The following is a 72,089-nucleotide window of genomic DNA, read 5'->3' as shown; positions in this document are numbered from 1 at the left end:
AGTAGACCCGATGACTTGCATCTACGCCTGAGCTTTGCTAGCCAAAGTCGCCATGACATCGTCTACAAGTGTTATCGGGGATTTGAATTGGAGAATCATTTTCAGCTTATCTTCATACTGTATTGTCTTTGACCAAATCTCTCTTTCTTGTAATACATGTGACCAACCCACCCCGACACTCTTCTTGGAAATCACATGACTGAATGTAAGCATCTGGCTGCAGTCCGAATTCAAAGGCTGCATTCCAAACACGTAAAAAACATCCTCTCCCCTCAAATTAAATGGACACATCAAATCAAATCTATTTGTCACATACACGTGTTTAGCATATGCTATTGCGGGTGTAGCGAAATGGGTTGTTTTTACAGGGTCAGCCATAGTAGTACGGCGCCCCTGGAGCAAATAATGGGTTAAGTGCCTTGCTCAAGGGCACATCGACCGATCAGCAACTGTTCGGTTACTGGCCCAACTTTTTTACCGCTAGGCTACCTGCCGCCCTGATGACATATCATGGCATATGATGAGTTGACACTTGCAGGGCAATGGACGAGGGAAGAATGAATACATTTTAAATGGACCCCGCCCGTGCCCAGAAATGTGTCACTAGTTCGTCCCACGGTTGTGTTTTCAGTCATCATGGAACCACCGGTAGCCATTGTGTGTGCTTTATATGCGGCACAGTGAATTTTGATTGCATTTCATATCTTGGCTAGAGACAACACATCCGCAGACATAGAATGCTAGCCATTGGAGGATATCAGGTAAATCAAAAACTACAATGTATAGCAGGGATGCCAGGACAAGTTGTATCCTCTAGCTAACGTTTCCAAAAGCTAACCAAACAAAAACATCATTACTGTCATGTGCATTAGTAGCACAATTTCTAACTTATTTACATTCATTTTTACTTACACTTGTATGTTGGCCTCTCCATATTGATGCTGGTTTCAGGTTTGGCAGACTTTTCTTAGCGGATGTATAATCATCACAAATTGAATTATGGGGCGTTTCAGGCCCCGGAGTGAACAGAATTGTACACTCGCAAACTCGATCACAAACGAGGGCTGAGGGGCTTACGTTGCAACTTCTCTTGCTTGACCAATTGTTTGGACCGACGGCAAAGATGGCTGCAGGGATTCCCCCAAGGGAATAAGGTGAGGGTAAGTGGAGGAGGGTGTGTCTTATGTGTTTCAATCAATCAAATGTATTTATAAAGCGCTTTCTACATCAGCCGATGTCACAAAGTGCTGTACAGAAACCCAGCCTAAAACCCCAAACAGCAAGCAATGCAGATGTAGAAGCACGGTGGCTAGGAAAAACTCCATAGAAAGGCAGGAACCTAGAAAGAAACCTAGAGAGGAACCAGGCTCTGAGGGGTGGACGGTCCTCTTCTGGCTGTGACGGGTGGAGATTATAACAGCACATGGCCAAGATGTTCAAACGTTCATAGATAACCAGCAGGGTCAAATAATAATAATCACAGTGGTTGTCGAGGGTGCAACAGGTCAGCACCTCAGGAGTAAATGTCAGTTGGCTTTTCATAGCCGGTCATTCAGAGTTAGAGACAGCAGGTGCAGTAGAGAAAGAGAATCGAAATCAGCATTTCCAGGACAAGGTAGCACATCTGGTGAACAGGTCAGGGCTCCATAGCCACAGGCAGAACAGTTGAAATTGGAGCAGCAGCACGACCAGATGGACTGGGACAGCAAGGGTCATCAGACCAAGTAGTCCTGAGGAATGGTCCTAGGGCTCAGGTCCTCCGAGAGAAGAGAAAGAGAGAGAGAGAATTAGAGGGAGCATACTTAAATTCACACATAACACCGGATAAGACAGGAGAAATACTCGAGATATAACAGACTCAACCTAGCCCCCCGACTCAAACTATTGCCGCATTAATACTGGAGGCTGAGACAGGAGGTGTCGCGAGACACTGTGGCCCCGTCCGACTATACCCCTGGACAGGGCCAACCAGGCAGAATATAACCCCAACCACTTTGCCAAAGCACAGCCCCCACACCACTAGAGGGATATCTTCAAACCATCAACTTACTACCCTGAGACAAGGCCGAGTATAGCCCACGAAGATCTCCCCCATGGCACGAACCCGGGGGGGAGCCAACCCGGACAGGAAGACCACGTCAGTGACTCAACCCACTCAAGTGACGCACCCCTCCTAGGGACGGCATGGAAGAGCACCAGTAAGCCAGTGACTCAGCCCCCGTAATGGGGTTAGAGGCAGAGAGAGGGGAACCAGCCAGGCAGAGACAGCAAGGGTGGTTCGTCGCTCCAGTGCATTTCCGTTCACCTTCACACCCCTGGGCCAGACTACACTCAATCATAGGACCTACTGAAGAGATGAGTCTTCAATAAAGACTTAAAGGTCGAGACAGAGTCTGGGTCTCTCACATGGATAGGCAGACCATTCCATTAAAATAGAGCTCTATAGGAGAAAGCCCTGCCTCCAGCTGTTTGCTTAGAAATTCTAGGGACAATAAGGAGGCCTGCGTCTTGTGACCGTAGCATACGTGTATGTATGTACCGCAGGACCAAATCGGAAAGATAGTTAGGAGCAAGCCCATGTAATGCTTTGTAGGTTAGCAGTAAAACCTTGAAATCAGCCCTAGCCTTAACAAGAAGCCAGTGTAGAAAGGCTAGCACATGAGTAATATGATACAATGTTTTGCTTCTAGTCAAGATTCTAGCAGCCGTGTTTAGCACTAACTGAAGTTTATTTAGTGCTTTATCCGGGTAGCCGGAAAGTAGAGCATTGCAGTAGTCTAATCTAGAAGTGACAAAAGCATGGATACATTTTTCTGCATAATTTCTGGACAGAAAGTTTCTGATTTTTGCAGTGCTACGTAGATGGAAAAAAGCTGAAACAAGTCTTGATATGTTCATCAAAAGAGAGAAGAATTGCAGCCATCCACTTCCTTATGTCTGAAACACAGGCTTCCAGGGAGGGTAATTTTGGGGCTTCACCATGTTTCATCGAAATGTACAACTGTGTATCTTCCGCATAGCAGTGAAAGTTAACATTGTGTTTCCGGATGACATCACCAAGAGGTAAAATATATAGTGAAAACAATAGAGGTCCTAAAACGGAACCTTGAGGAACACTGAAATTTACAGTTGATTTGTCAGAGGACAAACCATCCACAGAGACAAACTGATATCTTTCCGATAGATAAGATCTAAACCAGGCCAGAACTTGTCCGTGTAGGCCAATTTGGATTTCCAATCTCTCCAAAAGAATGTGGTGATCGATGGTATCAAAAGCAGCACTAAGGTTTCAGCACTAAGGTATCAAAAGCAGCACGAGGACAGATGTAGAGCCTTGGTCTGACGCCATTAAAAGGTAATTTACCACCTTCACGAGTGTAGTCTCAGTGCTATGATCTAAAACCAGACTGAAGCGTTTTGTATGCATTGTTAGTCTTCAGGAAGGCAGTGAGTAGCTGCGCAACATCTTTAAAAAAAATAATAATTGAGAAATGGAAGATTTGATATAGGCCGATCGTTTTTTATATTTTCTTGGTCAAGGTTTGGCTTTTTCAAGAGAGGCTTTATTACTGCCGCTTTTAGTGAGTTTGGTACACATCCAGTGGATAAGGAGCCTTTTATTATGTTCAACATATGAGGGCCAAGCATAGGAAGGAGCTCTTTCAGTAGGTTAGTTGGAATAGGGTCCAGTATGCAGCTTGAATGTTTAGAGGCCATAACTATTTCCATAAATGTATCAAGAGATATTGTATTAAAAAAACTTGAGTGTCTCCTTCGATCCTAGGTCCTGGCAGTGTTGTGCAGACTCAGAAAACTGAGTTTTGGAGAAGTAGGCAGATTTAAAGGGGAGTCCGTAATTTGCTTTCTAATGATCATGATCTTTTCATCAAAGAAGTTCATGACTTTATCACTGCTGAAGTGAAAGCCATCCTCTTTTGGGGAATGCTGCTTTTTAGTTAGCTTTGAAACTGCATAAAAAATAAGTCTTCAGCAGCAGTGAGGGCCCTTCGATATTGCATGGTACTGTCTTTCCAAGCTAATGTCGTGGAAAATCATTTTCAAATACAACGCTTACCAGAACTTTTAAAATCAAACATGCTCTTTATTACAACTGTACAGCCAACTGGCATGTCCCCGCGGAACACACCCCGCGGAACACACACCGCGGAACACCCCTCCTTTCCCAGAGCCTTAGCTCCTATATTTATACACACATAGCACTATGTCCATTCCTTATGCAAATGACCTTTCTTTTCTTAAGTCTTTCACCACCCTTATCTTTTAGTTCAAGCCTCCTACTTATTCACACCCAATAACGCTCATATCTGCTCTCAGCTAGACTACAATGGTGGCCGGACCCTCCATCCTAGTGTGTCAGCAGATTCTGTGTCTCTTGCTTTCATCAATGTGTCAATGCACTTTGCCCCCATTGGAATCAGCAGATTCTGTCCTATATGTTTTTAGAAGCAGCTGACCATGGGTCCCTCTATCTTTAGTGTGTCAGCATAATGTGTCAATGTACTCTTTGTTTTGTTTGCCTTTATTGGAATCAGCAGACTCTACCCTATAGGCCTTCATTTTAGAAGCAGCTGACTATGAATCTCTTTATCATTAGTGTCAGGTCAGCAGACCCTGTGTCTCTCCCTTTCATTAGTGTCAGGTCAGCAGACCATGTGTCTCCCTTTCATTACTGTGATCTATTTTTAATGTTCAGCCATTTTATACATCTATGTGCTGTCCTATACATCTCATTTACTCCTACAAATCCCTCCTCTGGGGCTAATTAGCCACATAAATTATACAAATATGACTTTGGGATAGTAAATGAGAATACCTATGATGGACAAGAAAATACAAAAACAGAGTAAACCATATAAACCAACTGGACCAAACATCTCCAAATGATTAATACGAAAATAGGAGTAAAAGATCCAATTAGAAACATTACTGAAAACCCAACTAGACCAAACATCTCTAGTTTTCATAAGAGTAAAAGATCTAATGTGGTATATAAAAACAAATAAAATAAAATAATACAATGAGTATAATAATAAATGAATATGAGAAAATCAAAGACCTACATGCAGTAACAAAAGAAAAGTGACACAACATCATTCTAAATTTAAGCATTTCAACATGATCCCCCCTAGCAGACACCTCTCTAATAAAGTGATATCAATGATACCAACCTTTGTTAAGAAGTTTAAGGACATGGTCCATAGACACTTGTAACCGGAATACCCTCTATTACCTACATGTTTTTGAAAGTAACCTAGTTTTTAGAAGGCATAACTAGTACCACTTGCACTTACGGCGCAAATGACACTGTTTGTGGACATGTACAAGTAGACATTCATCTGAATTTGGGAATACAGCATATACAGGTAGACCATCCTTACGAAAATCATGGCAAGCATAACCACCTCCCTGCACCACTCCACGTAGACAATTTGGATTACCAAACGGGCAGTCTAGAGGTCCACCAACCACATTGCAGGGCTATCCATTTTTGTCAGTATACTGACCTGGTCTCCCAGGTACAGGACTAATTATCACAGGAGGGTCAACTCTCCTTACAGACATCTGTTTAACTGTTGTCTGGACCACAAGTGTTTTTACCAAGGGTAAAACACAACAAAATACAATACCCAGAGCCAATAACCCTCCTCCCAGCATAATAGCCATCCTAGCAAACATAGCTCCCCACTTTCCTAATGCTAGATCCAACCAGTCCCAAACATGAGAGTCAAACCCAGCATTTGCCTTAACCTCTGCTCGTAGCCTGTCTATTTTGCCAAGTCATTTTACTGGTAGCCTGTACCTGTTCCCCCAACGCTGTTAGAGCCGAGTCAGTATAGTTAATGAATCTCTGTTGGTTATAATATATATAATTAATCCACTCTAAGTTTTTATGTGGTGTTATCCACAAAAATATAGATTCAAATCCTGATTTAACTTCATCTCTTGCCTTGAACTCTCGAGGTACACCTCTAGGCTGTCCAATTGTATCAAGGTATACCTCAGGGTCTTTCTCATACGCCCTTTTAACCCTAGGATTAACATAGTCATCATGGGGTGATTTAATAATGGTAACCTGTTGAATTGTTCTAACTAAGGCACAAAGACCAATCCATTCATTATGCAATACATTCAACAGTTAGTTTCTGGATGTGTGGAAAGAACAATCAGCAATACCTCTGTCTTGATTTTTCAACATAGTAAGAGATGATGCAACCTGAGTTATTTTACCACACAACCCTTATCTATTCATTATCAACCCTTTATCATTATTTCTACGTACTCCCGTAGTCTCTAGCACCCAAATAGTATCACATTCTACAGTGGTGTTTCCTACATCAATTCCTTCGGTGTCATGGCTGTAAAAACATTCATATTTTCCTTTAACCACGGTACCTCTGTCTAATTGAGGTACAGTTAATTCAGTTCTAATGTTATAGGCATCACAATCATTGTCTCCCAACATGGTCTTATTCAACATAGTTTTACCCCTAGTGCTTACCCAGAGCAATCCTATATTCTATGTCACACAAGGGAACAGAATACTTTCTATTGGTATAATGGTCATTTTTCCAACTTACACAGTTTTTAAATGATGACAGTTCAGAGACTATTAAGAAATCAGACAAAGGTGATTTTCTACACAAAATACAATTGTCCATTCTGTGTTTGTTTGCCATATACTTAGCCCATTCGTACCACTCGTTCTTCACTACTTCTTCTCGTATGGTGTCCTTGAGTGGTTCTGATTCTGATATATCTAATTCTGTCGCTTTTACAATGTTCTTATCTTGAGATAGATCATTAACTTTTATCAGAAAGTTCCAAATGTCAGTAAAAAACTCTCCTGACTCTGATGTCTCAGGATGCTTTGTGGGTACAGTGATCTGCTTGGTAAGGGAGGTCGATGTCATCTTAGCGGTAGCTACTGTGGTCGTCACAGCAGCCGCCACCCTTGTTGTTGTCACAGGTTCTTCCTGTTCAGATGCAGGGGTAGGATCAATCTTAATGACCGTGGTGCTACTCCCTTCGGTCACTGTTGTTCTTGTTATTTCAACTATTAATTCTTCACCTTCAACTGGTTCAATCTGATTCATGATGAGCACCCTCTCGTCTTTCTCTTTGATTAATGTCAGGTCACATCCTTTCGGGTCCCAAACGACTTGTCCCTTTGTTTGGTGATGTGTCCATTCACAGAGGGCCATCTCCAGTAAGGGTTTGATCCTTATGATTGAGATAGACTTCAGTTCTCCTGCTTCTGTTATAAATTGAGGTGGAACAGAGATTCTAACCTTGTCAGTCTTTTTGGATTGTTCGGCTGATTCCTTTCTTCTCTTCCTGCTTCCACCATACATCTTGATTGTGCATTAGTCTGTTGTTTCTATACTAGCATTCACTGTTACTTCTGTTATGTCAATGTCATTATTCTTTTGTTGTTCTAACTTCAATTGTCTGTAAAGGAGACCATTCAAAAGTTTAAAAGTCAATTGTGAGGAAATCCCCATTTTCTTCAGCTTGCAGGACTTTTCCTCCACTTTCTTCACCTGAGGCTCCCTCCTCAGGCCGAACTTAACTTCCATCTGGAAGGTTCCAATTTTTATGGAAAAGATGTTCTCATTCTGTGCCTTGTGAGGCCTCTCCTCCTCTTCTGGGTGCATTAGTCGGTGCACTTGTCGTATTTTGGCTTTCACTTCATTTGCTGTTTTCTTGGCTCCTCCCTGGCGTCTCAATCGTTTCCGCTGCTCCTGCTCCCTCCGGGCTCCCTCCTGGTGAATCAGCATCCTCTGTGTCCTCATCTATATGTGGTTGTATCCTTCTCTCTGTTGGGACTCAGCTGCAGTGGTTCAGATGGTACCACGTCTGGCTTCCTTTCACTTGGACGGCCGTTCTTGTTGCTTTGGCCACCTCCTAGGGTCCTTCTCTCCTCGGTTGATCCCACTTCCTCCGGAACACTTGAACGTGGACTAGATCTCCTGGTATCACTGGGAGAAGTCCTTCTGGTCCCCTTGGATCATCAGACGTAGAACCTCTCATCCTGGCTCAGGTTTCTGCCTTCTTTCTGTGAAGCATTCATACTTAGAGACTTATGGCCTCTGTTCTAAGATTGCACCATACATCCTCTTACTTCCATCACTCATCACACAACAAACAGACATTCCAGCTGAAGCTGGCGAACCCCTCTCCTTCTGGTTTCCTAAACATAAGACTTGGAAAACAACAGACAAAACATAACAGCATTGACAATGTTATGTGTTATGCATAAATATATTCATGCAAACTGAAATCTGAGACCATGACAATTCCCACTCTCTCTTTACCTGTCTCTATGCCTCCAGGATACTTTTCTGCTGGACTCCACAAAAATAAAAGCCCTAAAAAGCTTCCTCATGCTTCCACCCAGTCTTCCCCTTTCGGCCCCAGGTTCTGAGAGGTGTTCCCAAATCATGTCAATTTTTACTTAGTTTCCCATCTGCTCCATTTTAACTGATAATCATGTGCATAACCTACAATTAACATTATCTCTTCTTGAATTAATTCAACACTGTTTATGCTTTCATATCAATCCCTTTAACATGTTTGTTTAGAGTATAATATCCTATAATCTATTCTTTTTCACATGATGTATTAAAAAATGAAACAAGTAACCTCCAAACTCAACCCAGTATGTCTAAAGTAGCCCCCAAACTCAACCCAGTATGTCTATAGTGGAATCTAATCTCTCTCTCTCTCTCTCTCTGATTCCACATCCTCTGTCATGGTGTTTTCAAGCTCATCCATTATTCAACTGGACCTTACTTCTCGTGAGACTTATGCACCCACCAAAGAGAGACATGAAGATCTTTACCACTGCAGTGTTGTAAGAAGTATACCACCAGCCTGGTGTATCTTGATGTACACTCAGTCTCCAGAATGCAGCCCAAACCCTTCCATTTCTGGCTGTTTTTTCCTGAGGACATACACACTAATACATGGGTTATTTCCTGACAACAGACTTTCTTCTTATAGCAAGATCACTAAATCTTAATTTTTAATAACAGCCCTATGTAAACATTCTGCCTCAATACCTGGCCTCCTGCCACAGAAATATTCATAATGATAGTTAAATGATGGTCCCTACGGCAACTGCTGTAAAATAACATGTAATCAGTCAAGCGTCTTCCAGTTGGAAGAATATCCAATCCTAACAAAACTATGTCATAAGTTTCTTAAACTTTTGCTCTAATGTTCAAAATGCCACCACTTATTCTTTTTACCATATCTTTAGATATGTGAATTGTTCTATTTACTTTTAGAATTGTCCCTATATTTTACACAGCCAGCTGTCTTTCCTTTTCTGTGAATTATCTCTATTTTTATACATATTTCTAGAAATAACACCCCTTTACTACCATTACCTTCATTTATAAGTCCCCTAACCCATAACTGCCATTGTTTGATACATACTTAAAACATCCTTAAGTCAATTTATATATCATTTATATCAGTCCCTCCTCAGGAACATATACACAACCTTATGTTCCTCAAAACAAAAATAAATTGACCAAACGAGAAAAAGAGGAAAAAAAAATAAAAATAAAATTATAATAATAATTGCACATGTGCAATATTATCACTATTTGTAAAGAAATGAAACCTGGAGAAAACATCCATCCGTGTCATTCTATGCCCAAGTTATTGTTGGTCTCTTTCTTCTTCATTCATGGGTATCTTCGCACAACAGACTACCTTTTTATTCAATTAAACATTACATTTTATCATTCCAATTCCAATGACATTATAAAACGAAAGAAACAAAAAACCTTTAATCTAAAATTCTGTAAGTTCTGTCAACCTCCTTGTCTCAGGATTAGTGTCCAGAGCTTCCCTAAGCCTATTAACGTTAAACAGTTCTATATCCAAATAACTAAACAGTTATATTTTTTATTTTATACATTTTCCAACCCAATATTCATGATAACAATCCTTAGTGTTTACTTTAACTCAAATTTGACCTTATCTATTCAATACACACCATCCCTTTAATAATTAACATTTATACTAAACACTTTAAATACCAGTACTATCTATTTTCCCAATAGCCCTTTTGTCTCAGTTTCTCTCATGAGTGGCCTGATAATAAAAAGGTCAGTACCCCAATTCCTTTAAGTCATTATTCTCCCAACAAATATAATGTCATTTCAGCATGTCTTTTTTAGATACAGTTCACAGGTCATCAGACACAGTTGTCCCTCACTATTCAGCCGGTTAGGGTGGGTTTGAGCTCCACACCCACTTGTAGTGATATTCTCTCCCATGCCTTAAAACATTCTGACGTCACCTTCTATGATAACTCCCTTATTCTACCGGTGATTTCTCAGACGAATTACAGATGAGGTATTTATCAACAAAACCCTTTGGAGTAACTTTCATCACTTTCTATATGCAGAATGAACAAAACACATTTGTGTATTTATCCAAAGACCATAACCCCAAGGAACTGATAGTTTTACCCATGAACCCATGTTATATCAAAAAAATAAAAAAAAATAAACCTATACCGAATAACTTATTCAATTTAAGGGTACAACTCTTCATAATTTTCCCAGGGACATAATAGATTTTCAAAGTAATTATACAGTTTGAATAGAGTCTGGTGTCTTAAACATTTTATAAGTATATCCCACCTGTTCCAACAATTTCTAGTAAAAGGTGATCAGTCTTTCACAAGAAATTCCTAGGATTCAGGGCATTTTGACACCATTAATATGTTTCCACTCCCCCTTTCTTTTAGGAGCAACTTAAATACATTTTTCAAAAACATGTTCATCCTTTTGCATACCCAATTTGAAACTGAATTGGAAAAAACCCTTCCAATAAACCTACTAATGTATATTCATTCCCAGTACATGGTGCACTTAGTAGTAAATCATAAGCCAATAATCGCAAAGGGACTGGACTCACTCATCCAGAACTCCATGTTTTAGCCTTATCCAGATATTTTTATTTTTAAAGCGGCTGACTTTAATTAACTGCTTTCCACAGTAATGCAGTCTCCAATGACATTGTTGACCAGAGAAGATTAAAAAACCCTTTTTTTCCCTTATTCTTTCTGGAAAAGAAAGTGTACATATTGTTAATATTCACAACGTTACCTTTTAGTCAGCAAACCAATAATTTTACTTATCCATAGATTTTATTCTAAAGCGTCTTTTACAGTTCCAGAGAATTGTGGTATAGAATGTCTAACAATTAAAATTCCATCGTTATTTTACTAGATGTCAAACGTGATCCAATACTTCTTCTTGACCACATATAAACTGTAATCTCTATGAAACACTCATTGTTCGCTCAGAGACTATACACCGACAAGTAAAAAATTCCATTCTCACTAACCTCAAATCAATTAGTTGTTTGTTATTTTGACAAGGAAATAAACTCTTGTATAGCGGCATTTCCTACTACCGCACTAAGTTCTAATGTCACATTACACTACCCGATATACCTATATCCAGAACAGAGAGCTATTTTCTTATTGGTTCTTAGATCTTGTCAATAGTTCTGCCAATCACCCGCACGTCTGCGAGGACTAGAGGAACCACACACACAACCTCATCGCAATGTATTTTCTGATGATAGAATGTTGACATCAGAACGCCTACAAATCGAGCTTCACATTTTGGTCCCATGCGACTATTTATTTATTTATTTTTCCTAAATACTCCCATGTATTTCTACACCTTTTATTTACTATTTTTCCGAGTTAGAGCCAATCTCCTTTCCAATTAATAATTCATTTGTCACATCACTTAATTTCTTTTATCGAAGCCTACTCTATACAGTACATACATTATTTCTGAATACTACAGCATCAACTCTACTCTGTCACAGGAGAGCTGCGCGCTCCCTCTCCTGGACGTTCTGCCTACATACACACACAACTCGTCTTTCCTTCCTAATCTTCTATTTTTACACAGATCTACTCATTTCTTACAACATTATCATTCATCCTTTTATGTTTCATCCGTTCATTCAATCCCTTTGTTTTTACCTCAAAACAACTCAGTCTTTCTTTATTGACTTAATTCACTTCCTTCTACATAAGCCTAGACTTCTACAATATGACGAGACTACTGTCTAATCGGATCAGCTTGTCTTCATATCCTATTCAACCCCCAATACTTATCTTTTCTTCTATTTTTAGAGTAGTATTGTGGCGTGACCTACTGAATTACCAAACCCTGGTAGCTAGACAGAGCGGTTTTTTATTCGCAGGATTTCTTTTGCATTTGAACGCCGCACAATCGGGCCAACGTTTTTCCTGCACCTACTACTTCACCCATACAATCCTCCTTTCAGAGCGGAAACTATGAATATTTATTTAACTACTGATTTATGTTTTGACCGTATAAGTTACTTTTGCAGTTGAACGCTGCACAATCGGGCCAACGTTTTCCTACAACCTACCGATTTATGCTTTGACCGTATAAGTTACTTTTGCAGTTGAACGCCGCACAATCGGGCTAACGTTTTCCTACAACCTACTGTTTTATGCTTTGACTGTATAAGCTACTTTTGCAGTTGAACGCTGCACAATCGGGCTAACGTTTTCCTACAACCTACTGTTTTATGCTTTGACTGTATAAGCTACTTTTGCAGTTGAACGCCGCACAATCGGGCTAACGTTTTCCTACAACCTACTGATTTATGTTTTGACCGTATAAGTTACTTTTGCAGTTGAACGCCGCACAATCGGGCTAACGTTTTCCTACAACCTACTGTTTTATGCTTTGACTGTATAAGCTACTTTTGCAGTTGAACGCCGCACAATCGGGCTAACGTTTTCCTACAACCTACTGTTTTATGCTTTGACTGTATAAGCTACTTGTTGTAGCCCTGCGCCTGAGCCCAGCCGCTCAACTAGAGAGTACAAACAGTTGCGCCGATCAGCCCACACAAGGCTGCTCAAAATGAATGGTCCGACGAGAGGGGCAGTCCGAATCACACACACCCGACACGAGTCGCCCGCTCAGGTTGACTGAGGTGTGTTTACGCACATCCCAAAACAGATCCTGATACGGTCGAACCCGGCCAAGCAGAATCAGACGGAACAACTCCCCTAATCAAACCAGACACATGAACCTGTCTCGAGCAGTCCAACCAGAACAAATGCCCGCTCCCCCCAGCCAAACACCCGACACAATCAAAGTTCACAGTTCCAGTTCACTCAATCTCTAGACATGCGCATTCATACAAAACCCAAACTCACACATGCATGCACATTTATTTGAATTCAAAAGTTCTTTCGTTTTTATCGTTTTTAGGAAATTTGAGAGAGAGACCTACATGACATTCCTCCCGCTGAGACAGGACTCTGAAGCAATCTACACAAACATTTCAACTATTGTAAGAACTTGCTTACCGTATATAGTTGGGTGGCCACCTCTGTTTGTTTAGATTGTCCAAAGAACCCGTCAGCCAAGAACATCTCCGTCCCTGTCACTCCTGGACCAGCTCGCCAAATATGTCGTGGAAAATCATTTTCAAATACAACGCTTACCAGAACTTTTAAAATCAAACATGCTCTTTATTACAACTGTACAGCCAACTGGCATGTCCCCGCGGAACACACCCCGCGGAACACACACCGCGGAACACCCCTCCTTTCCCAGAGCCTTAGCTCCTATATTTATACACACATAGCACTATGTCCATTCCTTATGCAAATGACCTTTCTTTTCTTAAGTCTTTCACCACCCTTATCTTTTAGTTCAAGCCTCCTACTTATTCACACCCAATAACGCTCATATCTGCTCTCAGCTAGACTACAATGGTGGCCGGACCCTCCATCCTAGTGTGTCAGCAGATTCTGTGTCTCTTGCTTTCATCAATGTGTCAATGCACTTTGCCCCCATTGGAATCAGCAGATTCTGTCCTATATGTTTTTAGAAGCAGCTGACCATGGGTCCCTCTATCTTTAGTGTGTCAGCATAATGTGTCAATGTACTCTTTGTTTTGTTTGCCTTTATTGGAATCAGCAGACTCTACCCTATAGGCCTTCATTTTAGAAGCAGCTGACTATGAATCTCTTTATCATTAGTGTCAGGTCAGCAGACCCTGTGTCTCTCCCTTTCATTAGTGTCAGGTCAGCAGACCATGTGTCTCCCTTTCATTACTGTGATCTATTTTTAATGTTCAGCCATTTTATACATCTATGTGCTGTCCTATACATCTCATTTACTCCTACACTAATCGGAAGACTTCCAGTTTGGTGTAGCGTCATTTCCGTTCCAATTTTCTGTTAGCTTGCTTCAGGGCTCGGGAATTTTCTGTATACCAGGGAGCTAGTTTCTTATGACAAATGTTTTCTATTTTTAGGGGTGCGACTGCATCTAGGCTATTACGCAAGGTTAAATTAACTTCCTCAGTTAGCAGTCTTCACTGATTTCACCTCTCTTTTAAACATTCTAGCAAAGTGAGGAGCGCTTGGCAGGTTGAACCAGAATGTTATTCTCTGTTCCGCTAACTGTTTCTTCAGGTGGGGGGCAATCGCTTTGGAGGCCTCTTGCAGTTCTCGGTCTCCTCCAACGAAGTTCGTACCATTGTCCGAAAGAAGCTCAAAAGGCTTGCCTTGACGTGCAATGAAGCATCTTAGAGACATCAGGAATTCATCGGCATCCAGGCAGTGGCTGGTCATACATCTGTAGACAATGCCCCATCTCTTTTCGTTTCAACCTTCAATTTGTATGGTGAATGGTCCGAAACAATCCACTCCAATAGAGCAGAAGGGGGGCTTGTACAAGTCGCAGACGAGCAGGAGGTAGGTCTGCCATCTTTGGAACTTCAGCATCCATTCCAAGTAATTTTCTATTCGCAGTCTACCGCCAACTCTAAGGAGTCCTGAATCCTTATAAGACTCAGGAGACAAGGGACCCAGTGCTACCGGACGGTAGTCGTTTAGCTCAGTTACCTTAGCTTTCTTGGGAACAGTGACAATGGTGGCCCTCTTGTAGCATGTGGGAACAACAGACTGGGATAAGGCTTGATTGAATATGTCCGTAAACACACCAGCCAGCTGGTCTGCGCATACTCTGAGGACGCGGCTGGGGATGTCGTCCGGGCCAGCAGCCCTGCGAGGGTTAACACGTTTAAATGTTTTACTCACTTCGGCTGCAGTGAAGGAGAGCCCACAGGTTTTGGTAGCGGGCTGTGTCAGTGGCACTGTACTGTCCTCAAAGTGAGCAAAGAAGTTGTTTAGTCTGTCTGGGAGCAAGACATCCTGGTCCGCGACGGGTCTGGTTTTCTTTTTGTAATCCGTGATTGAATGTAGACCCTGCCACATTCCTCTCATGTCTGAGCCGTTGAATTGCGACTCTACTTTGTCTCTATACTGACGCTTAGCTTGTTTGATTGCCTTGCGGAGGGAATAGCTACACTGTTTGTATTCTGTCATGTTTCCGGTCACCTTGCCCTGATTAAAAGCAGTGGTTCGGGCTTTCAGTTTCATGCAAATGCTGCCATCAATCCACGGTTTCTGGTTTGGGAATGTTTTAATATACTTTGTGGGTACAACATCGCCAATGCACTTGCTAATAAACCCGCTCACCGAATCAGCGTATTCGTCAATGTTGTTGTTCGCAGCAATGCGGAACATGTCCCAGTTCACGTGATCGAAGCAATCTTGAAGGGTGGAATCCGTTTGGTCGGACCAGCATTGAACAGACCTGAGCGCGGGAGCTTCCTGTTTTAGTTTCTGTCTATAGTCGGGGAGCAACAAAATTGAGTCGTGGTCAGCTTTTCCGAAAGGAGGGCGGTGGAGGGCATTATATGCGTCGTGGAAGTTAGAATAGCAATGATCCAGGGTTTCACCAGCCCTGGTTGCACAATCGATATGCTGATGGAATTTAGGGAGTCTTGTTTTCAGATTAGCCTTGTTAAAATCCCCAGCTACAATGAATGCGACCTCGGGATATGTGGTTTCCAGTTTACACAGAGTCAAATGAAGTTCTTTCAGAGCCATCGATGTGTCATTCAAGAGCTGAGGGTTTGGGGCTGAGGGGAAACACATAAAAGACACACCCTCCATCATTTACCCTCACCTTATGTCCTTGGTGGAATCTCTGCAGCCATCTTTGCCGTCGGTCCAAACAATTAGCCAAGCAAGGGAAGTTGGCAACGTAAGCCCCTCAGCCCTCGTTTGTGATCGAGTTTGCGAGTGTACAATTCTGTTCACTCCGGGGCCTGAAACGCCCCATAATTCAATTTGTGATGATTATACATCCGCTAAGAAAAGTCTGCCAAAGCGGAAAACCAACATCAATATGGAGAGGTCAACATAAGTAAAAATGAATGTAAATAAGTTAGAAATTGTGCTAATAATGCACATGACAGCACAAGGACATATCGTAAAATAAATGTTTTTGTTTGGTTAGCTTTTGGAAACTAGCTAGAGGATACAACTTGTCCTGGCATCCCTGTTATACATTGTAGTTTTCGATTTACCTGATATCCTCCGATGGCTAGCTTTCGATGTCTGCGGATGTGTTGTCTTCTAGCCAAGATATGAAATGCAATCATAATTCACTGTGTCGCATATAAAGCACACACAATGGCTACCGGTGGTTCCATGATGACTGAAAACACAACCGTGGGACGAACTAGTGACACATTTCTGGGCAAGGGCGGGGTCCATTTAAAATGTATTCATTCTTCCCTCGTCCATTGCCCTGCAAGTGTCAACTCATCATACGCCATGATATGTCATCCAAAGTCATCAGGGCGGCAGGTAGCCTAGCGGTAAGACTGTTGGACCAGTAACCGAACGGTCGCTGGTTTGAATACCCAAGCCGACAAGGTGAAAAATCAGTCGATGTCCCCTTGAGCAAGGCACTTAACCCATTATTTGCTCCAGGGGCGCCGTACTACTATGGCTGACCCTGTAAAAACAACCCATTTCGCTACACCCGCAATAGCATATGCTAAACACGTGTATGTGACAAATAGATTTGATTTGATGTGTCCACTTAATTTGAGGGGAGAGGATGTTTTTTACGTGTTTGGAATGCAGCCTTTGAATTCGGACTGCAGCCAGATGCTTACATTCAGTCATGTGATTTCCAAGAAGAGTGTCGGGGTGGGTTGGGCACATGTATTACAAGAAAGAGAGATTTGGTCAAAGACAATACAGTATGAAGATAAGCTACAAATGATTCTCCAATTCAAATCCCCGATAACACTTGTAGACGATGTCATGGCGACTTTGGCTAGCAAAGCTCAGGCGTAGATGCAAGTCATCGGGTCTACTGGTCATCTTGCGCCAAACTGCGCATGTGCAGGCATTCAAATCAACGGCAGTCTTTCGATATAAACTTGTTTTTGACGAAAATTAAAACGTGTCAGTTTATCACTTTCACGAGTTTGGCGAAATAACATGTTCAACTACTTAAGAAACTGTCTCGAATCTAGTTTTTGCCTTTTGATTTCGAGAAAATAAACAACTGAGGAAGATATTTTCACTTCTCTCATTGACTTCTCAAGCCCCAAACCCCGGCATGTTCTGTTTAGTCTGTTTCACAACCGTTCCTCGATATCTAGCGATGCTGCACCTCTGGGTTTAGAAACTCTGTGATTTGGTCTATAAAACAGGTTGTCAGACGCCAGTCTACATCTGGGTAGAGAAACATCCCATACATTCTGAAGTATGTGCTGTATTTGGCTTCTATTCTGAACATCTACTTGGGATTTCTGTTTTGTTGACATCCATCGGAAAGCTTCGTTGACTCAAGGTAGGCTACTATCCCTTATTTCAACTAGACCTAAATTGTTGGTTAGCAAAACCTTTACTGTCCAATCATTAAAGCTTCCATCCGCATTTGGTGAAACTGGCACGTCCGTTTGGGATATTACAACAAAGAAGAAGTTACTTCAAAGGAAGAACACCTTTCTTCCATCTGACACAATTTAATAAAATATTCCCACTGCTGGTCGCTCCTCTCCTCCGTTTCATCACTAAAACAATATCAAAGGCGCTGGCGCTGTTTCACCAAATGTAGATTCTAGCTTTAATTGATCTTTGAGAAATAACATTGTCCGTTCCTCCACTTATTGGGGTCCACAGCTCAGGGATTTGACTAGGGAAATGTAACCCCTCTCGAATTCTAAAGTGCTCTAGGTGCCAGGACTGACAGTCCATGGCATCTGCATTATAGTTTTAACCATCTTTTGAACCTATACATAGCTTTTTTTTACCGTTACAACAATGGCGTAAAATACGTGTCTTTTTCCCATTGGAACCCAAAATAAACAACCGTACTAAAGCTCATGACGTATTCATAAGTTTTATTCTTCATATTGCTGCTTATACTGTGTCATTAATTTAAATGTGTATATATATGTACCAACCCCGGACTATAGCTGTAATAATGTGGATGCTTTATTGAACAAAAGAGAACCATCGCTCTCCCAGAGGCTTGGCTGGTGCGTAAAACTCGCTGGTGTAATGGGTTGGCACTCTAGTTGTTGCATAAAGCTTTCATCATTTTTCGGTGTTTTTAATCATTTTCACTGCATCAGGGATAGCGCACGCAGATGTGTCGGCTTTACAGCCTTCAGTGTGTAGGTACAACATCTGTAAAGAAACAGATTTATTTTATTTATTTATTTAACCTTTATTTAACCAGGTAGGCAAATTGAGAACACGTTCTCATTTACAATTGCGACCTGGCCAAGATAAAGCAAAGCAGTTCGACACATACAACAACACATAGTGAGATGAGCAGCTCATAGATGAGCAGCAGGTGCTTCTAATCAGGGTTGCCGCTTATCTGCCCTTCTGGGATGTGGCTTTTCTGGTCTACGTGTATTCAAATGAGCCAAAATAAATACAGAATAATAGGGTATGGGAGGGGGCACGAAGGTCAACTCAAATCAATCGACCCAAGGTGTCCGCTAAATGCATCATAACAATACATGAGATGACCCACCACAAAGGACATCAGGCAAAGCCATTCATACATATGTGGGGAAAACTCATAAACGATATGCAAAATCTGATATGGACAGTGTTCTTGTATAACAGTCTAAATGTGGCTCATAGGAAGGAGGTGAAATCTAATTCTTCGTTTAAACCGTGTGGAGATACAGAATGTAATTTATATAGCCACATGGCTTCTCTTTGGAGTAATTTGTTGTGAGTCACCTCTACGTGGTGGATGAACTTGTTCGATCCCGACGCAAAGCAAGTCCTCCCTGTTCAACACAGTCTCACATTCAATTCGCGCATATATGTACAAATTGTATTTCAGCAGATTTCGTGCGTTTTTGTGCGTTTTCGTCTGGCTTAATTCGTGAGAAAAGACACAAATTTAACCAGTAGCCTTTGCAACACAAGCCTTTGCAACAACCATATAGACGCGATAATTTGTATTTCATTTTTGTTCTTCTTAATGGCTAATTCAACGTCATGAATATACAGAAATGTTGTATTTGTTTAACCATGTTTTAAAATGTGTCGTTGTATGCCTATATGTACTGTTTTAGACTTGCTGAACAGAATTTTTGAGAAAAGACGCACATTTACGTGCGGCTTAATTCGTGGGAAATATTGTTTTATTAATGCCAATGCTGTTTTCTGTGCTTGATTTCTCTTAATACTTTGGATACTGGTGCACTTGTAATCAGAACGCCTTTTTGTCATGTAGGCAACCATACACGATTTTCTTCATAACCCATTTCATATTTCGTGGAGCCTAAATTACACAATTTCTTCATAATGCATGTATTACATGTTAATGTAAAATAATGAATTATGTTGGCTTACACTTATGGCCTTTCCAAGGCCTTTCCATACCTTAAGGGAACATTTTAGCACTCGCCATATGGTTAGTGAGAAACGCCACTTTGCAAATGTACGGTCCCTTACTAAACGTCCTGCAACGTTTCTAAAATTCGCGGACGGCGTAGGGCCGTGCGCGGTGGAGAGATCTTTCAGGCAGTCATCAAACGAAATCTCTCGGACGTTAGGTTTCCGTTTTATAAAAATAATAATTTTTGGTCATTTTTCCGCAGTCTCGGAAATTCCCACCAGAGGGAAAATAAATAATATTGCAAATGCACAAGCACATTGCAAATGCATGTGGCCTTTTCTCCTAAACTGAAAATATTTTGAAGACGTAATGGACAGTTTGCCCCGAACAAGATGGCATCGAGGCCTCAACGCTTTTTGAGTTATGGCCATTTTTCTGGGATTAAAGGTCAAAAACGCAAAGTAGGGTGCTAATTTGACCGCTTCACGTCAAAGTACATAAGCATACGGTGTCAGGAAAAAAAGAACCAGCCATTTATCTATCTTAATTTAAGAGAAATCGTACATTGACAAATTGGTAATGTTCACAAAAAGGAGTAAAAAAAAAAGAAATTACAGATCCAGTTGCAGTGTGTTCAGACGAACATTTTTTAAGTGGGTCTCGAAGCTCTGCCAGAATTCTGTGATTTTATGAAATAAAATGCAGTGCTAGCTGCGCCACCAGAGTCTCTGGGTTCGCGCCCAGGCTCTGCCGCAGCCGGCCGCGACCGGGAGGCTAGGCCAATTGTCCGTGGGGCGACGCACAATTGGCCTAGCGTCGTCCGGGTTAGGGAGGGTTTGGCCGGTAGGGATATCCTTGTCTCATCGCGCTCCAGCGACTCCTGTGGCGGGCCGGGGGCAGTGCGCGCTAGCCAAGGGGGCCAGGTGCACGGTGTTTCCTCCGACACATTGGTGCGGCTGGCTTCCGGGTTGGAGGCGCGCTGTGTTAAGAAGCAGTGCGGCTTGGTTGGGTTGTGCTTCGGAGGACGCGTGGCTTTCGACCTTCGTCTCTCCTGAGCCCATACGGGAGTTGTAGCGATGAGACAAGATAGTAATTACTAGCGATTGGATACCACAAAGAAAAGGGGATAAAAGGATGGAGTGAAAAAGTACGGTGCTTAAAGACACACAAAGCCTGCAATGGCATTGCCATTATCTCCAGGCCGTGCCGAGTTCAACGAGATGCCCCGCTTGACCGTAGCTCGCTCGGTCTGAGTGCAGCGACAGGGACAAGAAGAAGGACCCAAATGACCCTTTGACCTCAATTTCATATTTTTTTGATTTTGGGAGACAGAGAGAGAACCGTTAAGGTTAGAAGCACAATCTGACCTCAGGAACGTTCCTAAGGTCCTCCCGATCTGTGCAAGCCTAACATTGACCGTGTGGCATTAACCCTTAACAGTTAAAAGAAGGTGTTTACATCAAACAGTTTACAATGACATCTCACCCCATAGGAACACATTGCCTGCACCCCTAAATTCAACCTGAAGCCTATGTGGGTTATGAATGTCTTATGAACCTGTCTTCAATGACAATCCATCAAGCCACTATGAGGTCTACCTGTGTTGATTCTAAGCTTCCTGGAGCAACCGGAAGTGATAAAATCACCCTAAAAGTGTTTTGCCATACCCAACCAGCAGTTTGTGATATATAGTGCATTCAACCCTGTGTAAATCAGTCAGTTCTTAACGTATAGACTTAAAACTCAGGATTCTGTAAAAGCATACCCCGATCAGGATATGTATTTACTTATAGCTTCCTGTGCCAACCGGAAGTGCCTTAAAATGGGGTCATAGGTGCTGTTTCGAAGGTAAAAAAGTCAGATCTTTCCAAAACTTTAAATGTGTGAATCAGTCAACCCTCATGAACTGTAAATCAGTAATTTCTCTAAACAGATGTCAAAGAAAAGCTCACACACACACACACACACACACACACACACACACACACACACACACACCAAGGATGGAGTGAAAAAGTATGGTGCTTAAAGACACACAGAGCCTTAAATGCTTTTAGGGGGGATCCAGACTTCCATACCCGCTCTGGGAGCGCTATACTACCGCCCCAAATCAATGGGTGCTGGCCTGAGTGATTTATGGAGGTTTTCAAAAAATATTCTAAGTCCAAACTTTTCGTGCACCTGGTATTTTTTGGGTTACCAGGCGTCATTTTTCAAAACGGTTGAAATTGCTTTTAGGGGGCATCCAGAGTGTCACATGACCGGATGAGGTACCTATTCTTGTTCTTCTTGTAACTTTCCGGTAGGCTAGAAGCTTTCCGGTGTTTTGCTGCTCGACACAGGTCGACGCAGGTATTGCACTTGATTTATCGTTATCGTAACCGTAGGTGCAGCCAAGTGGAAATACGAAAGCTTTCTAGCTATTTCGCACTGATGGTAATTTGAACACAAGAACGTTTCTAGTGAAAAGGTGCTTACACTCAGAGCCATGTATTTACACTCAGCCACCCTAGCCTTATTACGGGTTAACGTTTTGGTAATTTTGGTTGGCCAATAAAATGTAAGACTACAATGACTGCATACGTTTCCCCAAATGTTATACGAAAAAAAAAGTTTTGTTATTGATGGACAATGGCAAGGCTGCCATTGTATTTTCAGTTACATTCTGGTCAATAAAAATGGTTTACACGTTTATTTTTTAAGAAATACATGGAACTACAACCGAATAAAACACCATTAACCATCATGCATTGCTTACATTCGTTCTATACTGAAAAGTCTGTTCAGAAAAATCGAAAACAGTACATATAGGCATAAAACCACAATGTTTTAATAGGGATTAAAAAAAGACAATATATATATATAACCTCTTATGGTTATATGGTTAAAAAAAGACAAAATATCTATATATTCATAACGTAAAATAAATAAATACAGGCGATCGCGTCTATGGTTGTTGCAACGGCTTGTGTGTCGCCTACTGGTTAAATTCGTGTCTTTTCGCACGAATTAAGTAGCACAGAAATTCGTGTATTTTCAAACGAATTGAACCACCCCAAAAATGCACAAAAACGCACTAAATCTGCTGAAATACATTTTGTACATATATGCGCGAATTGAATGTGAGGCTGGGCTGCCCTGTTATACAAGAACGCTGTTCATATCAGACTTTGCATTTTGAGTTAGTTTGAGTTGGGCCAACAAATGTACAGTATGCATGGCTTTGACTGACGTCCTTTGTGGTGGGCTCACATCTCATGAATTGATGTGAGGTGCCCGCTCCGCTCCGCAAAACCTATAATTCTGTAATTGTATACAGGTAGACCAGAAAAGCCACATCCCAGAAGGGCAGATGAGCAGCAACGCTGACTAGAAGCACCCGCTGCTGTTACTTTACAAATGTTTTGAATTAAAATAAACTTGTATCTACACACTGAAGAAGGCTGTAAAGCCGGAACATCTGTATACTATCCCTGATGCAGTAAAAATAATTAAACATAAAATGATGAAGTAAGCTTTATGCGGTAATTTACTGAAGCCTAAGTAGCTTGACGGTACTGAATAATTATTGGGACATTTAAATCACTTGAACTCAATCATGTTGTATTACACCTTCACCAACATGGAAAGAGATTCAGAGGAAGAAAGCATGACTACTACTTTACACTGCCAGCACCATTTCACTTGAACAGACAGATGAGAAAATAGATTTTCACAAACCAATATTTTCTATTGCATTGACACTAACTAGGCAAGTCAACTATGAACAAATTATTTACACATTTTTATTCAGGGTTTCTAGATTAGAAACTGAGGCTGGTGGCAATTATATTGTATTAAGTTATTAAAGTAACATGAAAAAGTTAGCCTTGTTTGACCATCCTGTTAAGTCATGCTGATGGGTCAGAGTTGAGATGTGTTTTTGATCACAAATACCTTAATAGCTTCTACTGAGCTTAAGAACACACATTTGTCAAAAACAAATTGTGAAGCAGGCACATTTATTTCAGGAAACGGTACAATATTACTGTAGCATTCACTGTCTGTTTTGGGGTATTTTCATATCTAATCTCTAAGAAAGTCAGACCTACAAGATCAACAAGAGAATGGGTGGAGGAATAAAATAATTTAAATAACGAGTGGATAAGGCAGAGAGAGACCGCGATCAAGACAGAACTGATAAACAGAACATGGAGAAGGAAAAGAGGACTGAAGAGGAGGACGGGTAGCTCCTTGCTAAGAACGTGAGAATGGAAACAGAACTAAAGATGGAAGAAAAACGTAGGCAGCAACTGGAGAAGAAAATACTGAAATTAATGGACCACAATAGACAGCGAGAGAAAGATGAAAGGATGAGTGAAGCAGGAAAAAGAAAATGTAAAAAGGAGATCAGAAAAATGTATGCAAATATTAAGAGACAGGCATAAAACGTTTAATTTATACACAAAATGTATTATTGGACAAAGCACAAAATCATTGTAAACTTTTAATATCCACAATTGCACTGCCTGTTTTATGTTCCCCAAATGATGTGCTTAAAGGGATAGTTCACACAAATGACTTAGTGGTTTAATAACCCTGTTAGTAATCTTTGGTTATGTTTACCTGGCTGCTGTCGCTAAATGCTTTTTCAAACAGTTTATTCAGGATTTATTTACAGTCAGTATTTACATTCAACTCTCTTATAGGCAGCATTCAATGCAAGGCATGTTTTCTATAAACATGAATCCATACCCAGTATGTTAGCCAGTGGGTTCATTAGGTCTGGACTTCTGGGGCTTCAGCCCTGGATATTAATGGTCCAGCCCCGACCCTTCTGATTGTAGTATTTACATTTCAGTCTGGTATGAGTTTCCACAACCACACATCAGTTGCGCTATGCACATTTTAATGACTAAAATAAACTATCCAATATATCTGCATGGCAGTAGCAAGAAGCCCCTGGTGGGACTCAGTCTGCAGTGATTTGGTAGAGATTTAACAACAGTGGACCGCTCCCATCCTTTGTCCCCACCCCTACAGCACCGGTTAGTTAATCCCATCACTCAGTAAAATGTTTCAACATAACACAGCAAATGTGGCTGTTCAGAATTTCTTCTGAAAGAGAGTCAAAAAGCGAGCAGGTTGAGTAGTGAATGAGGTGGAGAGGGTAGAACAGTCAGAAAAGGCAGTGCAGCAGCAGAGTTAGCTGCAGGGTTGGTGGTAGCTAACTAGTCCCCACCAGCATAAGGGTAGGTTAATGCTAATAAGCTAGCGTTGCTAATGCTAATAAGCTAGCGTTCAGTATCCTAAAGGTATTGGATGTCAGTCTTTTATTTAACAGTATATTTAGTGATTGGGCAAACTAAGGATGTTAATATTAGGAAAAGCGTTTATTTTCGGCGAGTGTATTTGATGGGTTTCATTTCTGTAGACAGTGACACAGTGCCCCCTGTGGGATGAACCTGAACTTCAACATATTTAACCCTTTTTTAAATGAGCAATGTTGTGGTAGAACTGACCAAATGAATCGGGTCTTAACATATATTTCAATTATAGAAACAGGTTAACATGCTTGGCTCATGTCTGTTACTTCCATATAGGCTATGTAACTATTTTTTAAAGAACTGCCCATTATTAAATTGGTGAAATTTCAAATTACATTTTTACTCTTTTTATTAATTTAGCTACTTTGTCTAAGGTGCAAGTTACCTGAAATATCTGATCTCTCAATGGTCATTTCAAAGTGCAGCAAGTTCATGCATTTAGCTGCTGAATGCCTTCAAATCCTAGAAACGCCCCATGTTAGTGTGATGTTTTAGTGTGGCTTGTAGTTGTATAATTTGAGATCTTCTATTTAGACGATGATGTACGGTTTTATTTCTCCATTATTTACAAGCGGCTTGAACATAAATATATAAAGCTTTTAAATACATGTTTAAAACGGTCCTGTGAATATCATGGACTCAGTCCAAGAGCTGTCTATGAATTTGAGTGTTTCCAGCCTCATCAAAAAGCTAAGGTGAGGCTGCTGTTTTGCTGAACAACAAATCCAGAGTGTAGAGAAACCTCTGTATTTTCTACTCACAATTGTAATTTCTCGTTTTTTTTTTTTTTACAATTGGTGCATTACTTAAGTCAACTCTTAAATCTCATTGCAAATGTTTGCATAACATACTGTATCAGTGATATTTTACACAGAAAATTGCCTGGGCAATGAGCAAAAAAACAACGATTTTATGTTTTTCACGGCCAAATTATCTGTTGAAATGTTCTAATACCGTGGCTGCTGAAGTAACCCCAGTACTGATATGTTTTCAGAACACTGAGTCATGTCTGACTCAGATACCATCGAGCTAGCCGCTCTGGGCCGACCCTTCCAGCTGGGGATGCTGTATGACTGTCGTAGAGATGTCCTCATCCCAGGTACAGGAAACTATTCCTCTTTGGTTTGGAGGTAATCAATATGCATCATCTTAAATTCATTGACAGTGTTTCCACCATTGAGTTGGATAGAGGGCACACTGTTCTAGCAGGGGGAACACCGTTGAGGGCTTTCACCATTTTAAAGTAGTTACTATGGATTTAGGAAGAATCGGCAGGAGGGGTCAGCCAATGAATTGCACTCCCGAGCAAATGTTCCATAACTGCAGATGTCAGCAAATCACCAACCTTGGCTTTATACCTGTTCAGACTATACACACTCCACACAGTAGGTGGTGGTCTGCACCTTTTCAGTTTATTTACAAACTGCTAATACACTCATAGAAGTAGAAGACATTGGGGCCATAATTGTGAACGCAAGCAACCATTTACATTTAAACAGTTTCTCCAGCTCAAAATGCATCTCAGCTAATTAAAATAGTTGATTTACTTGCACGTGACATAATGCTAAATTGCAGCTGGTCCCATCAGATAACATAACAGATAACAGCTAACCTCACAAGGTGGCAGGGATTTATAATCTGTCTGATCCATCTTGACGACCAAGATTGAATTATGTAATCCTTCCTTAACCCAAAAGAAGTATCTCCCAGTTGACTACTTCAAATGGTGAAAGTCCTGAATGGCGCTGCCCATGCTAAAACAGGCTTTTGGGCACTAAAGTCCTCTATGATGCTGTCACAGAAGCAGCCATTGCAGAGAGAGATTAGCGTTCTGGTACATCTCTATGGTCACCACAGAGTAAGAAAAGTTTCAGGACACACTTGGTACGAAAGAGTGATGGCATGCAAGTTGTTCATCTAGTAGTAACGCTGTCAAAGATGGTACTATTTTTTTTATAATGGAACTCTTTCTGGTTCCAAATAGCACCTTTATTTGGAACAAAGGTTCTATTTGACCTGAAAGAAGCTCCAGATAGAACCTATTTCCAGACTGGTTCAAATGGTGCTACAGAGAGCACTCTTTACTTCTGAGTGTAGGAAGTGTAGGTTTTCTAACTATGGGTTTTTTATTTTATTTATTTATTTAACCTTTATTTAACCAGGTAGGCAAATTGAGAACACGTTCTCATTTACAATTGCGACCTGGCCAAGATAAAGCAAAGCAGTTCGACACATACAACAACACATAGTTACACATGGAGTAAAACAAACATATAGTCAATAATACAGTGAAAAAATAAGTCTATATACAATGTGAGCAAGTGAGGTGAGATAAGGGAGGTGAAGGCAAACAAATATATGTATAAATAAATAAAAATATAAAAAAAGGCCATGGTGGCGAAGTAAATACAACACAGCAAGTAAAATAAAAACTAAAAACACTGGAATGGTTGGTTTGCAGTGGAAGAAAGCGCAAAGTAGAGACAGAAATAATGGGGTGCAAATGAGCAAAATAAATAAATAAATACAGTAGGTAAAGAGGTAGTTGTTTGGGCTAAATTATAGATGGGCTATGTACAGGTGCAGTAATCTATGAGCTGCTCTGACAGCTGGTGCTTAAAGCTAGTGAGGGAGATAAGTGTTTCCAGTTTCAGAGATTTTTGTAGTTCGTTCCAGTCATTGGCAGCAGAGAACTGGAAGGAGAGGCGTCCAAAGGAAGAATTGGTTTTGGGGGTGACTAGAGAGATATACCTGCTGGAGCGCGTGCTACAGGTAGGTGCTGCTATGGTGACCAGCGAGCTGAGATAAGGGGGGACTTTACCTAGCAGGGTCTTGTAGATGACCTGGAACCAGTGGGTTTGGCGACGAGTATGGAGCGAGGGCCAGCCAACGAGAGTGTACAGGTCGCAGTGGTGGGTAGTATATGGGGCTTTGGTGACAAAACGGATGGCACTGTGATAGACTGCATCCAATTTATTGAGTAGGGTTTTGGAGGCTATTTTGTAAATGACATCACCGAAGTCGAGGATTGGTAGGATGGTCAGTTTTACAAGGGTATGTTTGGCAGCATGAGTAAAGGATGCTTTGTTGCGGAATAGGAAGCCAATTCTAGATTTAACTTTGGATTGGAGATGTTTGATGTGAGTCTGGAAGGAGAGTTTACAGTCTAACCAGACACCTAGGTATTTGTAGTTGTCCACATATTCTAAGTCAGAGCCGTCCAGAGTAGTGATGTTGGACAGGCGGGCAGGTGCAGGCAGCGATCGGTTGAAGAGCATGCATTTAGTTTTACTTGTATTTTAAGAGCAATTGGAGGCCACGGAAGGAGAGTTGTATGGCATTGAAGCTCGCCTGGAGGGTTGTTAACACAGTGTCAAAAGAAGGGCCAGAAGTATACAGAATAGTGTCGTCTGCGTAGAGGTGGATCAGAGAATCACCAGCAGCAAGAGCGACATCATTGATGTATACAGAGAAGAGAGTCGGTCCAAGAATTGAACCCTGTGGCACCCCCATAGAGACTGCCAGAGGCCCGGACAACAGACCCTCCGATTTGACACACTGAACTCGATCAGAGAAGTAGTTGGTGAACCAGGCGAGGCAATCATTAGAGAAACCAAGGCTGTCGAGTCTGCCGATGAGGATGTGGTGATTGACAGAGTCAAAAGCCTTGGCCAGGTCAATGAATACGGCTGCACAGTATTGTTTCCTATCGATGGCGGTTAAGATATCGTTTATGACCTTGAGCGTGGCTGAGGTGCACCCATGACCAGCTCTGAAACCAGATTGCATAGCGGAGAAGGTATGGTGGGATTCGAAATGGTCGGTAATCTGTTTGTTGACTTGGCTTTCGAAGACCTTAGAAAGGCAGGGTAGGATAGATATAGGTCTGTAGCTGTTAGGGTCAAGAGTGTCCCCCCCTTTGAAGAGGGGGATAACCGCAGCTGCTTTCCAATCTTTGGGAATCTCAGACGACACGAAAGAGAGGTTGAAGAGGCTGGGAATAGGGGTGGCAACAATTTCAGCAGATAGTTTCAGAAAGAAAGGGTCCAGATTATCTAGCCCGGCTGATTTGTAAGGGTCCAGATTTTGCATCTCTTTTAGAACATCAGCTGACTGTATTTGGGAGAAAGAGAAATGGGGAAGGCTTGGGCGAGTAGCAGAGGGGAGGGCAGTGCTGTTGTCCGGGGTAGGGGTAGCCAGGTGGAAAGCATGGCCAGCCGTAGAAAAATGCTTATTGAAATTCTCAATTATAGTGGATTTGTCGGTGGTGACAGTGTTTCCTATCTTCAGAGCAGTTGGAAGCTGGGAGGAGGTGTTCTTATTCTCCATGGACTTTACAGTGTCCCAGAACTTTTTTGAATTTGTGTTGCAGGAAGCAAATTTCTGCTTGAAAAAGCTAGCCTTGGCTTTTCTAACTGCCTGTGTATATTGGTTTCTGGCTTCCCTGAAAAGTTGCATATCACGGGGGCTGTTCGATGCTAATGGAGAACGCCATAGGATGTTTTTCTGTTGGTTAAGGGCAGTCAGGTCAGGAGAGAACCAAGGGCTATATCTGTTCCTGGTTCTAAATTTCTTGAAAGGGGCATGCTTATTCAAGATGGTGAGGAAGGCATTTTTAAAAAATGACCAGGCATCCTCTACTGACGGGATGAGATCAATATCCTTCCAGGATACCTCGGCCAGGTCGATTAGAAAGGCCTGCTCGCTGAAGTGTTTCAGGGAGCGTTTGACAGTGATGAGTGGAGGTCGTTTGACCGCTGACCCATTACGGATGCAGGCAATGAGGCAGTGATCGCTGAGATCTTGGTTGAAAACAGCAGAGGTGTATTTGGAGGGCAAGTTTGTTAGGATGATATCTATGAGGGTACCCGTGTTTACGGAATTGGGGTGGTACCTGGTACGTTCATTGATAATTTGTGTGAGATTGAGGGCATCAAGCTTAGATTGTAGGGTGGCTGGGGTGTTGAGCATGTTCAAATTTAGGTCGCCTAGCAGCACGAGCTCTGAAGATAGATGGGGGGCAATCAGTTCACATATAGTGTCCAGAGCACAGCTGGGGGCAGAGGGTGGTCTATAGCAGGCGGCAACGGTGAGAGACTTGTTTTTAGAGAGGTGGATTTTTAAAAGTAGAAGTTCAAATTGTTTGGGAACAGACCTGGATAGTAAAACAGAACTCTGCAGGCAATCTTTGCAGTAGATTGCAACACCGCCCACTTTGGCCGTTCTATCTTGTCTGAAAATCTTGTAGTTGGGGATGAAAATGTCAGAATTTTTGGTGGTCTTTCTAAGCCAGGATTCAGACACGGCTAAAACATCAGGGTTGGCAGAGTGTGCTAAAGCAGTGAACAAAACAAACTTAGGGAGGAGGCTTCTAATGTTAACATGCATGAAGCCAAGGCTATTACGGTTACAGAAGTCATCAAAAGAGAGCGCCTGGGGAATAGGAGTGGAGCTAGGTACTGCAGGGCCTGGATTCACCTCTACATCACCAGAGGAACAGAGGAGGAGTAGGATAAGGGTACGGCTAAAAGCTATGAGAATTGGTCGTCTAGGACTTCTAGAGCAGAGAGTAAAAGGAAGTTTCTGGGGGCGATAAAATAGCTTAAAGGAATAATGTACAGACAAAGGTATGGTAGGATGTGAATACAGTGGAGGTAAACCTAGGTATTGAGTGATGATGAGAGAGATATTGTCTCTAGAAACATCATTGAAACCAGGTGATGTCATCGCATATGTGGGTGGTGGAACTGAGAGGTTGGATATGGTATAGTGAGCAGGGCTAGAGGTTCTACAGTGAAATAAGCCAATAAACACTAACCAGAACAACAATGGACAAGGCATATTTACATTAAGGAGAGGCATGCTTAATCGAGTGATCAATAAGGGTCCAGTGAGTAGAGGTTGGTTGGGGTCACGGCGATCCAGACAGCAGGCCGGGTAGATGGCTATCGGTAGCAAGATAGCATAGCAAGATAGCATATCAAGATAGCGTTTCCGTCGGTAGGTTAGTGGGGTTCCGTGTGGTAGAGGGGATCAATCCAAATTGGCAAAATAGATATAGTGACCCAAGAAAAAATAAAATAAATAAATAATAATAATAATAATAATAATTGTCCGATATACTTATTCAGATAGCAGCCGATAAGACAGCTAACGATTAGCGGGCCCCAGATGAGCGTTCAGGTAACGTCGGGACGGGGGTGCCAGTTGGATAACTCCCTCGGGCAGATAACGCCACCAGTCAGTCGTGAAGGCCCGGTGGGGCTCCGTATCTGCAGCAACAACAACAAAAAAACGGGTCCGGATAGGTGACTGTAGCCCAGGAATGGCTGATGGAACTCCTCAGCTGGCTGGCTCCGGAATAAATTACGTTTGCTCCGGGATCGACGTAAGCCAATAGTCACACGGTTTGCAGCTAGCTAGCTGCGAAATCAAGGTGCAGATGTCCAGAGCCTGCGGCTGAAATCCGGTGATGAAGTAGAAAAAAAAATCTGGTGATGTGGTAGTGAAAAATCAGTCCTATATGCTCTGGGTTGATATCGCGCTTGCAGACTGGCAGGTATTGGCCCGAGCTGAAGCTGGCTGGTGTCCGAGTTAAGGGTGAAGACCGCAGCAGTGGCTAACTGACTACTAGCTAGTAGCTAGTTATCTGGCTAGCTTCTGATTGGGGTTACGGTTCTAAAGTATAAAAGAAATAGCAGATCCGTACCACATTGGGTGAGGCGGAATGTATATTCAGTTCCTAAATGGAAAGTGAAATTAAAATATATACGAAATGCATACGAAAAAAAAAAAACGAGGACTATTTACGCGGGACAAGACGGGACAAGACAAACACACGTCCGACTGCTACGCCATCTTGGAAGTACTTGCTTTACTGCGTACTCTACCATTACTCTACCATGAACACATGCAAACACACACACATACATTCACACACCTACTGAAGCCTTTTCAGAGGTTGAGAGGTTCTAGGTTGACACCTAGAATATTTACTTTGAGTTAAATATTTACCTTTAATTAGTTATTTGAATGAAACCATGTTTACGTATAGAAATATTTACACATGTACACGTTGGAGTATTATTTTCACAATAACGTTATTTGGTCATTCTCTTTAAACTGCAGGTATCACTCTCTGGGATTCTGAGATGCTGCAGAAACACATCAATGTCCGTCCACAACCAAACACTGACTTCAAAATCATTGCTTCAGACTCAAGTGAAGCCAAGTCAGAAGCTTTGAATGTGTCTGCATCTCTTGAGGCCAGTTTTCTTGGTGGCTTAGTCAGTGTGAAGGGTTCTGCTGAATTCCTACATGACAAAAAGACCTCAAAGCGTCAGTCTAGGGTTTCTCTGCAGTACCGTACCACCACTCGCTTCAAGCAGTTGACCATGGACCACCTGGGGGCAGGAAATGTGAAACACTGTAATGTCTTACAAGAGGGCTCTGCAACCCATGTGGTGACTGCCCTGCTCTACGGAGCACAGGCCTTTTTCGTTTTTGACCAAGAGGTTTCTACAGGAGAAAACCACCAGGACATCCAGGGAAACCTGCAGGTCACAATAAAAAAGATCCCTCAAATGTCAATAGAAGGGAAGGGAAATTTGAAGATGAGTGAGGAAGAGAAGAGACAGGCCAATAAATTCGACTGCACTTTCCATGGTGATTTTGCACTAGAAAACAACCCTGTCACATTTGAAGATGCCATCAAGGTGTATGCTGGCCTGCCAAGTCGACTAGGGGAGAACGGAGAACATGCTGTGCCCATGACCGTCTGGCTCTACCCTCTTAAGAAACTGGACTCTGCAGCTGCCCAGCTAGTCAGGCAGATCAGTGTTAGCCTGGTGCGTCGAGCACAGCGACTCTTGGACGGACTGGACAATACTGATCTACAATGCCAGGACATGATGAAGGAAGACAAGGCTATCAAGTTCCCTGAACTCAAAGCCAAGCTCAACAAGTTCAGGGACTTGTGCTCAGAGTACAAGCTGGTGTTCCAGAAAGGTCTCTGCAAGGTTCTTCCCAACATAAGAGGAGGAGGAATGGAGGAGGAAGTGCTGATTGAAATGCTGAACAGCAAAGAACGTTCTCCATTCCAGAATGACCTCATGATCACGTACCTGGACGACAGACAGAGAGAGATGAATGTTGTCCGCTCTTACCTTGTCATAATGGAAGAGGTAGAAGTTGTGTACTCAAGCAGTGAATTGGATGGAAAAGTGCTTGGTCAAGCTAATGATTATGTTGTGTGTTTTGCATTTTCCTATTTGAACGAGAAAGAAGAGTATGTGGTAGTCTTGGAGAACTACTTGCTGGAAGAATCTAAGAGTGATTTTTCACTGATACCTTACAACCCCAACGCAGCCGGGAAGACTGCAGCAGAAAAGTGGTTTCGCTCAGGGGAGGTAACGACCCTAAGCAGGCAAACCATAAATCTGTTCCTAGACTTCAAAAAGTCAAACGAAGGCAAAGAAAATATTGCATTCTGCATTGCATCAATTCCAAACAAACTCCTCACTGCGTCCTCCATCCATGTCTATGAAAGAGGGACACTTTTGAGTCCACAGTTTGAGCTGCCATCAAAGCCAGGTGTTCCAACCATCAAGAGTCTGGAGCATGACTGTGTCCACTTGCAAGTCAACCCTCCCAACCTTGGTTTAACCTCTGTGGAGTCGTACCAGGTTTTGTACCAGGCTGAGCAGGCTGACTCTGAGTGGATTGAGGTCAAATCGGATGCTACAACTAACCAGGTCACCATCAGTCGTTTGGACCCTTACAAAAAGTACCGCTTTAGCTGCAAGGCAGTGTGTAGACCTGGTGTGAGCCTCTCCAGTGACTGGACAGAATACTTCAGGACCCGCCCATGTAGCCCCCCTGGACCACCCACAGAGAAGAGGATAGAATCGGGAAGTATCAGAGTGAACTGGGACATTCCTACCATGGTGGGAGATGATGTTGAAGTCATTGGTTATGTGGTTGAATACAGAAAGAGTGTAAAGGCTATAGACAATCAGATGTGGCACACCATCAAAACCACCACTAGAGAGGGTACACTGGAAGGACTAGAGGCTGACACTGCATACAGCATCAGAGTCGCTGCTAACTGTGGCGAAGCAGGGAATAGTCTACCCAGTCCTGAGACTGTGCTGACTACCCTTGGGGTCTCTGATGCCCGACCGAAGACGAGCAAATCAACCATAACAAAAAGTGAGGAATTCCTCAAAAAATCCCAGAAGGTGGAAAAGGGAAACCCCTCAATCCACTGGCTGAATTTGGAACAGAAGTTGGTTGTAAGTGACAGTTTTGACCAGTACAGATTTGGGAAGAAAGTTGAGCAAGGGAATAACAAGGTGATATTGCTTCTGGGGGCCACAGGTGGAGGAAAAACAACTCTGGTCAATGTCATGATAAACTACATTCTTGGGGTAAAGTGGGAAGACAGTTACCGCTTTAAGCTCATCCATGAGGTGACCAATAGGTCACAGGCTGAGAGCCAGACTGTGGTTGTGACATCATACGAGCTTTACAACCAGCCAGGCTTTCAGATTCCTTATTCTCTGACCATCATTGACACACCAGGGTTTGGAGACACCAGAGGAATGGCTAATGATAAATTGGTCACCCAAAAGATGAAGGATTTCTTGTGTAACCCTTTAGGGATTAATCACATTGATGCAGTCTGCTTTGTATTGCAGGCAACACTTGTTCGTCTCAGTCCTTCCCAGAGATACATCTTTGATTCCATCCTGTCCATCTTTGGAAAGGATGTTGCTGAAAACATCCTGATGCTTGTGACATTTGTTGATGGGAAGAACATACCGGTGCTAGAGGCCATCAAAGCTGCAAATCTGCCCTGTAAGAAAGACAAGAAGGGGCTACCAACCCATTTCAAATTCAACAGTTCATTTCTGTTCTCAAAGGAGACGGAGAGCAGCTCTGAAGAGGATGATACTGATGAGGATCATAAGGCCCAGTGTCCAGAGCAATGGAGGTCAACATTCAAGGAGATGAAGAAATTTTTCCAAGCACTGGAAAGCATTGAGAGTAAAGATCTGACCCTGACAAAGGAAGTTCTGGAAGAACGTGAGCTTCTGGAGAAGACCATGACATGCCTGACCCCTCAGATCACAGCAGGACTGTCAAAGCTAAGTGAGATCAAAAGCTTCAAACAGTGTCTGGAGAACGAGGACGAGAACATGAAACAGAACAAAAATTTTGAGACTGAGGTAAATGTGCTACAGGTGAAGAGAAGCAAATTATCCCAAGACTTTGCAACAAACTGCAAGGTATGCAATTTTACATGTCACACCTGCTGCTTACTCCCAAATGAGGATGACATCAAAAGTTGTGCCGTGATGGATGATGATGGCAACTGTACCATATGTCCAGGAAAATGCTCTTCCACTGACCACGACAGGGAACACGTCTTGTTGACATATGAAACAAAGACTGAGAAAAAGACTGTTCAAGGAATGAAGGACAACTTCATGAAGGCGTTTGACAAGTCTATGGAAACCAAGAAGATGCTGGAGAAGCTTGAGGATGAGTTTCAAATGATCAAGGATGCACTGATGAATTTGATCAAGAAGTCTTCTGACTGTCTCAAGAGACTTAATGATGTTGCCCTGAAACCAAGCTCTCTCTCCGCTATGGAGTACATTGAGATAATCATTCGCACAGAGGAGGCCGAACGCAAGCCAGGCTTCGAGGATCGGATCGTAGAGTTGAAGAAAATGAAGGCAGAGTTTACGATTCTGGATAAGATTGCAAAAGGAGAAGATGTACTCCCAAACGAGCGAAGATTCATGAAGGAAAAATAGGATGGATGGCAGGGGGTTCCAACATAAGTCAGTCATGGAATGTTGTCCTGCTAACATTATCTGGAAACCAAAAATGTTGTCTCCATTTGAACATTAAGCTTCCCAACGTTGTAGGAATGTTTGTGTTTACTGAGTAGAGCCAACTGAGATGTGTGGTTCATTGGCTTTGTATTAAAACTCTTAGCCTTGTGTAAAGCCGATTGTTAATTTGTCCACCCCGACGTATCTTAATAAAAATGTGGGCCTAGATTAAATCAGAACTCTATAGAAAATCATTGTCTTTGTTCAGGCAATGTGAGAGGTGTACCTGCATCAAGTCTCCGAGTGGCTGTTCTTGTGGTCATTGTCACAAAGTCACACCCATCCTACCGGTGTTAGAAGTTCAGAAGGAGAAAGTGTAGACTATATAGAAATAATGACACATTGAAAATGATTAAATGAAAGAATAAGGATTGATCTCATCCTAATGGAGGTGTACTGTGTATTACAACACACATTCCTATGTTCAACCTTGTCAAACGGATGCATGAGATTTCTGCTAACTTACAGATACAGCTGTTGATAACTAGTAATTGATATAAGGAATATTCAATAAAATTCACGAGTTAATTTAACCAACTCTGTTTAACCCTTTCTCATTGTTGGTGTCTTTTCAAATTTGTTCAATATCGTGTGACATAAAACACTACATTTCTTGCTCGGACAGTTTGTATGGCGATTTTGGAAATGCACTGTAACTAGGCTTACTTAACATTTAGTGTTTCCTTATGTTACGGTGTGAATAGTTTTCATGGGAACACAAATTCAAAATGTATGTGATTACAAAATCGAATGCTTCTGATATATTCTTAACTTGATATTTAAAACCAAAATCGATAGTTATTAACTTTGGTCAAACGGCTGCATGAGATTTCTGCTAATGTGACTCAGTGCATCGAATGGCAATGTCAGCGATAGGTATAACGCTGGGAAACACAGTAACACCTCTGACATCGCCTAAGGGTCTTTCTATAAGATAGAGTACCAGTGAGGATTTCCTGCTGTGGACAACTTACAGATACAGCTGTTGATAACTAGTAATTGATATAAGGAACGTTCAATAAAATTCACACGTTAATTTAACAAACTCTTGAACCCTTTCTCATTGTTGGTGTCTTGTCAAATTTGTTCAATATCATGTGACACAAAACACAACATTTCTTGCATTTATGGCCGTGTTTGTTGTTCTATCATATATTGAGCATTTATCAGTTAAATGAGACATTGAACTTGAACCCGGTAAGAATCCTGGATCTTGCTCGGACAGTTCATTGTATGGCGATTTTGGAAATGAACTGTAACTAGGCTTACTTAAACAACTTCTTATGGCTGCAATCCCGGTAACGGGATGATATGACAACAGCCAGTGAAAGTGCAGGGTGCCAAATTCAAAAAACAGAAATCTCATAATTAAAATTCCTCAAACATACATGTGTCTTATACCATTTTAAAGGTAATATTGTTGTTAATCCCACCAAAGTGTCCGATTTCAAATATGCTTTTCAGCGAAAGCACTACAAACGATTATGTTAGGTCACACCAAACCACAAAAAGCACAGGCATTTTTCCAGCGAAAGATAGCAGTCACAAAAAGCACAAATAGAGATAAAATGAATCACTAACCTTTGATGATCTTCATCAGATGACACTCATAGGACTTCATGTTACTCAATACATGTATGTTTTGTTTGATAAAGTTCATATTTATATAAAAAAATCTGAGTTTACATTGGCGCGTTACATTCACTAGTTCCAAAAACATCCAGTGATAGTGCATAGCCACATCGTTTCAACAGAAATACTCATCATTAATGTGGATGATAATACAAGTTATACACCTGGAATTATAGATATACCTCTCCTTAATGCCACCGCTGTGTCAGATTTCAAAAAAACTTTACGGAAAAAGCAAACCATGCAATAATCTGAGACGGAGCTCAGAACAATAGTCAAATTAGCCGCCATGTTGGAGTCAACAGAAACCAGAAATTACATGATAAATATTCCCTTACCTTTGATGATCTTCATCAGAATGCACTCCCAGGAATCCCAGGTCCACAATAAATGGTTGATTTGTTCGATAATGTCCGTTATTTATGTCCAATTAGTTACTTTGGTTAGCGCGTTTGGTAAACAATTCCAAAGTCACAATGCGCGTTCACTAAAACGTGACGAAATGCCCAAAAGTTCCGTAACAGTCAGTAGAAACATGTCAAACGATGTATTGAATCAATCTTTAGAATGTTGTTAAAATATATCTTGAATAACATTCCAACCGGAGAATTACATTGACTTCAGATGAGCGATGGAACGGAGCTGCCTCTCATGTGAGCGTGCGTGGTCAAAGAATGTTCACCTCATGGCAGTGGTGACTCATTCCTGTCTCCTTCGGCCCCCCTTCACAGTATAGTCATCAGACAAAGTTCTACAGACTTTTGACATCTAGTGGAAGCCGTAGGAAGTGAATACTCATTCATATCTCGCTGTGCTTTCAATGGGATCTTGGTTGAAACTCGACCAGCCTCAGAATTTCCACTTCCTGTTTGGATTTTTTCTCAGGTTTTTGGCTGCCATATGAGTTCTGTTATACTCACAGACATAATTCAAACAGTTTTAGAAACTTCAGAGTGTTTTCTATCCAATACTAATAATAATATGCATATATTAGTAACTAGGACTGAGGAGCAGGCCGTTTACTTTGGGCACCTTTCATCCAAGCTACTCAAAACTGCCCCTGCAGCCATAAGAAGTTAACATTTAGTGTTTCCTTTTGTTACGGTGTGAGTATAGTTTTCATGGGCACACAAATCCAAAATGTACAGTACCAGTAAAAAGCTTGGACACCTTCTCATTCCAGGGTTTTTCTTTATTTTTACTATTTTCTACATTGTATAATAGTAGTGAAGACAATAAAAAAATGGTGATGGCCAATGTACTTGCTGTGGCAATAGTCCATCTCAAGATGAGCGACTTTGAAAAACAGTGCTGCTGTTAGCTAGAAATTGGGAGTTGATATTGATTTATTTTTTTGGTATTGTTTCTACATACAGATTAGTCTTCTCTTTTCAGCAGTAGACATTTGTTTTCCAAACTACATTTTTCCCAAGATTGTATTTTGAAATCTGCAAAAGGCAAACAGACAGTCACAACCAGCCATAGAAATGTACTGAACAAAAATATAAACACAACATGAAACAATTTCAGACTTTACTGAGTTACAGTTCATATAAGGAAATCAGTCAACTGAAATAAATAAATTAGGCTCTAATCTATGGATTACACATGACTGGAATACAGATGTGCACCTTCTAACCAAAAGAAACGGGTGAAACATCTTCTTCCCATAGAGTGGATCAGAGAACCAGTCCTGTGCTGTCTTATGCAGCACGACACATCTTCTTCCCATAGAGTGGATCAGAGAACCAGTCCTGTGCTGTCTTATGCAGCACGACACATCTTCTTCCCATAGAGTGGATCAGAGAACCAGTCCTGTGCTGTCTTATGCAGCACGACACATCTTCGTCCCATAGAGTGGATCAGAGAACCAGTCCTGTGCTGTCTTATGCAGCACGACACATCTTCTTCCCATAGAGTGGATCAGAGAACCAGTCCTGTGCTGTCTTATGCAGCACGACACATCTTCTTCCCATAGAGTGGATCAGAGAACCAGTCCTGTGCTGTCTTATGCAGCACGACACATCTTCTTCCCATAGAGTGGATCAGAGAACCAGTCCTGTGCTGTCTTATGCAGCACGACACATCTTCTTCCCATAGAGTGGATCAGAGAACCAGTCCTGTGCTGTCTTATGCAGCACGACACATCTTCTTCCCATAGAGTGGATCAGAGAACCAGTCCTGTGCTGTCTTATGCAGCACGACACATCTTCTTCCCATAGAGTGGATCAGAGAACCAGTCCTGTGCTGTCTTATGCAGCACGACACATCTTCTTCCCATAGAGTGGATCAGAGAACCAGTCCTGTGCTGTCTTATGCAGCACGACACATCTTCTTCCCATAGAGTGGATCAAGCTGTTGATTGTGGCCTTTGAGGCTATATTGTGTTTGTTTACATTTCCTTTGTTTACAAATATTGGAGTAAAACAAGCATATTTTGGGTTCTGTTCCGGTAGGAATGAGGCATTTATAAGTTACATTCTTCTATAATCAATGGTTACATATCATTAGGTACAAAAATGGATGTAGCAACTGCTGATTGTAAGGTAAGCTATAAGGTAAGCTACTGTTGCATTGATATTATACATGAGGCAAAGACTTGCAATCACAATCCTTTCATGTGAATCCTCTTGTTTTAATGGAACTTGTAAAAACACCTTAATAACCCTGTAATTTACTATGTCTAGCTGTAATCCTGTTTCTATGATCTGTTTCCACTACCATGTAACCCAGTTCGCTTTGGATAAAGACATCTGCTAAATGGCATATATTATTAAAGTCTCCTTTGACTCTGGCTTCCCAGTGTAGTTACCTTTCCTTTCCAATAGATGGCAGCCAAAGCTAGTTGAAGTCACTATAGCAACAGGGACAGGGGGTTAGTGCGTGTTGAAAGTAGTTTTATCTTCAAAGCAAGTTTCTCTGGTTACACTTGAACCTGTTATTATAGTGGACAAGCTAACTAATATTATTTTTACACAGACATTAGGCCCATGTCTTGAAAATAATACAGCAGGCTAGATTTAATAAATGAACTGGTTTTATTCCAGCTCAAAGTCAATGTAAATGCCACTTGCTTCTAGGTATGCTCGCTTTATGGAAGAAATGACACGCCGTACACCTCGTCCAATTCTCCCTTGTGCCCATAGTAGGGTGAACTAGTGATAAGCTGCCAGCCTGTATGCTCTGCAAACAAAATCATAAGAAAAATTAGTCTGATAACGAAACTAAATCCTATTGTATTCATGTTGAGCACGCCCCCATCATTGGTTAGAATGAGATTTAAAGAATCATGATGCTGTGTGCGATTCCAACTTCGGCATCTAATCAAAAGGCCAATGCGTTACCATCGAGCCAAACAGAGCTTATAGTAATTATCGTCATAGGTTAATGATTCTATATATATATTGAGCACTCACCCACTACTGATGTTAGCTTTAAACAATTTATAATCCAGCAACATTTCGGAAAAAATTTAACTGGCATACCTGCTGCTGACTGGTCGAGTAACTTCTTCTGCCAGGAAGTCCTTCATAAGGTTTAGTCCAATACTTTGCCATCCAGACAGATTGACAGGAACCTCTGACTGGATGTAAAACAGCCACCATCGACTGGGACTGTATCCCCACTATCTCTCTACAACTCACACACTCATACTCCCTAGCCATTATCTGTCAGTATCCGCACTCACACCAGTTTGTGTCACCGCTACTCCGACCCTCTAGCTGAGGTGTTTCAGGCGGCATATCTGTGTTCTTACTGCTACGAGATCGATCTCTGGTCTGGGGCAACGATCGGCTCAAACATGAACGGCTTCAGTAGGTTTATTTGCTCCCTAACTAAAGTTATTTCATCCCCTGCCATAAACTCATTCTCAGACTCGGAGCTACTCTCCTGCCAGTGATGCAACAATGCCAATATGGCGATTTACAGTTAGCTGGCGTTCTAAATCCTAGTGTTCCCCTTTAATGCGCCTGACATTATATTGTGTAATCGGACCATTCTATTTCAGACTCTAGTGCAGGAGAAGCAATGCATTTTTATGACAAAATCAAACACGCCTGAGCCGTGCTTCGGGCTGCAGCTCACACAGAGACAGCACACAGACACAACAGTGACACATGGACAGTAACAGTGCGTGTAAATCACAGGGGAACCAAGCCAGGACAAATAGCCATATTACAATTGCGTTGTTTAGGTTACTCTTTGGAAATGCATTCTTTCACCGTGATATATATGGCCAAAAAGCCTTACATCGTTTCACAGAAACAGTTCCAGAAGTCAAGTCTGGATAAATCCAACCACACACAGACCTAACTACTGATTCAGGACCACGGACAGTTACTGCGAGTCAGCGGAAAGAAAACAGGCGCGTCACCCCGGCTATTTCAGCACCACGTTGAAAGAGAGCACCGACAGGAACAGCAGTCACACACAGCTTCAAATGTTAAAGAATAAGCAGTCCATTTCACTACAAATAATAAACCAGTAGACCCCAATCATAACAATACACTAACACAACCATTAAGCAATTCCAACACGAAATGAACAAACCCGCAATTACTTCCCATTACAAACATATATTATTACGTTCAATAACTGGTGTTCTGAAGTTCAAATGCAAAAATGTTTCACATGCATTATATCAAAAAGATGAATAGCAACAGCAAATGAACTGCAATGCAATAAAAAAAAGCTGTGCAACTCTTCAGATAATGATCATTTGAAAACAAAGTCTATCCTCCGGTCCTTCTTCATGAAATGTGCAATGGCAGGGTCATATAGTTTGTCCTTTTGATTTAATATCCGAGAGAAGTACTTTCTCCATTGAGATCAAAGCCAAGGCTGGCAGTCGGGCCTGTCCAGTGGTGTTCCTGGACTTTCCTCGAGAATTGTGAGCACAGTATTGAGGAAGGTTTCCCAATATCTGGGGAACTGTTGGGTCAAGGAGGGTAAGGAACATAAGCCTTTCGTGGACCTTGAACCTGTTCCTTAGCTGAGTGAGAAGGTTGTCGATTATCTTCAAAGACTACTTGATTTATGTCCACCGCAAACGATCATCTTTGTATGGGATAAATAATGTAAAGCTATTTTGTGACAATGTATTTATGTTGCAAATTGCCTATGTAGCCGGCGTGTTGCGCCTATGTCGGAAGGTGTGTTGTGTTGTGTTCTGGCGCCTTAAAAGAGGAGACGTGTTGAGGGTCTGAGGTGTTGGCTTTATTGACCGCTCTGGATCTCAGGGTGAAAGGAAAGGGGACGCCAGGGCTGGACGTCCTACAGGCGATATATTTGCTGTGGCTCCCCTGGTTCAGATGGAAACAGCTCTGCCATACATTCTCAATGTGTCATATAATAAATAACAATAAGATATAACATTACAATTTAAAAAGAGGCTTTAAGATCAACAGCTAATAGAATAGGGCACCAATGTTGAAATATATTAATATTATGAAAAGACCAAATAGATGAATGAATAGGAATTAGTGAAATAAAATGACTTTCAAAATGATTAAAACATTTCACAATATAATAGAATAGAGAATAGGACAAATAGACAGTGTTTCACAATAACAAAGCCCCTCAAAACAATTTAAATGACCCACAATATGATTAAAAAGAGTTATAGGAAATAACAAATACAAATATGAACCATGTTCTCAATTAATACCATCAATACAATATCCAAATCCTATGTTAAACGATCCTATGTTAAACGACAAGGAACTGGAATGACGAACCGCCTTTGCTGTCTCTGCCTGGCCGGCTACCTTCTCTCTACAGGGATTTTCTGCTCACCAGGTACCAACTCCAATGTTTCATTCACCTTTGACCTTGGGAGCAAGGAATTATCCTCTTCAAGTAGGAGTAGGACTGTCCTCTACCATCTCCTGACCCCCTCTACAGTAGGACTGTCCTCTACCATCTCCTGACCCCCTCTACAGTAGGACTGTCCTCTACCATCTCCTGACCCCCTCTACAGTAGGACTGTCCTCTACCATCTCCTGACCCCCTCTACAGTAGGACTGTCCTCTAACATCTCCTGACCCCCTGTACAGTAGGACTGTCCTCTACCATCTCCTGACCCCCTCTACAGTAGGACTGACCTCTACCATCTCCTGACCCCCTCTACAGTAGGACTGTCCTCTACCATCTCCTGACCCCCTCTACAGTAGGACTGTCCTCTAACATCTCCTGACCCCCTCTACAGTAGGACTGTCCTCTAACATCTCCTGACCCCCTCTACAGTAGGACTGTCCTCTACCATATCCTGAACCCCTCTACAGTAGGACTGTCCTCTACCATCTCCTGACCCCCTGTACAGTAGGACTGTCCTCTACCATCTCCTGACCCCCTCTACAGTAGGACTGTCCTCTAACATCTCCTGACCCCCTCTACAGTAGGACTGTCCTCTAACATCTCCTGACCCCCTCTACAGTAGGACTGTCCTCTAACATCTCCTGACCCCCTCTACAGTAGGACTGTCCTCTACCATATCCTGAACCCCTCTACAGTAGGACTGTCCTCTACCATCTCCTGACCCCCTGTACAGTAGGACTGTCCTCTACCATCTCCTGACCCCCTCTACAGTAGGACTGTCCTCTAACATCTCCTGACCCCCTCTACAGTAGGACTGTCCTCTAACATCTCCTGACCCCCTCTACAGTAGGACTGTCCTCTAACATCTCCTGACCCCCTCTACAGTAGGACTGCCCTCTACCATCTCCTGACCCCCTCTACAGTAGGACTGTCCTCTACCATCTCCTGACCCCCTCTACAGTAGGACTGTCCTCTACCATCTCCTGACCCCCTCTACAGTAGGACTGTCCTCTACCATCTCCTGACCCCCTCTACAGTAGGACTGTCCTCTACCATCTCCTGACCCCCTCTACAGTAGGACTGTCCTCTACCATCTCCTGACCCCCTCTACAGTAGGACTGTCCTCTACCATCTCCTGACCCCCTCTACAGTAGGACTGTCCTCCAACATCTCCTGACCCCCTGTACAGTAGGACTGTCCTCTAACATCTCCTGACCCCCTCTACAGTAGGACTGTCCTCTAACATCTCCTGACCCCCTCTACAGTAGGACTGTCCTCTACCATATCCTGAACCCCTCTACAGTAGGACTGTCCTCTACCATCTCCTGACCCCCTGTACAGTAGGACTGTCCTCTACCATCTCCTGACCCCCTCTACAGTAGGACTGTCCTCTAACATCTCCTGACCCCCTCTACAGTAGGACTGTCCTCTAACATCTCCTGACCCCCTCTACAGTAGGACTGTCCTCTAACATCTCCTGACCCCCTCTACAGTAGGACTGCCCTCTACCATCTCCTGACCCCCTCTACAGTAGGACTGTCCTCTACCATCTCCTGACCCCCTCTACAGTAGGACTGTCCTCTACCATCTCCTGACCCCCTCTACAGTAGGACTGTCCTCTACCATCTCCTGACCCCCTCTACAGTAGGACTGTCCTCTACCATCTCCTGACCCCCTCTACAGTAGGACTGTCCTCTACCATCTCCTGACCCCCTCTACAGTAGGACTGTCCTCTACCATCTCCTGACCCCCTCTACAGTAGGACTGTCCTCTAACATCTCCTGACCTCATCTACAGTAGGACTGTCCTCTACCATCTCCTGACCCCCTCTACAGTAGGACTGACCTCTACCATCTCCTGACCCCCTCTACAGTAGGACTGTCCTCTACCATCTCCTGACCCCCTCTACAGTAGGACTGTCCTCTAACATCTCCTGACCCCCTCTACAGTAGGACTGTCCTCTAACATCTCCTGACCCCCTCTACAGTAGGACTGTCCTCTACCATATCCTGAACCCCTCTACAGTAGGACTGTCCTCTACCATCTCCTGACCCCCTGTACAGTAGGACTGTCCTCTACCATCTCCTGACCCCCTCTACAGTAGGACTGTCCTCTAACATCTCCTGACCCCCTCTACAGTAGGACTGTCCTCTAACATCTCCTGACCCCCTCTACAGTAGGACTGTCCTCTAACATCTCCTGACCCCCTCTACAGTAGGACTGCCCTCTACCATCTCCTGACCCCCTCTACAGTAGGACTGTCCTCTACCATCTCCTGACCCCCTCTACAGTAGGACTGTCCTCTACCATCTCCTGACCCCCTCTACAGTAGGACTGTCCTCTACCATCTCCTGACCCCCTCTACAGTAGGACTGTCCTCTACCATCTCCTGACCCCCTCTACAGTAGGACTGTCCTCCAACATCTCCTGACCCCCTCTACAGTAGGACTGTCCTCTACCATCTCCTGACCCCCTCTACAGTAGGACTGTCCTCTACCATCTCCTGACCCCCTCTACAGTAGGACTGTCCTCTAACATCTCCTGACCTCATCTACAGTAGGACTGTCCTCTACCATCTCCTGACCCCCTCTACAGTAGGACTGACCTCTACCATCTCCTGACCCCCTCTACAGTAGGACTGTCCTCTACCATCTCCTGACCCCCTCTACAGTAGGACTGTCCTCTAACATCTCCTGACCCCCTCTACAGTAGGACTGTCCTCTAACATCTCCTGACCCCCTCTACAGTAGGACTGTCCTCTACCATATCCTGAACCCCTCTACAGTAGGACTGTCCTCTACCATCTCCTGACCCCCTGTACAGTAGGACTGTCCTCTACCATCTCCTGACCCCCTCTACAGTAGGACTGTCCTCTAACATCTCCTGACCCCCTCTACAGTAGGACTGTCCTCTAACATCTCCTGACCCCCTCTACAGTAGGACTGTCCTCTAACATCTCCTGACCCCCTCTACAGTAGGACTGCCCTCTACCATCTCCTGACCCCCTCTACAGTAGGACTGTCCTCTACCATCTCCTGACCCCCTCTACAGTAGGACTGTCCTCTACCATCTCCTGACCCCCTCTACAGTAGGACTGTCCTCTACCATCTCCTGACCCCCTCTACAGTAGGACTGTCCTCTACCATCTCCTGACCCCCTCTACAGTAGGACTGTCCTCCAACATCTCCTGACCCCCTGTACAGTAGGACTGTCCTCTACCATCTCCTGACCCCCTCTACAGTAGGGCTGTCCTCTACCATCTCCTGACCCCCCCTACAGTAGGACTGTCCTCTACCATCTCCTGACCCCCTCTACAGTAGGACTGTCCTCTACCATCTCCTGACCCCCTCTACAGTAGGACTGTCCTCTACCATCCCCTGACCCCATCTACAGTAGGACTGTCCTCTAACATCTCCTGACACCCTCTACAGTAGGACTGTCCTCTACCATCTCCTGACACCCTCTACAGTAGGACTGTCCTCTACCATCTCCTGACCCCCTCTACAGTAGGACTGTCCTCTACCATCTCCTGACCCCCTCTACAGTAGGACTGTCCTCTACCATCTCCTTACCCCCTCTACAGTAGGACTGTCCTCTACCATCTCCTGACCCCCTCTAGAGTAGAACTGTCCTCTACCATCTCCTGACCCCCTCTACAGTAGGACTGTCCTCTACCATCTCCTGACCCCCTCTACAGTAGGACTGTCCTCTACCATCTCCTGACCCCCTCTACAGTAGGACTGTCCTCTAACATCTCCTGACCCCCTCTACAGTAGGACTGTCCTCTACCATCTCCTGACCCCCTCTACAGTAGGACTGTCCTCTACCAATGTTTACAGACCGTGTTATGGGACTGATGGGTGCTGCTTCAACATATACAAACCAATGGCCAGTGGAGCAGTTTGTGAGTTGGCCCTTGTATCTTATCATGGGCTTCATCACCCTCCACACCAACTTACATCCAGCTTTACCCAGAAACTCAGTCTCAACACTATCATCTGCTGATTAAGGTCTTTAATTGTAACTTGAATTGAGTTCAGACTTCAAACTGAAAGGATCATTGAACACAACATGTTTTCCTCTGACTGTTATTCCTCTGATCAGAAGCTTTGCCCTCTTGCTTCCTTACTGAGAAGAAAGGAGGGCCACTACAAGATGATGAACCTGGAGTGCTCAGACTGCCTGCATTACACGGGAACCACCAATAAATTATAGATTTTCTGTTCATGGGTGTATGTTTCTGTATGTACTGTAACTGTAAAGAAGGCCATCCTGCTCCTCTCTACCTAACTTCCCCTCACAGTCCCTTCAGTTTCCCTTCAGTCCCGTTAGTTTGGCTGCTCAGCCTACCTTAGTTATCCCTCATCCATCATAGCCCTGCCATCCCCAACCAATCAGAGTGCTTGGAAATGCTGATCTGGACACTGCACCCGCCCACTCAGGTCAGAGTGTTGTTGTCGTCTGAAGGGAGAAGCTGTGTGTTTCTAAATACGTTTTATTGTCGACAGGAACACGAAAGTCCCCTCTCTCCACTGGGATTCTCTGCCTCTAACCCTGTTACAGGGGCTGAGTCACTGGCTTGCTGGTGCTCTTTCATGCCGTCCCTAGGAGGGGTGCGTCACTTGAGTGGGTTGAGTTACTGACGTGATCTTCCTGTCTGGGTTGGCGCCCCCCCTTGGTTTGTGCTGTGGTGGAGACCTTTGTGGGCTATACTCGGCCTTGTCTCAGGATTGTAAGTTGGTGGTTGAGGATTACCCTCTAGTGGTGCGGGGGCTGTGCTTTGGCAAAGTGGGTGGGGTTATATCCTTCCTATTTGGCCCTGTCCGGGGGTTTCTTCGGATGGGGCCACAGTGTCTCCTGACCGCTCCTGTCTCAGCCTCCAGTATTTATGCTGCAGTAGTTTGTGTCGGGGGGCTAGGGTCAGTTGGTTACCTGGAGTACTTCTCCTGTCTTATCCAGTGTCCTGTGTGAATTTTAAGTATGCTCTCTCTAATTCTCTCGTTCTCTCTTTCTCTCTGAGAACCTGAGCCCTAGGACCATACGTCAGGACTACCGGGCATGATGACACCTTGCTGTCCCCAGTCCGCCTGGCCTTGCTGCTATTCCAGTTTCAACTGTTCTGCCTGCGGTTACGGAACCCCTACCTGTCCCAGACCTGCTGTTTTCAACTCTTAATGATCGGCTATGAAAAGCCAACTGAGATTTATTCCTGATTATTATTTGACCATGCTTGTCATTTATGAACATTTTGAAAATCTTGGCTCTCTCTAATTTTCTCCTTCTCTCTTTCTTTCTCTCGGAGGACCTGAGCCCTAGGACCATACGTCGGGACTACCGGCCGTGGTGACTCCTTGCTGTCCCCAGTCCGCCTGGCCTTGCTGCTATTCCAGTTTCAACTGTTCTGCCTGCGGTTATGGAACCCTTACCTGTCCCAGACCTGCTGTTTTCAACTCTTAATGATCGGCTATGAAAAGCCAACTGAGATTTATTCCTGATTATTATTTGACCATGCTTGTCATTTATGGAAATTTTGAAAATCTTGGCTCTCTCTAATTTTCTCCTTCTCTCTTTCTTTCTCTCGGAGGACCTGGGCCCTAGGACCATGCGTCGGGACTGCCGCCCGTGGTGACTCCTTGCTGTCCCCAGTCCGCCTGGCCTTGCTGCTATTCCAGTTTCAGCTGTTCTGCCTGCGGTTATGGAACCGCTACCTGTCCCAGACCTGTTGTTTTTCAACTCTTGATGATCGGCTATGAAAAGCCAACTGAAAATTATTCATGATTATTATTTGACCATGCTTGTCACTTATGAACATTTTTGAACATCTTGGCATAGTTCTGTTATAATCTCCACCCGGCACAGCCAGAAGAGGACTGGCCACCCCTCATAGCCTGGTTCCTCTCTAGGTTTCTTCCTAGGTTTTGGCCTTTCTAGGGAGTTTTTCCTAGCCACCGTGCTTCTACACCTGCATTACTAGCTGTTTGGGGTTTTAGGCTGGGTGTCTGTACAGCACTTCGAGATATTAGCTGATGTACGAAGGGCTATATAAAATAAAATTGATTGATTGATTGAAGTCTGAATGTTGTGCAGGCATCTAAATAGTTACAGGGTTTTATTGGGGATTTTACATGCTGTGTAATAATAGGTAATTACTACTAATTACTTCATGTTACTCTGGTAACTTTCAGCCATATGTTCTAATGTATGGCTGTTGTTGTTATTGTTGCCTATTTTGCATGTTATTTTGCATTAATAATAATAATAATGCTTGCAGTTTGCAAACAATGTAAAAACAAACAAATATGGTCTATTGTTTGCTTTCTTGAGTAAGGCAGCTCCAAAATGCAGGTGTTTCAGCCTAGCTCAGTGCTTTCTGTGGTGGTGAGGCAGCCAGGGGAAAATACGGAGCGTAAGGGTTGGTAGTGTTCTCTAGTTGCGCCATGATTGGCTCAGTGTTCGGTCACCTTAAAATCTCCTGGGGGAGCTGGAACATTCAAGCCCCTTGGGTGCTGCAATGGAGTTACATTAGAAGTGCTCCAGGTCATTGGCCACCGAGAAAATGTCAAATCACCTTATATCTACCGTAGCTTTGATTGAACTGATCATGTCAATATCATACTTTCAAAATATTAGCTAGAAAGCTAAACAAGCAGTCATCATCATGAATCAAGTTGACAATCTACTGTCAAATCCTTTTCAATCCTTGTCATATGATGAGAAATTATAGATAAAACGTATCGGTGCTCATCAGCCATTGGACATAAACATTACACAACAAGTTGGATATCGCAAATTCCACAATGAATGGTTTGGAAGGAATCATTTGCTAACTGCAAGCGTTGCAAAGCAATCACCAGCCTGCTATTCAGTGGAGAGGGTGTGTAGTCCAAGTCTGGGTTTAAAACCTTTTTGGGATAGGGGGCAGCATTTCACTTTTGGATGAATAGCATGCCCAGAGTGAACTGCCTCCTACTCTGTCCCAGATGCTAATATATGCATATTATTATTAGTATTGGATAGAAAACTCTCTGAAGTTTCTAAAACTGTTTGAATGATGTCTGTGAGTATAACAGAACTCATATGAAGGCAAAAATCTGAGAAGAAATCCAAACAGGAAGTGTGAAATCTGAGGTTGGTCGATTTTCAACCCAGTCCCTATTGAATTTACAGTGAGATATGGATGAAGTTGCACTTCCAAGGGCTTCCACTAGATGTCAACCGTCTTTAGAAACTAAAGAGCGAGCTCTTTGAGTCAGTGGTCTGGCAGGGTGTCTCAGGCTTGTGACGCGCGCTCCCGACAGAGTTACCTCTCGTTCCAGTACTTTTCTTCAGACAATGAAATTCTCAGGTTGGAACCTTATTAAAGATTTATGTTAATAACATCCTAAAGATTGATTCCATACATCGTTTGGCTTGTTTCTACGACCTGTAACGGAACTTTACTAGTTTTTGTCTGGACGAAGTGCTCGCGCCTCATGAAGATGGATTACTGGGATGAACACGCTAACAACAAGTGGCTAAATGATGGGCTTTATGGAACTTTCTGGAACAAATCAGTCATTTATTGTCAAACTGGGATTCCTGGGAGTGGCTTCTGATGAAGATCATCAAAGGTAAGTGAATATTAATAGTGTTTTTTCTAACTTCTGTTGACTCCAAAATGGCGGATATTTCTTTGGCTGGATTGGGCTCCTAGCGCCGTACTCAGATTATGCTTTTTCCGTAAAGTTTTTTAAAATCTGACACAGCGGTTGCATTAAGGAGAAGTCTATCTTTAATTCTGTGAATAACACTGTATTATGAGTATTTCTGCAAATCACCGGATGTTTTGGAATCAAAACATTACTGCACGTAACGCGCCAATGTAAACTGAGATTTTTGGAAATGAATATACACATTATCGAACAAAACATACATGTATTGTGTAACATGATGTCCTATGAGTGTCATCTGATGAAGATCATCAAAGGTTAGTGATTAATTTTATCTATATTTCTGCTTTTTGTGACTCCTATCTTTGGCTGGAAAAATTGCTGTGTTTTTTTGACTTGGCTATGACCTAACATAATCATTTGTTGTGCTTTCGCTGTAAAGCATTTTTTAAATCAGACATGATGGGTCGATGAACAAGATCTTTATCTTTCATTTGCTGTATTGGACTTGTTAATGTGTGAAAGTTACATATTTCAAAAAATATTTTGAATTTCGTGCACTGCCTTTTCACCTGAATGTTGTCGAGGGGTTCCGCTAGTGGAACGCCTGCCCTAGAAAGTTTTAAGGATCTCTTTTCTAAGCTTAAAAGGATAAACATTCACAAGCAACACCATGGAATGGAAAAGGTTGAAACATTGGCCATCCTGTCAATCAAGCATGACTTCTGCCGCATTCAAAACAACTGAATACTTGGAACTGGGAAATCTCCAACTTCAGTGAATTCAAGACAACTGGGAACTCTGAAAAAAACTAGCTTTATAGTTATAGTGCAATTAATGTATTGTTTAGTGTTGTGTTGTGGCTTTGCTGGCATGCATCTAAAAAAAAAAAGAGTTTCCCCACCAAGCTTTAAATGCTAAAACCACCACTCAGCTCAGGCCCCTCTCGTACTCCCTGTTCACCCATGACTGTGTGGCCACGCCTCCAACTAAAATCACCACAGGCTAGCGAGATCTAAAAATAAATGGAGTCCTGCTTTGTGGCATTTCGCTAAGGCTCTATGTTATACTGATCACACTATAAGGCTCTATGTTATACTGATCACACTATAAGGCTCTATGTTATACTGATCACACTATAAGGCTCTACTGATCACACTATAAGGCTCTATGTTATACTGATCACACTATAAGGCTCTACTGATCACACTATAAGGCTCTATGTTATACTGATCACACTATAAGGCTCTATGTTATACTGATCACACTATAAGGCTCTACTGATCACACTATAAGGCTCTATGTTATACTGATCACACTATAAGGCTCTACTGATCACACTATAAGGCTCTATGTTATACTGATCACACTATAAGGCTCTACTGATCACACTATAAGGCTCTATGTTATACTGATCACACTATAAGGCTCTACTGATCACACTATAAGGCTCTATGTTATACTGATCACACTATAAGGCTCTACTGATCACACTATAAGGCTCTATGTTATACTGATCACACTATAAGGCTCTATGTTATACTGATCACACTATAAGGCTCTATGTTATACTGATCACACTATAAGGCTCTACTGATCACACTATAAGGCTCTATGTTATACTGATCACACTATACGGCTCTACTGATCACACTATAAGGCTCTATGTTATACTGATCACACTATAAGGCTCTACTGATCACACTATAAGGCTCTATGTTATACTGATCACACTATAAGGCTCTACTGATCACACTATAAGGCTCTATGTTATATTGATCACACTATAAGGCTCTATGTTATACTGATCACACTATAAGGCTCTACTGATCACACTATAAGGCTCTATGTTATACTGATCACACTATAAGGCTCTACTGATCACACTATAAGGCTCTATGTTATACTGATCACACTATAAGGCTCTACTGATCACACTATAAGGCTCTATGTTATACTGATCACACTATAAGGCTCTATGTTATACTGATCACACTATAAGGCTCTACTGATCACACTATAAGGCTCTATGTTATACTGATCACACTATAAGGCTCTACTGATCACACTATAAGGCTCTATGTTATACTGATCACACTATAAGGCTCTACTGATCACACTATAAGGCTCTATGTTATACTGATCACACTATAAGGCTCTACTGATCACACTATAAGGCTCTATGTTATACTGATCACACTATAAGGCTCTACTGATCACACTATAAGGCTCTATGTTATACTGATCACACTATAAGGCTCTATGTTATACTGATCACACTATAAGGCTCTATGTTATACTGATCACACTATAAGGCTCTACTGATCACACTATAAGGCTCTATGTTATACTGATCACACTATAAGGCTCTACTGATCACACTATAAGGCTCTATGTTATACTGATCACACTATAAGGCTCTACTGATCACACTATAAGGCTCTATGTTATACTGATCACACTATAAGGCTCTACTGATCACACTATAAGGCTCTATGTTATACTGATCACACTATAAGGCTCTACTGATCACACTATAAGGCTCTATGTTATACTGATCACACTATAAGGCTCTATGTTATACTGATCACACTATAAGGCTCTATGTTATACTGATCACACTATAAGGCTCTACTGATCACACTATAAGGCTCTATGTTATACTGATCACACTATAAGGCTCTACTGATCACACTATAAGGCTCTATGTTATACTGATCACACTATAAGGCTCTATGTTATATTGATCACACTATAAGGCTCTACTGATCACACTATAAGGCTCTATGTTATACTGATCACACTATAAGGCTCTATGTTATACTGATCACACTATAAGGCTCTATGTTATACTGATCACACTATAAGGCTCTACTGATCACACTATAAGGCTCTATGTTATATTGATCACACTATAAGGCTCTATGTTATATTGATCACACTATAAGGCTCTATGTTATATTGATCACACTATAAGGCTCTATGTTATATTGATCACACTATAAGGCTCTATGTTATATTGACCACACTATATATGTTTGTGGGTGTAGATGTGTTTGTCCTTGTTTGATAGAGTCATTGGACGTGTTTCAGTCATGTTCCGATCGGTGGATTCATTTCTAAATATATCTCTCACAGTCTCACGTCAGAATTAGACTTTCATCCGTGTTTCTCAAACGTCAGATTTGGAAGTTGTTGCACACGTCAAAAAGTTAAGGTTATGTTTAAGTTTAGGCATTAACTCCGAATATTATGTTAGGGTTTAGTTTAGGCATGAACTACAAAAGGTTAACGTAAAAAAAAAGAAGATTTGGAATAGGCTTAAAACAAAAATCTCAAAAACAACTTTCAATCATCACTTTCAAAAATGGATTTTAACTTGCAACCGTTGGATTCAGAGGCAGATGCTTACGCCCATCCGCCATCTCCGTCCACGGTGTCTTATCAAAATCAAAACCTACTTGAAGGTAACACGCTCACTGTACTTTGATCCGTTCATCTTTCCCTCGATCCTGATGCCGCCACCACCATACTTCACCGTAGTGATGGTGCCAGGTTTCCTCCAGCCGTGACGTTGGAATTCAGGCCAAAGAGTTCAATCTTGGTTTCATCTGAGATTCCTTTTGGTAAACTACAAACAGGCTGTCATGTGCCTTTTTACGGAGAAGTGGCTTCCGTCTGGCTACTCTACCATAAAAGGCCTGATTGGTGGAGTGCTGCAGAGATGGTTGGCCCCTTGATTCAGACCCTTTGACTTTTTCCACATTTTGTTAAGATATTTTTAGAATAAGGCTGTAATGTAACAAAATGTGAAAAAAGTGAAGGGGTCTGAATACTTTTCGAATGCACTGTAGTGTTTTAAGGGTGTTTGGCCACCACAAGCTGCCAGAACAGCTTCAAAGCTCCTTTGCATAGATTCTACTTGTGGACCTAAACCATGTCAGGAAAATGCACCCCATACCATGACATTATTTTTACCTCTCATTTACTCAAGTGTCAATGCCTACAGTTGGGAAGGACGCAAATTGGGAAGAATGCATGTCAAATATACAGATTGTAGCATTGTGGCCATAGACATAATCCATAGAATGGTTTTCTCTAACCCTGGTAATTTGACTGTTAAACTCAAGGGTACACTAGCAATGGATGCCAGTCCTGACTTGAATTGGAACGGCCATCTATGGATTGTACACTGAATAAAAATATACAGTCTCGGTCCCATGTTTTATGAGCTGAAATAAAATATCCCATCAATTTTCCATTCGCACAAAAAGCTCATTTGTTTACATCCCTGTTAGTGAGCATTTCTCCTTTGCCAAGATAATCCATCCACCTGACAGGTGTGGCATATCAAGAAGCTGATTAAAACCTCTACCGCTTCTCTCTCCCGGATCCGGGATCCTCCTCATCAAAAAAGCTGACTAGCATAGCCTAGCCTAACGCGACAGGGATATCATATAATATAATTTCATGAAATCACAAGTCCAATACAGCAAATGAAAGATAAACATCTTGTGAATCCAGCCATCATTTCCGATTTTTAAAATGTTTTACAGTGAAAACACAATATGTATTTCTATTAGCTAACCACAATAGCCAAAGACTCAACCGCATATTTTCACCATGTTTCTACCGCATAGGTAGCTATCACAAAACCGACCAAATAGAGATATAATTAGTCACTAACCAAGAAACAACTTCATCAGATGACAGTCTTATAACATGTTATACAATAAATGTATGTTTTGTTCAAAAATGTGCATATTTGAGGTATAAATCATAGTTTTACATTGCAGCTACCATCAAAAATATCACCAAAGCAGCCACTGAATTCCAGCAATTCCGCACAGACTTTGAAAAGGAGTGGAATAACGTTCCACAGGCCACAATCAACAGCTTGATCCACTCTATGGGAAGAAGATGTGTCGTGCTGCATAAGACAGCACAGGACTGGTTCTCTGATCCACTCTATGGGAAGAAGATGTGTCGTGCTGCATAAGACAGCACAGGACTGGTTCTCTGATCCACTCTATGGGAAGAAGATGTGTCGTGCTGCATAAGACAGCACAGGACTGGTTCTCTGATCCACTCTATGGGAAGAAGATGTGTCGTGCTGCATAAGACAGCACAGGACTGGTTCTCTGATCCACTCTATGGGAAGAAGATGTGTCGTGCTGCATAAGACAGCACAGGACTGGTTCTCTGATCCACTCTATGGGAAGAAGATGTGTCGTGCTGCATAAGACAGCACAGGACTGGTTCTCTGATCCACTCTATGGGAAGAAGATGTGTCGTGCTGCATAAGACAGCACAGGACTGGTTCTCTGATCCACTCTATGGGAAGAAGATGTGTCGTGCTGCATAAGACAGCACAGGACTGGTTCTCTGATCCACTCTATGGGAAGAAGATGTGTCGTGCTGCATAAGACAGCACAGGACTGGTTCTCTGATCCACTCTATGGGAAGAAGATGTGTCGTGCTGCATAAGACAGCACAGGACTGGTTCTCTGATCCACTCTATGGGAAGAAGATGTGTCGTGCTGCATAAGACAGCACAGGACTGGTTCTCTGATCCACTCTATGTGAAGAAGATGTGTCGTGCTGCATAAGACAGCACAGGACTGGTTCTCTGATCCACTCTATGGGAAGAAGATGTGTCGTGCTGCATAAGACAGCACAGGACTGGTTCTCTGATCCACTCTATGGGAAGAAGATGTGTCGTGCTGCATAAGACAGCACAGGACTGGTTCTCTGATCCACTCTATGGGAAGAAGATGTGTCGTGCTGCATAAGACAGCACAGGACTGGTTCTCTGATCCACTCTATGGGAAGAAGATGTGTCGTGCTGCATAAGACAGCACAGGACTGGTTCTCTGATCCACTCTATGGGAAGAAGATGTGTCGTGCTGCATAAGACAGCACAGGACTGGTTCTCTGATCCACTCTATGGGAAGAAGATGTGTCGTGCTGCATAAGACAGCACAGGACTGGTTCTCTGATCCACTCTATGGGAAGAAGATGTGTCGTGCTGCATAAGACAGCACAGGACTGGTTCTCTGATCCACTCTATGGGACGAAGATGTGTCGTGCTGCATAAGACAGCACAGGACTGGTTCTCTGATCCACTCTATGGGACGAAGATGTGTCGTGCTGCATAAGACAGCACAGGACTGGTTCTCTGATCCACTCTATGGGACGAAGATGTGTCGTGCTGCATAAGACAGCACAGGACTGGTTCTCTGATCCACTCTATGGGAAGAAGATGTGTCGTGCTGCATAAGACAGCACAGGACTGGTTCTCTGATCCACTCTATGGGAAGAAGATGTGTCGTGCTGCATAAGACAGCACAGGACTGGTTCTCTGATCCACTCTATGGGACGAAGATGTGTCGTGCTGCATAAGACAGCACAGGACTGGTTCTCTGATCCACTCTATGGGAAGAAGATGTGTCGTGCTGCATAAGACAGCACAGGACTGGTTCTCTGATCCACTCTATGGGAAGAAGATGTGTCGTGCTGCATAAGACAGCACAGGACTGGTTCTCTGATCCACTCTATGGGAAGAAGATGTGTCGTGCTGCATAAGACAGCACAGGACTGGTTCTCTGATCCACTCTATGGGAAGAAGATGTGTCGTGCTGCATAAGACAGCACAGGACTGGTTCTCTGATCCACTCTATGGGAAGAAGATGTGTCGTGCTGCATAAGACAGCACAGGACTGGTTCTCTGATCCACTCTATGGGAAGAAGATGTGTCGTGCTGCATAAGACAGCACAGGACTGGTTCTCTGATCCACTCTATGGGAAGAAGATGTGTCGTGCTGCATAAGACAGCACAGGACTGGTTCTCTGATCCACTCTATGGGAAGAAGATGTGTCGTGCTGCATAAGACAGCACAGGACTGGTTCTCTGATCCACTCTATGGGAAGAAGATGTGTCGTGCTGCATAAGACAGCACAGGACTGGTTCTCTGATCCACTCTATGGGAAGAAGATGTGTCGTGCTGCATAAGACAGCACAGGACTGGTTCTCTGATCCACTCTATGGGAAGAAGATGTGTCGTGCTGCATAAGACAGCACAGGACTGGTTCTCTGATCCACTCTATGGGACGAAGATGTGTCGTGCTGCATAAGACAGCACAGGACTGGTTCTCTGATCCACTCTATGGGAAGAAGATGTGTCGTGCTGCATAAGACAGCACAGGACTGGTTCTCTGATCCACTCTATGGGAAGAAGATGTGTCGTGCTGCATAAGACAGCACAGGACTGGTTCTCTGATCCACTCTATGGGAAGAAGATGTGTCGTGCTGCATAAGACAGCACAGGACTGGTTCTCTGATCCACTCTATGGGAAGAAGATGTGTCGTGCTGCATAAGACAGCACAGGACTGGTTCTCTGATCCACTCTATGGGAAGAAGATGTGTCGTGCTGCATAAGACAGCACAGGACTGGTTCTCTGATCCACTCTATGGGAAGAAGATGTGTCGTGCTGCATAAGACAGCACAGGACTGGTTCTCTGATCCACTCTATGGGAAGAAGATGTGTCGTGCTGCATAAGACAGCACAGGACTGGTTCTCTGATCCACTCTATGGGAAGAAGATGTGTCGTGCTGCATAAGACAGCACAGGACTGGTTCTCTGATCCACTCTATGGGAAGAAGATGTGTCGTGCTGCATAAGACAGCACAGGACTGGTTCTCTGATCCACTCTATGGGAAGAAGATGTGTCGTGCTGCATAAGACAGCACAGGACTGGTTCTCTGATCCACTCTATGGGAAGAAGATGTGTCGTGCTGCATAAGACAGCACAGGACTGGTTCTCTGATCCACTCTATGGGAAGAAGATGTGTCGTGCTGCATAAGACAGCACAGGACTGGTTCTCTGATCCACTCTATGGGAAGAAGATGTGTCGTGCTGCATAAGACAGCACAGGACTGGTTCTCTGATCCACTCTATGGGAAGAAGATGTGTCGTGCTGCATAAGACAGCACAGGACTGGTTCTCTGATCCACTCTATGGGAAGAAGATGTGTCGTGCTGCATAAGACAGCACAGGACTGGTTCTCTGATCCACTCTATGGGAAGAAGATGTGTCGTGCTGCATAAGACAGCACAGGACTGGTTCTCTGATCCACTCTATGGGAAGAAGATGTGTCGTGCTGCATAAGACAGCACAGGACTGGTTCTCTGATCCACTCTATGGGAAGAAGATGTGTCGTGCTGCATAAGACAGCACAGGACTGGTTCTCTGATCCACTCTATGGGAAGAAGATGTGTCGTGCTGCATAAGACAGCACAGGACTGGTTCTCTGATCCACTCTATGGGAAGAAGATGTGTCGTGCTGCATAAGACAGCACAGGACTGGTTCTCTGATCCACTCTATGGGACGAAGATGTGTCGTGCTGCATAAGACAGCACAGGACTGGTTCTCTGATCCACTCTATGGGAAGAAGATGTGTCGTGCTGCATAAGACAGCACAGGACTGGTTCTCTGATCCACTCTATGGGAAGAAGATGTGTCGTGCTGCATAAGACAGCACAGGACTGGTTCTCTGATCCACTCTATGGGAAGAAGATGTGTCGTGCTGCATAAGACAGCACAGGACTGGTTCTCTGATCCACTCTATGGGAAGAAGATGTGTCGTGCTGCATAAGACAGCACAGGACTGGTTCTCTGATCCACTCTATGGGAAGAAGATGTGTCGTGCTGCATAAGACAGCACAGGACTGGTTCTCTGATCCACTCTATGGGAAGAAGATGTTTCACCCGTTTCTTTTGGTTAGAAGGTGCACATCTGTATTCCAGTCATGTGAACTCTACAGATTAGAGCCTAATTTATTTATTTCAATTGACTGATTTCCTTATATGAACTGTAACTCAGTAAAGTCTGAAATTGTTTCATGTTGCGATTATATTTTTGTTCAGTATATTTCTATGGCTGGTTGCGACTGTCGATTTGCCTTTTGCAGCTTTCAAAATACAATCCTGGGATAAATGTATAGTTTGGAAAGAGAATGTCTACTGCTGAAAAGAGAAGACTAATCTGTATGTAGAAACAATATTTTAAAAAATCTCAACTTCTGTAGTAGTAACATAAGGCAACTGGATGCTAATGGTAGAAGAGACATATAGTCTGACAATTCCAATAAGACACATACCAGAGAAATATGCCTAAGACAATTGGACACATTAATGAAAGGGGGAGACACATGGTCTGCTGACCTGACACACTAATGATAAAAAGGACCCATAGTCAGCTCCTTCTAAAAAGAAGGCGTATAGTACAGAATCTGCTGATTCCAATAAAGGCAAACTGAACAAAGAGTACATTGACACATTATGCTGACACACTAAAGATAGAGGGATCCATAGTCAGCTGCTTCTAAAAAGAAGGCCTATAGGGCTGAATCTGCTGATTCCAATAAAGGCAAACAAAACAAAGAGTACATTGACACATTATGCTGACACACTAGGATGGAGGGTCCGGCCACCATTGTAGTCTAGCTGAGAGCAGATGTGGGCGTTATTGGGCGTGAACAAGCGGGAAGCTTGAACTAGAGGATAGTGGTGGCGAATGACTTGAGAAGGGAGACTTCATTTGCATAAGGGATGGACATAGTGCTATGTGTGTATAAATATAGGAGCTAAGGCTCTGGGAAGGGGGGGTGTTCCGCGGTGTGTGTGCCGCGGGGTGTGTTCCGCGGACATTCCAGATTGTGATACAATTTGTATTAAAAATCTTATTTGAGTTCACAAAGTTCTTGTAAGAGTTATATTTGAAGTGATTTTCTACGACATAATTGGCGAGCTGGTCCAGGAGTGACAGGGACGGAGATGTTCTTGGCTGACGGGTTCTTTGGACAATCTAAACAAACAGAGGTGGCCACCCAACTATATACGGTAAGCAAGTTCTTACAATAGTTGAAATGTTTGTGTAGATTGCTTCAGAGTCCTGTCTCAGCGGGAGGAATGTCATGTAGGTCTCTCTCTCAGATTTCCTAAAAACGATAAAAACGAAAGAACTTTTGAATTCAAATAAATGTGCATGCATGTGTGAGTTTGGGTTTTGTATGAATGCGCATGTCTAGAGATTGAGTGAACTGGAACTGTGAACTTTGATTGTGTCGGGTGTTTGGCTGGGGGGAGCGGGCATTTGTTCTGGTTGGACTGCTCGAGACAGGTTCATGTGTCTGGTTTGATTGGGGGAGTTGTTCCGTCTGATTCTGCTTGGCCGGGTTCGACCGTATCAGGATCTGTTTTGGGATGTGCGTAAACACACCTCAGTCAACCTGAGCGGGCGACTCGTGTCGGGTGTGTGTGATTCGGACTGCCCCTCTCGTCGGACCATTCATTTTGAGCAGCCTTGTGTGGGCTGATCGGCGCAACTGTTTGTACTCTCTAGTTGAGCGGCTGGGCTCAGGCGCAGGGCTACAACAAGTAGCTTATACAGTCAAAGCATAAAACAGTAGGTTGTAGGAAAACGTTAGCCCGATTGTGCGGCGTTCAACTGCAAAAGTAGCTTATACAGTCAAAGCATAAAACAGTAGGTTGTAGGAAAACGTTAGCCCGATTGTGCGGCGTTCAACTGCAAAAGTAGCTTATACAGTCAAAGCATAAAACAGTAGGTTGTAGGAAAACGTTAGCCCGATTGTGCGGCGTTCAACTGCAAAAGTAACTTATACGGTCAAAGCATAAATCGGTAGGTTGTAGGAAAACGTTGGCCCGATTGTGCGGCGTTCAACTGCAAAAGTAACTTATACGGTCAAAACATAAATCAGTAGTTAAATAAATATTCATAGTTTCCGCTCTGAAAGGAGGATTGTATGGGTGAAGTAGTAGGTGCAGGAAAAACGTTGGCCCGATTGTGCGGCGTTCAAATGCAAAAGAAATCCTGCGAATAAAAAACCGCTCTGTCTAGCTACCAGGGTTTGGTAATTCAGTAGGTCACGCCACAATACTACTCTAAGAATAGAAGAAAAGATAAGTATTGGGGGTTGAATAGGATATGAAGACAAGCTGATCCGATTAGACAGTAGTCTCGTCATATTGTAGAAGTCTAGGCTTATGTAGAAGGAAGTGAATTAAGTCAATAAAGAAAGACTGAGTTGTTTTGAGGTAAAAACAAAGGGATTGAATGAACGGATGAAACATAAAAGGATGAATGATAATGTTGTAAGAAATGAGTAGATCTGTGTAAAAATAGAAGATTAGGAAGGAAAGACGAGTTGTGTGTGTATGTAGGCAGAACGTCCAGGAGAGGGAGCGCGCAGCTCTCCTGTGACAGAGTAGAGTTGATGCTGTAGTATTCAGAAATAATGTATGTACTGTATAGAGTAGGCTTCGATAAAAGAAATTAAGTGATGTGACAAATGAATTATTAATTGGAAAGGAGATTGGCTCTAACTCGGAAAAATAGTAAATAAAAGGTGTAGAAATACATGGGAGTATTTAGGAAAAATAAATAAATAAATAGTCGCATGGGACCAAAATGTGAAGCTCGATTTGTAGGCGTTCTGATGTCAACATTCTATCATCAGAAAATACATTGCGATGAGGTTGTGTGTGTGGTTCCTCTAGTCCTCGCAGACGTGCGGGTGATTGGCAGAACTATTGACAAGATCTAAGAACCAATAAGAAAATAGCTCTCTGTTCTGGATATAGGTATATCGGGTAGTGTAATGTGACATTAGAACTTAGTGCGGTAGTAGGAAATGCCGCTATACAAGAGTTTATTTCCTTGTCAAAATAACAAACAACTAATTGGTTTGAGGTTAGTGAGAATGGAATTTTTTACTTGTCGGTGTATAGTCTCTGAGCGAACAATGAGTGTTTCATAGAGATTACAGTTTATATGTGGTCAAGAAGAAGTATTGGATCACGTTTGACATCTAGTAAAATAACGATGGAATTTTAATTGTTAGACATTCTATACCACAATTCTCTGGAACTGTTAAAGACGCTTTAGAATAAAATCTATGGATAAGTAAAATTATTGGTTTGCTGACTAAAAGGTAACGTTGTGAATATTAACAATATGTACACTTTCTTTTCCAGAAAGAATAAGGGAAAAAAAAGGTTTTTTAATCTTCTCTGGTCAACAATGTCATTGGAGACTGCATTACTGTGGAAAGCAGTTAATTAAAGTCAGCCGCTTTAAAAATAAAAATATCTGGATAAGGCTAAAACATGGAGTTCTGGATGAGTGAGTCCAGTCCCTTTGCGATTATTGGCTTATGATTCACTAGTGAGTACACCATGTACTGGGAATGAATATGCATTAGTAGATATATTGGAAGGGTTTTTTCCAATTCAGTTTCAAATTGGGTATGCAAAAGGATGAACATGTTTTTGAAAAAATGTATTTAAGTTGCTCCTAAAGAAAGGGGGAGTGGAAACATATTAATGGTCTCAAAATGCCCTGAATCCTAGGAATTTCTTGTAAAAGACTGATCACCTTTTACTGGAAATTGTTGGAACAGGTGGGATATACTTATAAAATGTTTAAGACACCAGACTCTATTCAAACTGTATAATTACTTTGAAAATCTATTATGTCCCTGGGAAAATTATGAAGAGTTGTACCCTTAAATTGAATAAGTTATTCGAATAGGTTTATTTTAATTTTTATTTTCGATATAACATGGGTTCATAGGTAAAACTATCAGTTCTTTGGGGTTATGGTCTTTGGGGGAATACACAAATGTGTTTTGTTCATTATGCATATAAAAAGTGTTGAAAGTTTTTCTAAAGGGTTTATTGGAGTGTGGGTTTCTGTAAGGGTTTTGTTGATAACTACATCATCTGTAATTCATCTGAGAGATCACCAGTAGAATAAGGGAGTTGTCATGAAAGGTGACGTCAGAATGCTTTAGGGCATGGGAGAGAATATCACCACTAGTGGGTGTGGAGCTCATACCCGCCCTAATCGACTGAATAGTGAGGGACAACTGTGTCTGATGACCTGTGAACTGTATCTAAAAAAAAAAAAAGACATGCTGAAATTATGTTATATTTGTTGGGAGAATAATGACTTAAGGTTATTGGGGTACTGATTTTTTTATTATCAGGCCACTCATGAGAGAAACTGAGACAAAAGGGCTATTGGGAAAATAGATAGTACTGGTAATAAAAGTGTTTAGTATAAATGTTAATTATTAAAGGGATGTTGTGTATTGAATAGATAAGGTCAAATTTGAGTTAAAGTAAACACTAAGGACTGTTATCCTGAATATTGGATTGGGAAAAGTATTTCAAAATAACTGTTTAGTTATTTAGATATAGCACTGTTTAAATTTAATAGGCCTAGGGCCACTCTGGAAAATACTCCTGAGACAAGGAGGTTGACAACTTACAGAGGATTAGATAAGGTTTTTTGTTTATTTTGTTTTATAATATCATTGGAATTGTAATGATAAAACTTTTATAAAATAATGGAATAAAAAGGTATTCTGTTGTGCAATGTTACCCAAGGATGAAGAAGACAGAGACCAACAATAACATTGGCATAGAATGAAACGGATGGACGTTTTCCATTACATTAAAAATAGTGGTAATATTGCAAATGTGCAATTATTATAATTTATTTTTTCTCTTTTTCTCGTTTGGTCAATTTATTTGTTTTGAGGAACATAAGGTTGTGAATATGTTCCTCAGGAGGGAATGATATCTATTTTAAATTGACTTAAGGATGTTTTAAGTATGTATCAAACAATGGCAGTTATGGGTTAGGGGACTTATAAATGAAGGTAATGGTAGTAAAGGGGTGTTATTTCTAGAAATATGTATAAAAATAGAGATAATTCACAGAAAAGGAAAGACAGCTGGCTGTGTAAAATATAGGGACAATTCTAAAAGTAAATAGAACAATTCACATATCTAAAGATATGGTAAAAATAATAAGTGGTGGCATTTTGAACATTAGAGCAAAAGTTTAAGAAACTTATGACATAGTTTTGTTAGGATTGGATATTAATCCAACTGGAAAACGCTTGAATGATTATATGTTATTTTACAGCAGTTGCTGTAGGGACAATCATTTGACTATCATTATGAATATTTCTGTGGCAGGAGGCCAGGTATTTGAGGCAGAATGGTTACATAGGGCTGTTATTAAAAATTAAGATTTAGTGATCTTGCTATAAGAAGGAAGTCTGTTGTCAGGGAATAACCCATGTGTTAGTGTGTATGTCCTCAGGAAAAAACAGCCAGAAATGGAAGGGCTTGGGCTGCATTCTGGAGACTGAGTGTACATCAAGATACACCAGGCTGGTGGTATACTTCTTACAACACTGCAGTGGTAAAGTTCTTTATGTCTCTCTTTGGTGGGTGCATAAGTCTCACGAGAAGTAAGGTCCAGCTGAATAATGGGTGAGCTTGAAAACACCATGACAGAGGATGTGGAATCAGAGAGAGAAAGAGAGAGAGAGATTAGATTCCACTATAGACATACTGGGTTGAGTTTGGAGGCTACTTGTTTTATTTTTAATACATCATGTGAAAGAGAATGGATAATAGGATATTATACTCTAAACAAACATGTTAAAGGGATTGATATGAAAGCATATACAGTGTTGAATTAATTCAAGAAGAGAGAATGTTAATTGTAGGTTATGCACATGATTATCAGTTGAAATGGAGTAGATGGGAAACTAAGTAAAAATGACATGATTTGGGAACACCTCTCAGAACCTGTGGCCGAAAGGGGAAGACTGGGTGGAAGCATGAGGAAGCTTTTTAGGGTTTTTATTTTTGTGGAGTCCAGCAGAAAAGTATCCTGGAGGCATAGAGTCAGGTAAAGAGAGAGTGGGAATTGTCATGGTCTCAGATTTCAGTTTGCATGAATATATTTATGAATAACACATAACATTGTCAATGCTGTTATGTTTTGTCTGTTGTTTTCCAAGTCTTATGTTTAGGAAACCAGAAGGAGAGGGGTTCGCCAGCTTCAGCTGGAATGTCTGTTTGTTGTGTGATGAGTGATGGAAGTAAGAGGATGTATGGTGCAATCTTAGAACAGAGGCCATAAGTCTCTAAGTATGAATGCTTCACAGAAAGTAGGCAGAAACCTGAACCAGGATGAGAGGTTCTGCGTCTGATGATCCAAGGGGACCAGAAGGACCTCTCTCAGTGGTACCAGGAGATCTAGTCCACGTTGGAGGGATCCGGAGGAAGTGGGATCAACCGAGGAGAGATGGACCCTATGAGGTGGCCAAAGCAACAAGAACGGCCGTCCAAGTGAAAAAGAAGCCAGACGTGGTACCATCTGACCCACTGCAGCTGAGTCCCAACAGAGAGAAGGATACAACCACATAGAGATGAGGACACTGAGGATGCTGATTCACCAGGAGGGAGCCTGGAGGGAGCAGGAGCAGCGGAAACGATTGAGATGCCAGGGAGGAGCCAAGAAAACAGTAAATCAAGTGAAAGCCAAAATATGACACGTGCACTGACTAATGCACCCAGAAGAGGAGGAGAGGCCTCACAAGGAACAGAATAAGAACGTTTCTTTCCTAAAATTGAAACCCTTCCAGATGGAAGCTAAGTCCGGCCTGAGGAGGGAGCTTCAGGTGAAGAAAGAGGAGGAAAAGTCCCGCAAGCTGAAGAAAATGGGGATTACCCCACAATTGACTTTTAAACTTTTGAATGGCCTCCTTTACAGACAATTGATGTTAGAACAACAAAAGAATAATGACATTGACATAACAGAAGCAACAGTGAATGCTAGTATAGAAACAACAGACTAATGCACAATCAAGATGTATGGTGGGAGCAGGAAGAGAAGAATGGAATCAGCTGAACAATCCAAAAAGACTGACAAGGTTAGAATCTATGTTCCACCTCAATGTATAACAGAAGCAGGAGAACTGAAGTCTATCTCAATCATAAGGATCAAACCCTTATCGGAGATTGCACTCTGTGGATGGACACATCATCAAACAAAGGGAGAAGTCGTTTGGGACCCGAAAGGATGTGACCTGACATGAATCAAAGAAAAAGACGAGTAGGTGCTCATCATGAACAAGATTGAACCAGTGGAAGGTGAAGACCTACCCCTGCACCTGAACAGGAAGAACCTGTGACAACAACAAGGGTGGCGGCTGCTGTGACGACCACAGTAGCTACCACTAGATGACATCGACTGCCCTTACCAAGCAGACCACCGTGCCAACAAAGCAACCTGAGACATCAGTCAGGAGAGTTTTTACTGATATTTGAAACTTTCTGATAAACTCTAATGATCTACCTCAAGATAAGAACATTGAAAAAGCAACAGAATTAGATATATCTCATGCTTCATCAAATATGTAATATTTTATCCTTATATTTTTTATACCAAATTTGATCTATTACTCTTATGACAATTGGAGATGTTTGGTCTAGTTAGTTTTTGTTTTTTTATGTTTCTGATTAGATCTTTTACTCCTATTTCACATTGGAGATGTTTGGTCTAGTTGGTTTATATGCTTCACTTTGTTTTTATTTTTTGTATTTTCTTGTTTATCATAGGTATTTTCTTTTACTATCCCAAAGTCTTATTTGTATCATTTATGTGGCTAAATAGCCCCAGAGGGGGGATTGTAGTAGTAACATAAGGCAACTGGATGCTAATGGTAGAAGAGACATATAGTCTGACAATTCCAATAAGACACATACCAGAGAAATATGCCTAAGACAATTGGACACATTAATGAAAGGGGGAGACACATGGTCTGCTGACCTGACACACTAATGATAAAAAGGACCCATAGTCAGCTCCTTCTAAAAAGAAGGCGTATAGTACAGAATCTGCTGATTCCAATAAAGGCAAACTGAACAAAGAGTACATTGACACATTATGCTGACACACTAAAGATAGAGGGATCCATAGTCAGCTGCTTCTAAAAAGAAGGCCTATAGGGCTGAATCTGCTGATTCCAATAAAGGCAAACAAAACAAAGAGTACATTGACACATTATGCTGACACACTAGGATGGAGGGTCCGGCCACCATTGTAGTCTAGCTGAGAGCAGATGTGGGCGTTATTGGGCGTGAACAAGCGGGAAGCTTGAACTAGAGGATAGTGGTGGCGAATGACTTGAGAAGGGAGACTTCATTTGCATAAGGGATGGACATAGTGCTATGTGTGTATAAATATAGGAGCTAAGGCTCTGGGAAGGGGGGGTGTTCCGCGGTGTGTGTGCCGCGGGGTGTGTTCCGCGGACATTCCAGATTGTGATACAATTTGTATTAAAAATCTTATTTGAGTTCACAAAGTTCTTGTAAGAGTTATATTTGAAGTGATTTTCTACGACACTTCCAATTTCTAGCTCACAGCAGCACTGTTTTTCAAAGTCGCTCATCTTGAGATGGACTATTGCCAAGCAAGTACAATTTACAATTTTTTTGTCTTGTCATGCAATAAAACATATTAATTGGCCAAAAAATCCACAGACCTCGGTGTCCTTATATGTAGTTAACCCTTTCTCATGGTTGGTGTCTTGACAAATTTGGCCAAAATCATGTGACATAAAACACTACATTTCTTACCTTGCATTCATGGCAGTGTTTGTTGTTCTGTCATATATGAAGCATTTATCAGTTAAATGAGACATTGAACTTGAACCCGGTAAGAATCCTGGATGTTGCTCGGACAGTTCTTTGTATGGCGATTTTGGAAATGAACTGTAACTAGGCTTACGTAACATTTAGTGTTTCCTTATGTTACGGTGTGAATATAGTTTTCATGGGCACACAAATCCAGAATGTATGTGATTACAAAATCGAATGCTTCTAACTGATATATTCTTAACTGGAGTATTTAAAACCAAAGTCAATAGTCATTAACGTGGTTCTTCAATAATTCTGCATAATACTTGTTGGTTGCGCATTTGTCCTGCTGTTTTTATTACGTATATTTTCACATATCAAATGTATTTTCTGAATGACAGTCAAGTGACAAACAGCTGTTGTGATACAGCACTCGATGCAACAGCCAAAGTGCTGGGAAAATATTGTTTGCGTGGAATGTCCAGAATGTTTTGTTGTCTCCTTCGTTAACCCGATGAAGACCATTGTGCCGTGGTCCATATTAGATCTAACATCCCTAGCAGATAATTGATGTTGATCATCTGTCTGCTTGATTTACAGCAGGGTCACGTTAGATTGGACAGAGAACGAGTCAAGGTAATGAGTTAAAGTTTTATTGGACACAGAGTCGACTACGCAATTGTGTAGCATAGACTATAGCGTATGGAAGCATGGCCTTAAACTGAGTGAGTTTAAGATAGTAGGGTCTTCTCCGGCATTGTTTGGAGGTGTGGCTAGGCCTGGTGCGACCACGTGTTCTTGTCCAGCCAGAGAGCTGTATCCGTGGAAATACATGGCTCGGAATCCTCCGGTTTGCCCTCTTCATAGAATCAGCAAACGGGTTTCGTCGTTGTCGGCAAATGAATGGCCTGTCATTCTCCACACCGGCTTCCTGATAGTTTGTGTCTCTTAGACATGGTAACAAATTGTTTCAAATCTCTAAAGGTTACTTTTAGCTAAAATTATTTCCACTAGTAGTAGCTAGCTAACGTTCACAGGCTAGGTTAGGCTACTGCCTTAATCACTAATCGTCTTCATCACACACAAAATACAAAACAATAATTTAATTGGCAGATTCCTTTTTATTAATGTTTCACAATTGGATAATCCCATATAAAACACACACATCAACATAGCTACCAAGGATAGTGGGACTGCACTTCGGGAGAAGCGGGAATGGGGTGGGGGCGGGAACTGCAGCAATGCTATGAGCTGGTGGCTGGGGTGCTGCTGGCGGTTTAGTAGCCGATCAGGGGCGCTGGAGGACGGCAGCCAATTGTCAAAATGCCACCACAAATTCAAGTGCCGCCTAATCTTGCCTAATGGGAGCGCCTCTGACATTGCCTGAACAAAAACAATGATTTTCTATAGAGTTCTGATTTAATCTAGGCCCTAATTTTTGTTCAGTTACCCTGAGGTGGACAAATGAACAAAAGGCTTTACACGAGGCTAAGAGATTTAATACAAATCCAATGAACCCCACATCTCAGTTGGATCTTCCCAGCAAACACAAACGTTCCTACAACATTGGGAAGCTTAATGTTCAAATGGAGACTCAATTTTGATTCCAGATAATGTTAGCAGGACAACCTCCCTGACTTATGTTGGAACCCCCTGCCGTCAATACTTTTTATCCTTCATGAAATTTCGCTCATTTGGGAGTACTTCTTCTCCTTTTGCAATCTTATCCAGAATCTCAGACTCTGTCTTCATTTTCTTCAACCCAACGATCCGATCCTCGAAGCCTGACTTGCGTTCGTCCTCCTCTGTGCGAATGAGTATCTCAATGTACTCCATAGTGGAGAGAGAGCTTGGTTTCAGGGCAACATCATTAAGATTCTTGAGACAGTCAGAAGACTGCTTGATCAAATTCATCAGCGCGTTCTCAATCATATGAAACTCTTCCTCAAGCTTATCCAGCATCTCCTTGGTTTCCATAGACTTGCCCCACGCCTTCATGAAGTTGTCCTTCAGTTCTTGAACAGTCTTTTTCTCAGTCTTTGTTTCATATGTCAACAAGACCTGTTCCCTGATGTGGTTACTGGAAGAGCATTTTTCTGGACATATGGTGCAGTTGCCATCATCATCCATCACGGCACAACTGTTGATTTCATCCTCAATTGGGAGGAAGCAGCAGGTGTGACATGTGAAATTACATTCCATGCAGTTTGTTGCAAAGTCCTGGGCTAATTTTCTTCTCTTCACCTGTAGCACATTTATCTCAGTCTCAAAATTTTTGTTCTGTTTCATGTTCTCGTCCTCGTTCTCCAGACACTGTTTGAAGCTTTTGATCTCACTTAGCTTTGACAGGCCTGCTGTGATCTGAGGGGTCAGGCGTGTCATGGTCTTCTCCAGAAGCTCACGTTCTTCCAGAACTTTCTTTGTCAGGGTCAGATCTTTACTCTCAATGTTTTCCAGTGCTTCGAAAAATTTCTTAATCTCCTTGAAAGTTGACCTCCATTGCTCTGGACACTGGGCCTTATGATCATCATCAGTATCATCCTCTTCAGAGCTGCTCTCCGTCTTCTTTGAGAACAGAAATGAACTGTTGAATTTGAAATGGGTTGGTAGCCCCTTCTTGTCTTTCTTACAGGGCAGATTTGCAGCTTTGATGGCCTCTAGCACCGGTATGTTCTTCCCATCAACAAATGTCACAAGCATCAGGATGTTTTCAGCAACATCCTTTCCAAAGATGGACAGGATGGAATCAAAGATGTATCTCTGGGAAGGACTGAGACGAACAAGTGGTGCCTGCACTACAAAGCAGACTGCATCAATGTGATCAATCCCTAAAGGATTACACAAGAAATCCTTCAACATCTGGTTGAGCAATTTATCATGAGCCATTCCTCTGGTGTCTCCGAACCCTGGTGTGTCAATGATAGTCAGAGAATAAGGAATCTGAAAGCCTGGCTGGTTGTAGAGCTCGTATGATGTCACAACCACAGTCTGGCTCTCAGCCTGGGACCTGTTGGTCACCTCATGGATGAGCTTAAAGCGGTAACATTCCTCCCACTTTACCCCAAGAATGTAGTTTATCATGGTATTGACCAGAGTTGTTTTTCCTGAACCTGTGGCCCCCAGAAGCAATATCACCTTGTTATTCCGTTGCTCAACTTTCCTCCCAAATGTGTACTGGTCAAAACTGTCACTTACATCCAACTTCTGTTCCAGATTCAGCGAGTGGATTGAGGGGTTGCCCTTTTCCATCTTCTGGGATTTTTTGAGGAATTCCTCACTTTTTGCTATGGTTGATTTGCTCGTCTTCGGTTGGGCATCAGAGACCCTAAGGGTAGTCAGCACAGTCTCAGGACTAGGTAGACTCTTCCCTTCTTCACCACAGTTAGCAGAGACTCTGATGCTGTATGCAGTTTCAGCCTCTAGTCCTTCCAGTGTACCCTCTCTAGTGGT

General features: G+C 42.4%; 2 protein-coding genes across 4 annotated transcripts in view; one reads left to right on the top strand and one right to left on the bottom strand.

The window, feature by feature from the left end:
- Positions 1-17,660: 17,660 nt before the first annotated feature.
- On the top strand, positions 17,661-37,054 carry LOC139537897 (uncharacterized). Its single transcript, XM_071339780.1, has 3 exons — positions 17,661-17,780; positions 26,100-26,204; positions 32,234-37,054. The coding sequence occupies exons 2-3, from the start codon at positions 26,111-26,113 to the stop codon at positions 35,926-35,928; spliced, it is 3,789 nt and encodes a 1,262-aa protein (XP_071195881.1). The 5' UTR covers positions 17,661-17,780; positions 26,100-26,110; the 3' UTR covers positions 35,929-37,054.
- Positions 37,055-69,740: 32,686 nt separating this feature from the next.
- The window catches only part of LOC139537906 (uncharacterized), a 42,724-nt gene continuing 40,375 nt past the window's right edge, over positions 69,741-72,089 (bottom strand). For all 3 annotated transcript variants that reach the window (XM_071339790.1, XM_071339789.1, XM_071339788.1), the window contains one exon: positions 69,741-72,089. This exon is cut by the window's right edge and continues 1,910 nt beyond it. In XM_071339790.1, the coding sequence (XP_071195891.1) occupies positions 70,299-72,089 (1,791 nt within the window). In that variant the 3' untranslated portion in view covers positions 69,741-70,298.

Source organism: Salvelinus alpinus, chromosome 13, assembly GCF_045679555.1.
Source record: "Salvelinus alpinus chromosome 13, SLU_Salpinus.1, whole genome shotgun sequence".
Lineage (NCBI taxonomy): Eukaryota > Metazoa > Chordata > Actinopteri > Salmoniformes > Salmonidae > Salvelinus > Salvelinus alpinus.
This window is presented reverse-complemented; position numbering and strand designations above follow the sequence as displayed.

What these genes read in the sequence shown, in the direction of transcription:
- LOC139537897 (XM_071339780.1), top strand. Translation starts at nt 26,111, where the DNA reads ATGTCTGACTCAGATACCATCGAGCTAGCCGCTCTGGGCCGACCCTTC. An exon ending in TAGAGATGTCCTCATCCCAG is followed by an intron (nt 26,205 to 32,233) that starts GTACAGGAAACT and finishes TTTAAACTGCAG; the next exon opens with GTATCACTCTCTGGGATTCT.